This window comes from Papaver somniferum, chromosome 1, assembly GCF_003573695.1.
Source record: "Papaver somniferum cultivar HN1 chromosome 1, ASM357369v1, whole genome shotgun sequence".
Lineage (NCBI taxonomy): Eukaryota > Viridiplantae > Streptophyta > Magnoliopsida > Ranunculales > Papaveraceae > Papaver > Papaver somniferum.
The window spans coordinates 203,396,590-203,468,678 of NC_039358.1; the positions used below are offsets into that span (position 1 = coordinate 203,396,590).

Below are 72,089 nucleotides of genomic sequence, written 5' to 3' on the forward strand. Positions count from 1 at the left end.
GGGATTAAAGTCTTGTTTTTTTTTTATATAATTCAAACGACAACGGGTTTAAGAAATATGAAAAGATTAGTTTGAAGATTAGTTCAGACATAGAGACTGGTTGTTGGAGACTGACTACTCAAAACTTCTTTGTTGCTTAATGTCCTCTATATATTTCTCGTATTGTTATTACCAATCTATCTTCATTCTTCATCTCTTTTTCACAATAACTAACTATGTCGTGGTTTAAAGATCCTGAGTTGTTCTTGGAATTCTATAACGGCGAGATCTGTATATGGAGGCTTCGGAGAAAATCCGGTAGCCCAATTGAGCAAAGCGAATTCACTCGGGAAAGTAATGTCACTGATTATCTCGCGTTGGTTGGAAACTCTTTTCAATGGAAGAAGAGCGGTTTTGATGCTTTGGCAGATTTCTTGTATAAGAATGATATATTGGTAAACTGTCAAGGTTTAGTGCTTACTTTAACTTTCCCTCGAGACAGAGCTGCAAATAACAATCCTGACATGAGCCGAGGAATAAGGTTTTGGTCACACGATGTAGTGAATTTGGCTTGTTATGGTCTACCTGTGTCGTCGATTCCATTTCGAGAAGTTCAATATATTCATCAAGGAGGGTGTGCTCCTGTGCTACCCAGTCCCAAGGAAACTGAATTAGCTTCAAAACTGGGTGCTTTGGATAGGAGATGTTCTGACTTGGAAGCTACAAATTCCGCTCTTAAAGATGAACTGCGAACAGCAAAGTATGGTAAGAACACTCTCATCAGTGAACAGGAAGCTGACAAACAATCCGTGGAGAAGATAGTTTCCGACCTGCAAGCAAAGAATACGACTCTTAACAACGAACTGCGTAAAGAGAAGGATGATAAGAAGTCCATTATGAATGATTTGGATCGAGTGAAAGCTGAGAAGCAAGTTCTGGAGAGCAAAGTTTCTGACTTGGAAACCATGTATGCCACTCTTAACAATGAACTTGTAAGAAACAGGGTGTTTTAGGATAAAATGAATTTACATTTGATCTTTTTATATACTTACGTTGATGTATAATGTAAGACTATAAGTAAAGAGTTTTGTAGTCGGAGGAAATCCTACAACCACATCTATTCAATATTATATAATTTTCTAAGTAATCATAGTGGAAATCAATCGTTTATTAATCAAGGTCTTGGTATAGAATTCAAAATATTACAAAGATCTTGATTATTCTCCAAATAAACTTTCTCTCTCTTGATTTCTTGTCTAACACTCACCTTAGAGTTCTCTCTTAATACACAGATTCCTTCCCCTTATATAGGGTACTACATAGTGGATGACTGCTAATAGATCCCCTATTTTCGGAATCACTGTGTGTTTCAATCCCTCATGTACATTCACTCAATCTCGCACACTTTACACTTCGCACAGATCATCACACTTTATTCGTGACTATGCTGACATCATTAAACACGTCATCCTTATTTTAGTATATGCGATGGTCTTCGCTTAGATTAGATGACCTTTACTTCGCATACTTAATGAATGTGCGATATTTCACTCCTACATTTTGCCTCTTCTCATTTCGTGCCCTTTATAAAGAGAGCGAAATGAAGAATCTCCATCTAATAATATCGCACATGCTCAACCTTTCATATTCTGATCTGCCGACACATTTCCAGAATTTGAGCTTGCCTTACTTACGCGTGCCTTTTTATCCAGTCGTTATCTGACACGTCCTTATAACCGTCTATTCCTATTCATTCATTATTCGCATTAATGAGATAAAATCTCGAAAAACGAGAATAAATTTTTTCTTATATAAATTCTTTCTTCTTTTTACTTTCCTCTTTCTTTTCCCCTGCCTCTGTATTTTAGCTGTAATTTCCATCTGTGATCTGATTAAGATATATTTTTCTTTTACTGTGATTTCATTCACCTATATATCCCTCATTCCCATTCTTATAATGGCTCCAGCTGGTAAAAAGATGGAAACTGAATTCACCAGGTTGAAAAGAGAATTTTCCACAAGAGGCTTTTCACTTTCTCTTCCTTCTCATTTTGATTATTCATCCAAACTCAATCTTCAGTTAATAAATTCTGAACAGTGGTCTAATCAAAAGATCATTATTTCATTAGGACAACTTATGAATAATCTTCCCATCCCATTGTATAATCCAGAAATTCCTTTATTCTATGAAATTCTAGATGATGAACGGTTCGCAAGAGGCATATTTCAATTGAGTGGTGACGCTATTATAATAGCTTTAGAATACTCTCGTTGCGCAGCCGGGTTAGGAACCTCTTATTCTTATGAAGTACGAGATGTATCGTACCGTGATAAAGCCATCAACCCTTCAGAGTATAGTGTTGATAATTTTTTCAAAAATTACTATTTTGCGATAATGAAGAATGAATCAACAAAATGGGCCATTCGCTTAAGAAGGAAAGATGGTGTCATTGAAGATCAGAAAATTATGCGAGATGTTGATTGGAATGATAAGTCTAATAGTATTGCTCGCAGATCTAATGATTCATGCTGGCTTAATTTCCCTGTCATTTTAGTTGGTCCTTAGGTATCTGGAAGAGCTGCTGATGGTTCTGATCTTCCCCTTCCTGCGAATCTTTCAGCTTATCAACCTTAGAAATTTGTCTTATCTGATAATGAGAATAAGAAGATGGTATGAAATCTTTGCATATCCTTCCTAATTTCGCATAACCTTGTTTTTTTTATTTCTTACTTTCCTACTCTTATGATTTCAGGCTGCTAAGAAGGCCAAAACATCGCATAATGCATCATATTCGCAGAATAATGAAGTAAGACACATTCCCTTTCTTAATTTAAACAATATTGTTGCATCTGTTTCTTATCTTGATTACTCGAGTAGGTTGAAGCTTCGGTTACTAAGGATGTTGGGAAAACCAAGAAACGAACCAAGAAACTCGCATCTAAATCTGGGCCCAAAATTTCTTCTTCTGATCTTTCTAGGAAGCATACAGAATTCTACCCTTCTCCAAGTTCTGAATCCAGTGATGATGATATTCTTGCTTCTAAAGATCCATCAATCTCTTTTTCAATGAAAGAATTATCCAACCTTTTTTCTGATCCCATGTCGGCTATTAATGATGATGGTCTACAACGCACTTTTGGTATGGTATCGAAAGTCTGCGATGCTCCTATTTTGGATGATCCATCTATTAATGATGATGGTTTACACCTTCTTTTATATTCTTTCTAATCTTCTTCTCCAACACATAACATCTTTCTTATACTTTTACAGGTATCTCGCTTATCATATGCAGTTTCTTCGGATTATCAAAAGAAACTTCTCAGTTTGGGGAAAGAAAATACCAAACTTAAGGCTGAAAATTCTACCAACGTTGAATTACTTTGCATGTCTCAGAAAGAAATGATGAAATTATTGGTACGTAATCTTTGATATTCGCACTCTCCTTATTTTACATGATAATTAGCATTCCTCATTTCTCTATATTCGCAGATATTTATAACCTTTCTGATGAGGCACCTAACTTTACTGACGAGGAAATTCTTTTAGAACATCTTAACTCTTCTTTAGACAATTATTCAACCAAAGGATTTGAGAACCTTAGCCTGGAAGAATTAAGATTGAAGTATACTGCTCTTAAAATGGATCATAGACCTTTATTAACTACTCTTAATAACTTCAAACACCTTCTTCATGAAAATAAGAAGACAATTCAACTTTTGGAAGTAAAGAAGAATAAAATCATTACTGAAAAATATGAGGTCGCTCTCAAGGGTGCGAAAGCACTAGAAAAATTCCAAGAAACTATTCTTAAAGTTCAAGATGAACGTGATTTAGCTTTGAGAGAAAAGAACGCACTCATTGAAGAAAGAAATTTAATTCGTTCTCGACTTCTCATAGAAAGTGAAGCTGAATTTAGTTGGTGGTAGGCTTCTAAAAGGTCCTAAAAATTATCCCCGGCCAAAAACTTGGTGGGCCCGGAGATATGTATAAAATTAAGCGCAATGAAAAACGCGGGCCTACAGTAATACCGCAAGTGCACGGTTGTCAGTTGTAGCTCGTGCAAGTACGGGTCGATCCACAGAGACTGGGTGTGATTTGTGTGTTTAGCTATTTTGGGCTCCAAATTGGATTATGGTCTTAAGGTTGAGAACATGAAAATATGGTCTATTGGTCTCAAAACCTTATGTTGGGCTTATGAACTCTTAGCCTAACCCAAGAAGTAAATGGGGCCTAATGGGTTTTTTTTTAACAATGAAATGAACTGAGCTTGGGCTCAGTTGGTCTTGAAGTGCACTAGGCTTTGGGCCTTTGATTGAGTTCAGGCTTTTGATTAAGCCCACAGTTGAATGGTTTGGGCTTTGGTTTGAGCTGGGCCTGTGGTCTTTCAACAATTTACAATGGGCTTTTGTTTTGGTCTTCTGGTGAGCTCAAGTTGTGCTCTGGGCTTTTGGACTAACAGTGAACTGAACTTGGGCTCAACAGTTCGCTTGTGAATTGGGCTCAGTAGTGAACTGAGAACTATGCCTTGAACTGGACTGTACTTGAGCTTTGAAAGCTGGGCTTTGGAGAGGAAGCAGCAGCAGCAGGGTAGCAGACAGCTGCAAGGGAAGTGGAGTGGCAGCAACAGCTGCAGAAACTCAGATGCAGGAGAAGAAGTGGCAGCAGCACAAGGCAATGCAAGTAGTAGCAGCACAAGAACAGCAAGGCAGAGGCAAGTGCACAGCAAGGCCAAGAAAACAGCAGCAGCAACAGAGTTGCAGCAAGCCAAGGGAAGTAACAAGAAAAGAAGTAGCAGCAATAGCACAAGCAAGGAAGAAAACAGCAGTAGGGGAAGCAAACAGTGCAAAGGGAGGCAACAAGAAAAGAAATAGCAGCAGTACAAGGCAGTGAATGCAATAAAGAAAATAGCAAACAAAATAAACATGGAAGCAACACAGGGCAACACAGGGCAAAAAACAAAGAACAATGCAAGTGAACCAAGGCCTAAGGCCAAGGGCAAGGATGATAGTGAAACTGAAATGGTGACAATGCAAGAGATGGAAGAATACAGGCATACAAATAGAATGGGAAGAGAATTAGCTTGCTAAGAGCACTAATTTCTCCCAATGCTCAATCAACACAATGCATCCTAAGCACACAAATGGAATGGCAAGATAATCAGCTTGCTATGAGCACTGATTTCTTCCATTACTCAATCAATTCAGTGCTTCAAAGGATTCTAGCCTAGCATTCCATCAAACTAACATTACATGACAGTGAATTAATCCTAACAGTGAGCATTTAACTAACATTAACAGTGAACTAACATGGAATTAAACCTAAACAGTATACTAACAGACATTTAAACAACAAATATAAACATTAACAGTGATTCTAGCAGTGAGATAAACATGAACAGGGATTGATTTGTAACTGAAATTGAACATTAAAATTAAACATACACTAACCCAAATTTGGGGGAATCTTGGCTAGCCCAAGAACACCCCTAACAGTAGCAACAACATCCATATTTATAGTTTACAACAAACCCTAAATTTTCGAAACCCTAAATTGAAATTAGGGTTTTCTCAAATTCCCAAAATTACTCACTGATTTCTGTTGATTTGCGTCTAACCCACGCTTTATCTTCTTCTTCTGCTCCTGTCTCTTCAAGTTTTGTCCCCTCTTTCGATTGTGTAACCCTAGCTTCTCACTGTTCTAGCTTGTAGCACCTAGTTTGATGCTAAAAACGAGACAAGGGAGAAACTTGGGATGGGGTGGTGATGTACGGTGTGGTGTGGTGGCTGTTGCGACAAGGAAGAGAGGCAGGAGCTCGAGTTACAGAGCTCTGCAACTGTCGGGTGAAGGAGAAGGAAAAGAAAGAGAAGGAGAGAAATGGAATGGGTAGTTCTCGATGGGTTTTTTAGGGTATGGGATGTTCTGGTGTGAGTCGGGTTCATCAAGAGATGATGTTTCACGAGCTGGGCCATCGGATCATTAAGTTCAGATGGAATCGAACGGCTTTAAGGAAGGGGATGGAAGCGACCGTAGGATTTTTTTTGGTACAACTAAATAGACGGATCCAGATGGGGTTAGGTGCTGTAGTGTAAGGCGGAGATATCAAACTTTGATGAACAGCAAGGGAGCAACCGTTGGATTCAACTACCATCTAATCTGAAGGCTTGGAATTTCAGCGCTGTGGTGCTTGGCAGAGACTTCAGATTTTGATGCTCTATGAAGGAGCGACCATTGGATGCTTCTGAGAACTGATCTGATGGCTGAGAACGGAGGCGTTTTTGTGTGTAGAAAATGAGGTTGTGCGCACCATTCTTCGCGGCTTCCTTGCGTGATTTCTCCCGGCTTTTCACTACTTTTCTGCTCTTTTCCGCTCCGCAAGTCATCCAGACTTTATTTATTACCTAAAAATGCAAAATTAAGTAAAAAAAAATATTTATTCTTGAAAACAATGAAAATACAGAATATGGGATAAAATGTAGAATTAATGCATAAAAGATGAGTTAAATGCCAACAAAAGGGATAAATATATACATTATTTGGTACTCATCAAATACCCCCAAACCTGAATTTTACTTGTCCTCAAGTAAAACAAAACTAAGGAAATCCTAACTATACCACTGTCGCTGGTCTCTCGAATGCATTTAGCGTATGCACTAATCCTTTTAAACCACTAAGTGTCCCTAGTGGACGAGTTGAAGTCTCGTGAAGGTTTACCAGAGGTGTGCCTACAAAACCTAAGGACAAAATATAAGCTCATATTCCATCAAATGTGACATGTGCAAAACAGTTTAAGCTCACAGCAAAATGGAGATGTCAATCTAGCTATCGAAGGCACAATCCTAGCACTGATAACAAATAAGGACATGTGATAAGAGTGTAAAGTGTATCTACACATGTGTAAAGAAAGATCTGAAGTTATGACTACTAATCACCAAGAGATAGTTTCTCAGGCTAAGAACTGAGGTCGAAATCTAGCTAGCTGTCCGGACTTTACGAGAATTGTGAATGAGTTGGAGGTATTTCACAATTTCTCGCGTTGTACATCAATGGCATACACTCTTCCTTGCTTATTACAAAAAACAACAAAATAACTCTTTACATGACTCTTATTTACATTGACTATTCTCTTTTTATTTTTGGAACAAGAGATGATGGAATTGATAAATACTTGATTTTTTTTGTATTTTTTTTTTTTTTTTTTTTTTTTTTTTTTTTTTCCTGAATATATACATGATTTTTTTTTTTTTTTTTTAACTACGGAAACACTTTTGATACATATACAAAAGGAAACAAAAGATTACATGACACTTTGCAAGAGGTAGCCCTTTTTGATGCACCCAGTTAAATTCGATGGTTGTCTTTCTTAATGTAACCTCCACCTTCTATCCCAACCAACCAAAGAACAAGCTAGTCAAGTTTCGTTCAGTATTCTAAAGTGATTGGCAATCGTAACTTCCTATCAAACACCTTGAAGATCGAGGCCATACATGTATTGGTAGATCGTGCGCGTGCAAATTTCTTATCACAATGTGAATTGTGCTAGAATCAGGGTGCCTAAATATCTAGACTAAGACTCCTAATAAAAATACATATTTGCACAAGAGTCAACATTTCAAGGTAAATGAGCTCCATTTTTTTTTTTTTTTTAATTTTTTTGAATTTTGATTTTTCAATTTTTTTGGAATTTTTCAATTTTTTCAAAAAGAAGAAGGAGTTCGTTTTCAATTATGGCAAATTGTCATGGTATCTACTCTATACCCCCAAACCTAAACTAAACATTGTCCTCAATATTTCAAAATATGGAAAGAATTAAGATGCAACATATGGAAAGGGACATGCTGAGTAGAGTAAAAGGAGAGAGAATACCCGATTTCGGCGAAAGCAGAATTAAAACTCCGTTATTCAAGGCAAAAAAATCCAACATATTTCAGCCGAGATCATATTGGATTAGCAAAATATATACAAAAGGAACAAAAGGGTTTCTAAGAAATTTTATCTACTGGATTATATACAAAAAAGTTCACCATACACTAACAATCTAAAGAGTTGAGGATCAACCCAAAAGACAAAGTGTAGACATTTCAACAGCTTCACACAATATGATAGAAACGCAAGTGAAACTGTGAAACAAAATGAGCTACCCCCAAACCTGGATTTTACAGAAGATATAATTTTGAAAACAAAATCTCGCAGTTTTGGGGGTTCATCATGTACAAGGTCTAGCTCAAAGTGAACTGTGCTAGGGACGGGCAAACATGCAATTTCCAACTGTGGTTCCTCAAAGATATTATACTTAGATGCAAAATAGTCCAAGAGGACTTGGGAAGCACACAGTTCCAAACCTAAATTAGGGACTCTCAGAAAAGTCGGTTTGACAATATGGGTACAAACCAAATCTAGGTTGGGTGGAAGGCCAACAGATTGTGACTCATGTAGGAGAATAGGTGCGTCATTATTAATCAAATCAAAATCTCCTAAATCACCTACACATGTCACATCATGCTCACAATCATCAATCAAATTGGCAAGATTACAATCAGAATTATCAACATCATCAACAGATTGATTTTCATGCATCGGCAAATCAGCGGAAACATCACATGGAATACTAGAAGAAATATCATGCATTAAGGTCGGGGCAGAGAAGCCTAATGTATTTGAACCCAAAGGTTCCACAATATTTTCATGTTCTTCTAACATATCATCATAATCATCATAATTATCATCATGGTAGCATGCATATTGGTCCTCATTAAAAGTAGTGGTGTCATTAGTCGATTCATGTTCCTCTAAATTAGGTTCATATTCAACATTATTTACATGAATGGGACTAGACACTTCATTAGGGACAACATACATTTCCTCATGAATTTCCTCCTTTTGTAGGTGAAGCAAAATCTGATCTAAAGATGCATGAATTCGTGATGTAGATCTATCATAGTCTTGCTCACTGAGTCTGAAAGCTTCTGTGGTGGAGTCTAAATTCATGGGAGTACAAAATATTGTGGTAATTGGTACATGTGTGCATGGTCATTAGGGTTTACAAAATATTGATCGCAACCCTCAAAGGATTGATTATGGTCCCAATGACTACCATTCTCACAATTTATGGGCATTTCATACCTTGGATTTTCTCTAGATTGCCTAAAATTATGCAAAATATGACAATTCTCAACAGGGTGGTCTAAACTACCACATGCGGGACATGCATAGATTTCAGGTTGCCTAAGAAAATTAGATGTGACAGATTCCTCATGTGATTGCATTTCTAAAGCTGTGATTCGAGCTTCTATTTGATCCATAAGTTATGATTGTGTGAGTGAGGCACTAGCAAAATGTTCATTTTCACGTTGCGACGAATGATGCATGTATGAATAGTCATTAGGGTTCATGTATTGCGGCTCGGGACTTTGAAAATGTCCATAATAATTCCTATGACTATTGACATCATGGTCCGTGGAAGGTTCATAACGTGAAGTTTGTCCATATGCAAGTTCTCTAAGAGTTTTATTTCCATCCCCAGGAGCAGACCAAAATCCAGACATGATTGGCTCAAAAGCTAAGTAACTATGTTACAAAGCCCAAAATTTGGTTTTTTAAAGGGTTTGGATTTCTGGGAAAATTTTGGTTTTTAGGGAAACATTTGAAAATTTGGTTTTGAAATGGGAGTAAAATAAAACTTTTGGTTTAAGATGGGATAAAGAAGAAAAAATTTGGTTTAAAATGGGAGCAAGTAAAATTTGGTTTTTTGAATGGGAGAAAAGTAAAGTAATTTTTTTTTTTTTTTTTTTTTTTTTTTTTTTTTTTTAGAAAAAGAAAATAAAATTTGGTTTTTTTTTGAATGGGAGCAAGCCTACTGTTTGTTTTGTGTTTGCTTTGGCTCAGCTAGTTTGAAAACTATTGGTGGAACTGAGTCCAAAATCTCGGCCTAGAATTTGGGTACTCGGCCCACTAACAAGTTAACCTAGCGTGATTGGTTACAAGCTCAGCTGGGTTTAAAAACCCAGAATACAAATTACCAGTCCAAATTAAACAAGCTCACAAAAATTAAATACACAAGCCCAAAAATTAAACAAACAAGCCCACAAATAAATTATTACAAACCCAACAGAAAATAAGAGAAGCCCAAAAATTGGCTTTTAATATTACAAGCCCACAATTAAAAAAATTGGAAGCCCACAATTCGGGTTCTCTTAAATGGGTTACCTTTTAAGCACAGCCCAGCTGCTCTGATATTGTTGCAAAAACCCAGTTGGGCTTTGGTTCTTTTCCTTGGTGGCGTCCCAGCAGAGGAAAAACAGGTTCAGAACAGCAGGTCCAACAGCAAATGAAGTGAAGCAGATGCAGATGCAAATGCTATGCAGTGAAATGCAAAAATAGCTAATAAAACTACTAGAAAAACACAGCACCAATCCCCGGCAGCGGCGCCAAAAACTTGGTAGGCTTCTAAAAGGTCCTAAAAATTATCCCCGGCCAAAAACTTGGTGGGCCCGGAGATATGTATAAAATTAAGCGCAATGAAAAACGCGGGCCTACAGTAATACCGCAAGTGCACGGTTGTCAGTTGTAGCTCGTGCAAGTACGGGTCGATCCACAGAGACTGGGTGTGATTTGTGTGTTTAGCTATTTTGGGCTCCAAATTGGATTATGGTCTTAAGGTTGAGAACATGAAAATATGGTCTATTGGTCTCAAAACCTTATGTTGGGCTTATGAACTCTTAGCCTAACCCAAGAAGTAAATGGGGCCTAATGGGTTTGTTTTTAACAATGAAATGAACTGAGCTTGGGCTCAGTTGGTCTTGAAGTGCACTAGGCTTTGAGCCTTTGATTGAGTTCAGGCTTTTGATTAAGCCCACAGTTGAATGGTTTGGGCTTTGGTTTGAGCTGGGCCTGTGGTCTTTCAACAATTTACAATGGGCTTTTGTTTTGGTCTTTTGGTGAGCTCAAGTTGTGCTCTGGGCTTTTGGACTAACAGTGAACTGAACTTGGGCTCAACAGTTCGCTTGTGAATTGGGCTCAGTAGTGAACTGAGAACTAGGCCTTGAACTGGACTGAACTTGAGCTTTGAAAGCTGGGCTTTGGAGAGGAAGCAGCAGCAGCAGGGTAGCAGACAGCTGCAAGGGAAGTGGAGTGGCAGCAACAGCTGCAGAAACTCAGATGCAGGAGAAGAAGTGGCAGCAGCACAAGGCAATGCAAGTAGTAGCAGCACAAGAACAGCAAGGCAGAGGCAAGTGCACAGCAAGGCCAAGAAAACAGCAGCAGCAACAGAGTTGCAGCAAGCCAAGGGAAGTAACAAGAAAAGAAGTAGCAGCAATAGCACAAGCAAGGAAGAAAACAGCAGTAGGGGAAGCAAACAGTGCAAAGGGAGGCAATAAGAAAAGAAGTAGCAGCAACACAAGGCAGTGAATGCAATAAAGAAAATAGCAAACAAAATAAACATGGAAGCAACACAGGGCAACACAGGGCAAAAAACAAAGAACAATGCAAGTGAACCAAGGCCTAAGGCCAAGGGCAAGGATGATAGTGAAACTGAAATGGTGACAATGCAAGAGAGGGAAGAATACAGGCATACAAATAGAATGGGAAGAGAATTAGCTTGCTAAGAGCACTAATTTCTCCCAATGCTCAATCAACACAATGCATCCTAAGCACACAAATGGAATGGCAAGATAATCAGCTTGCTATGAGCACTGATTTCTTCCATTACTCAATCAATTCAGTGCTTCAAAGGCTTCTAGCCTAGCATTCCATCAAACTAACATTACATGACAGTGAATTAATCCTAACAGTGAGCATTTAACTAACATTAACAGTGAACTAACATGGAATTAAACCTAAACAGTATACTAACAGACATTTAAACAACAAATATAAACATTAACAGTGATTCTAGCAGTGAGATAAACATGAACAGGGATTGATTTGTAACTGAAATTGAACATTAAAATTAAACATACACTAACCCAAATTTGGGGGAATCTTGGCTAGCCCAAGAACACCCCTAACAGTAGCAATAACATCCATATTTATAGTTTACAACAAACCCTAAATTTTCGAAACCCTAAATTGAAATTAGGGTTTTCTCAAATTCCCAAAATTACTCACTGATTTCTGTTGATTTGCGTCTAATCCACGCTTTATCTTCTTCTTCTGCTCCTGTCTCTTCAAGTTTTGTCCCCTCTTTCGATTGTGTAACCCTAGCTTCTCACTGTTCTAGCTTGTAGCACCTAGTTTGATGCTAAAAACGAGACAAGGGAGAAACTTGGGATGGGGTGGTGATGTACGGTGTGGTGTGGTGGCTGTTGCGACAAGGAAGAGAGGCAGGAGCTCGAGTTGCAGAGCTCTGCAACTGTCGGGTGAAGGAGAAGGAAAAGAAAGAGAAGGAGAGAAATGGAATGGGTAGTTCTCGATGGGTTTTTTAGGGTATGGGATGTTCTGGTGTGAGTCGGGTTCATCAAGAGATGATGTTTCACGAGCTGGGCCATCGGATCATTAAGTTCAGATGGAATCGAACGGCTTTAAGGAAGGGGATGAAAGCGACCGTAGGATTTTTTTTGGTACAACTAAATAGACGGATCCAGATGGGGTTAGGTGCTGTAGTGTAAGGCGGAGATATCAAACTTTGATGAACAGCAAGGGAGCAACCGTTGGATTCAACTACCATCTAATCTGAAGGCTTGGAATTTCAGCGCTGTGGTGCTTGGCAGAGACTTCAGATTTTGATGCTCTATGAAGGAGCGACCATCGGATGCTTCTGAGAACTGATCTGATGGCTGAGAACGGAGGCGTTTTTGTGTGTAGAAAATGAGGTTGTGCGCACCATTCTTCGCGGCTTCCTTGCGTGATTTCTCCCGGCTTTTCACTACTTTTCTGCTCTTTTCCGCTCCGCAAGTCATCCAGACTTTATTTATTACCTAAAAATGCAAAATTAAGTAAAAAAAAATATTTATTCTTGAAAACAATGAAAATACAGAATATGGGATAAAATGTAGAATTAATGCATAAAAGATGAGTTAAATGCCAACAAAAGGGATAAATATATACATTATTTGGTACTCATCAGTTGGGCTGCTAGAATTCTGAATGATGCTAGGGAAAATTTCGCCGTAAATGTGAGCCTTTAATCTGAACATTTTGCGCTGGTTAAAGACATTATTTTTCATTTCTTGAAGATGACATCTCTTTTAAATCTAACCATTTTGTTTATACTTCGCAGATAAAGAAAAGAATTACCGGGAGAAGATTGAAGAGTTAAAGGCACAACTTTCTGCTAGAGAAAAGATACGTCTTGAAGAAACCGAGAAGTTATCAATGGAGTTATCTGCTCGCAACTCCAATTATCAGCAGTTGAAAAAGAATTATATCCTCACTGTTTCAAATAATGGTAAGGATGACATTCGTGCTCGTGATGCAGCGGTTCAGAAAGTCTGTGTTAACAATGGCATTCCCCCTCTAAATATAAATTCGCAGATGTTCCTCCCAACGATGTTGTTCCTGATATTATTGATAGTGAAGAGGAATACGAAGAGTATGAAGAGTATGAAGAAGAAGGAAATAATTCTGAGGCCGAACGTAATGATGAAGATAATTAATTATTTTTCACTTGATGTAAATCCTTCTTCTGCCTCTTGTATTTCTTCATGTCATCTAGATTTTTATACCTTTAAAATGTTAATTTTCAACCCTTAATTATAATTTCCCTTTAACTTAATTTTCAACCCCATCAGACTACCAGATGGGGAAAATAGCACTCTTTTTATATTTTCATTCCCATTCTTGCATCTGCTAGTTGTCCCAAATGGATAGGCTGATGAACATATCGTCGCTTTCTTCTTCAACCAAATTTTTTATCATGCGAAACACTTCGCAGTTAACTTATTTCTATCAATTCTTGCAAAACAAAGTTAACTTATATCGTATTTTTCTCATGAGGTTTTATTTTTCCTTCCTAATTAAAGGTCTTATGTTGCCTAAAATTTTCTTTGCTCTTATGCGCGAAATCGCAGGAAATCTTTATACTGTAGTATATCAACCCATTGATCTCGCCTTATCTTTTTCTTGTATTATTACCTCTTCAGGTTTATCTTGTGCGTAAGTATGACAAGTCTTAATACTCCCGTGAGTGAAAAGCCTCCTGATATTTACGTCTTTTGACACAATTCAGCTCCCTAATGGAGGGTGACGTCCTTATATTCCCCCTGGTTGCCCCTTCAAGGAAGCGTACCTCTACCGGTTTAAGGTTGGCTCCTCCCATCCGGCAATACAACAACCAGTTGATTTCGCAGCCTCTTATCCCTCCACCGATGAGGTTTATGGTTACGAGACCGCACCCAAAGTGGTGTATCTTCGGACCGAGTGCATCATAGTCAGGACTTGTCAAGAGTGGCAAGGTACGCTCCAAACGCCCCGGGCACTCTTGACTCAACTGTGTACCTCGGCGCCCTGATCGAGTTTCTGCACTCTTTAGGAGAGACTTTCTCACCTTAGTCTCTCAATCTAAGGCACTGAGCTTAGATTGAAAATTTAAGGCACCTCTCCTGGATGGGCTTTTTCGTTTTTTCTCACCCCAAATCTCCATGACTCAAGTTCCAGGGTCGATGTAGCTTTCCCTTGAGTCATGCTTATCAGGTTTTTCCCAAATGTGACGTGCGATAGGTCTTACTTGTTGCCTCTTGCATTTATGCGAACTAGGGTGCACGCCACATTTGAATACCTCTCTTATGTATTTATATACTTTGTTTCCTTATACTAAGATCTTACTTTAAGGTCTTATATTTGCCTTATGAAAATAGAAATTTTTCATTCCATTCTTATTTGTGAGTTATATAACTCTAGTACATAGAATTCTTACTGAGTTCTCATACATGAGGAAAGATATTCATATTACTCTTCTGCTCATGTCATCTTTTGTATTTCTTTGAGTTCATTGATGCTTCTCAGAACATTATTTCGCATGATATCTTCATTTTCCCTTGTGCGAGTATCATCGCACATGGTACTTTTCTTCTGAGAACACAACTTCTGCCTCTGCATTCGCTCTCCTTCTTTATAAGTAATCTCTCTGACTCGCTTGTTGTGATTATTCGCAGATAATTTTACTTCAATATCCTTCTTTTCTATTTTTCCAGATTTTGGCACTACATCCACCATTAATCTTTCACCCCTTTGGCTATCTTTAGCATTCTGTTTCGAATTTCTACTTTTGTACTCTCTCTCTTCTCAGTTATCAATATCAATTTCCTGACAATTTCTACCTTCATTTGTATCTCCTCTTATTATGCCTAGGCCTTGAGGTAAAGGAAATTTTATGCCTTGGTGAAATTTCGAAGCCACACCCAAGATACTATGCAACCATGGTCTTCCAATCAGAGCATTATATGGTGATTCAACATCAACAACACAAAATACGAATTTTGTTGGTAAACTTCGCAGTGAAATTCTCATTTTGACTTCTCCTTTTGGCTTGTTCGCAGTACCATTGAATCCATAAATTTTGTAAGTTGAAGGAATTAATTAGTCATCCCTTCCTCCCATAGTCTTGTATGTATGATAAAAGAGAATATCAACAGAACTCCCAGGATCTATGAGTATTCTATTTATATCCCAAGTATTCGCTTCATCTTCTTCTTCATCGTCATCATCTATTTTTGTTTTTGGATTAATTCCCAACTTCACCACTAATGGAAACTCATGTAATTCTCCTCCTCCTGGTGTTTCTTCCGCACTGAACGAAATGGACTGTTTTTGTCAATCCTTTAATGGTGATATCTTTGCAAGGTTGAGGATTTCTCTTCCATCATTATCTCTTGCATACACACGACTTAAGATGTTGTCATGAAAATATTTTATATTTTTGAAAGAGTGTATAATCGAATTGCAATATAGGTTCTTTGCCTTTGCACCTAATTCAATTACAAATGTATTCTTTCATCTTTCCTCACCATATGCATTTCCTCCTGATGGTGGTGGTGGTAGATTCTGCGGCTGTTGTATTAAGAAGTGGTTCAATTTTCCTTGATCAATCATTCTCAGTGTGATTTTCCTCACATTTCTGCAATTACTTGTTGTGTGACCACGAAAGAGATGATATACACAGAATTCTTTGCTCCTTCTGCTCGGTGGTGGTTCATATCCTACGTTGTGTGGTTCAGGAATTTTTTCCATTAGTATAACAGCTTCCCAGATTTTGTCTACTGTAGTATTCAACTTTGGCAAGCTTATTTGTTCCCAGACCACCTTTCCAGTACCTTGTCTTTTATTATGATATGGTTGTTGACCTCCATAACCTTCCATGGGATTATCCATTCTTTGAATCTTGTTATTTCTTCCTCTAGCTTGGGATTGTGCTTCTTTATATTCTCTTTCGAGTTCCTCTTGATCTTCACTACCCATTGCTACCAGTTTTTGTTCCATTTTTGTACTTTTCTTTCCTTTATTTCCCTGTGATGTACTCGCAACAACATTTGTCATCCTTGGGAGTAAAATTGCATTCCCAGTGTTCGCATTAGGCATTGCAACTGGATAAGATTCCACTTCTCTCTGCTTCTCCTCAAGTGCAATATGATCTTCTTGAAATTCAGGCAACTCCGACATTGTGATGGTGTCTTTTATCCTGAAAATCTGTAGGAAAAAGAGAATTGACAAAGGCTAGTATAAGAAATCGTTCATCTACTCGTATTTCCATTTCACTACACATGGTTCTCCAACGTGTTGTTAGATGACGCAAACTTTCATTGACCCTTCTGCGAAGTCCAAAGGCCGTGTCAATTCCTGGTATTGACATATTATTGCTGATATATTGTCCTAAGAAGACATTTTGTAGATGACGAAATGATCTAATAGTTCCTACTGGTAATCCTTCAAACCACTGCAAGGCTTCTCCTATCAAGCTCACAGAAAAATATTTACACAACACCGCATCATTTTCTTCCCACTGCAATAAAGATCGCCTATAGGCTTTTATGTGTTGTACGCACATGTACTACCATCAAATATACTAGTGAATACAGGTAAATTGCATTTTGGTAGTATTATTGCAATTTGAATTTTCCTCGCAAAAGGTGTTTTCCCAGCTTCCTCTACTGCTTCCTCTAACTTCCTTCTTCCACCATTTTTTCGCATAGTCATCATTTCTCTCAATTCAGCCATTTCTCTGAGAATTTCTTCGCTCATAGTTTGGTCTAAATCTTGTTGCATAGGTACTTTTAATTTGGCTTGTCTTAATATATTCTCATGATTATTCTGACGTGTATCCTTCTCAATCTCTCTTTCTTCAGTTTCTTCTCTTCTTCTTCTACGTCTTTGTCGTTCAAATCTCGCACGTTCGCGAAAAGCGTTGTTTCTCTCTTCCTCTTGTTCACGTGCATATTTATCCCTCAATATTTGTCTACCATGTAATAGATTTCTCCCTTGTTCCGGATCATGTTATCCATCATTATCTGATGCGTAACGAGTACGATGACGTTCAGTTGCATCTTGAAGTCTATTGTTCCTTTGATCTTCTTGTCTGCGACGACGCTCATGTGGTTGTTCGTATCGGTCATTTACTTTGTGTCTCTCGTAGCGTTGATCTTTTAGATTATCATCTTCTTGAAAATTCTCATCGATATTATCTAATGTTTGTTCTCGTCTGGCATTTCTTCGATTTGATCGAATTTTTCTTGATGAACTTCCGTTGGTTCTTGATCTTGATCGCGTAACACTTCTTGATCTTAGTTCGTGCAATCTGAGATCCTCTTCTCTTAAATCATCATTCGGTCGTATCAAATTCGCACGCTCTTCATCTTCTCTTTGTCGTTCAGCAATCAATCTTTCTCTAAGTACTTCAATTGTCATATTTTCTTCATTTCCTTCAATCCTTCCTTCATCTCCAGTTCTCTGTGTTTCATCTTTAGTAGAGTTCGTATATGCAGTATGAATACTCACTCTATCATAATCAATATCATTATTCTGCTCTTGTGTACGTTGTAGTCCATTCGGAACATCATTTCTTTGCTTTGTTCTTTCTCCTTCCTCTAATTGCTCATGAATTTCTCCCCTTCTTCGTTCGACAATTCTTTTACTTCTTCTGGCTGCTGCCACTTGCTTAACAGTAGATCTAATTTTTACCATTTCCACTTTCTTGCATTATCGAATGAAAATCTCAAATGTTGAAGGAAAAATTCTAGGTTTTTTAATTCTGGAAACTTGATTTTTAAACAGATTCACCAAGAGGATATACCACTCCTCCCTGTTTCTAGCGCCAAAATGTAGTTGCAGGGAATCATACAACCACATCTATTCAATATTATATAATTTTCTAAGTAATCATAATGGAAATCAATCGTTTATTAATCAAGATCTTGGGATCGAATTCAAAATATTACAAAGATTTTACTTATTCTCCAAATAAACTTTCTCTCTCTTGATTTCTTGTCTAACACTCACCTTAGAGTTCTCTCTCAATACACAGATTCCTTCCCCTTATATAGGGTACTACATAGTGGATGACAGCTAATAGATCCCCTATTTTCGGAATCACTGTGTGTTACAATCGCTCAATCTCGCATACTTTACACTTCGCACAGATCATCACACTTTACTCGTGACTATGATGACATCATTAAACACGTCATCCTTATTTTAGTATATGCGATGGTTTTCGCTTAGATTAGATGACCTTTACTTCGCATACATAATGAATGTGCGATATTTCACTCCTACAAGTTTGTAAATAATTTTTCATTGAATTGTATACCAAAACGAATTTACATTTGGTTAATCCACCTGGTAGACAAAAATTTAGTCGCCTTAGCCAAATTGACTGTAGTATCATATGTCATGTGATGAATTGGCGAAAACAAAATTAAAATTTTCTTGATCTTAACTGATGAAAGGCGTATGAGTTTCCTCCTCTGGGAATGAAATATTCGACTTTGTTAGACGTGTGGCAAAGTAAAACTGTAAAATTTGTTTAGAGTGGTAGACAAAATAAGAGACAAAACATAATGGAAACAAAGTATGAAATAGAGGAAGAGAAATCAGGTGTTTTTTCTCATTAACGTTTACTCTTTAAATACAAAAGAAGAAGTGTTTGTGTTAGTGCACTTGTTGGGAAGGGGAAGAGAAAGAGTTACATGTGTCTAATAATTGAGAGTATGAGCACATGCATCTTGATATGTGTGGTGTGTGGTCAGCCACTTCTCTACAAATGTCACTTCAACACCCCCCCTTGGATGACCAGCATTATAGACTCATTGCGTTTGTCAAAACCTTTCCAGAAAATTTCGTTGAGGTAAAAACTGGTCGAAGGAAAAAAGACAATATTTGAGCTTCTGAAATGGCGTCGCTTGTCAGGACTCTTCTCCTTTGTAGAACTGTGTCCGGAAAAATATCGCACAAAAACCTGAACACTTGTAAGGAGAAGAATAACCTCAACCGAAGTTGTATCTTTAGTGTTTTTGTTGTCTCATTAAAAACCTTGTCGAGTAACTAAACCATGTGGCAAAAAGTAACCTCGGTGAAGGAAAAGAGTCCAACACAATTTGATGTCATTAGTGCATCGCTAGATGCTCCCCCTAATGTCGACATATCTCCATGATTTTCATTTATGGTACTATTGTTGTCTCATTAAAAATAAAATTCGAGTAACAAAACCCAATGGTAAAAAGTAACCTCGATGAAGGAAAAGAGTTCAACATACCATCTGGTGCTCCCCCTGATGCATGCCAATTTCTTTAGTCTAATACAATAATGGGAGTGGACAATTCCTTTAGTCATATGGAGTCACGAAAGTTCAGACAATCTCTTTAGTCCTATACTTCTCACATGTTTTTCAAATGTGGACTAAGGTAACGACTTAGTAAATAAGTCTGCCACATTTTCATCAGATTTTACTTTACTGACTTGAATGTTTAGAAGACATTGTTGTTGCTGATTGTAAAAGAACTTCGGTGATATATGTTTCGTATTATCACCCTTAATATACCCTTGCTTCATCTGTTCAATGCAAGCTGCATTATCTTCATAAATGCAAGTTGGTTGTTCGGTGGTAGAACTCAAACCACATGTCCCTCGAATATGTGTAATGATAGACCCTAACCATATACACTCACGAACCGCCTCATGTAGGGCAATGATCTCAGAGTGGTTCGTGGAGGTAGCCACAAGAGTTTTCTTGGTCGACCTCCAAGATATCGTTGTATTCTCGATAGTGAACAATATCCAGTTTGTGATCGACCTTTGTTTGGGTCTGAGAGGTACCCAACATCAGCAAAACCAACCAAAACATTATTTGGGGTTCCGGTGTAAGGAGTCGCAATTATATTAGCATCTCTCATTTCTTCTTCGTAGGGATAAAACAAACCCAAGTAAATAGTTCCCTTTAGGTATCTAAAGATATTTTTTATACCATTCCAATGACGCTGCGTTGGCTCTAAGCTATATCTAGATAACAAATTCACCGAGAATGAGATATCTGGTTGAATACATTGTGTTAAGTACAATAATGCGCCTATTGCACTTATATAGGGATATTCATCTCCTAATACATCTTCGTCATCTTCCTTTGGACGAAATGGATCTTTATGTACATCTAAATTTCGACCAACCATGAGAGTGCTAGCAGGGTGCACTTTGTCCATATTAAATTGCATGAGTATTTTTTGGACATATGCATACTGGTGGATCAATATTCCACAAGCTCTATGTTCTAGTTCAAGTCCTATACACATCCAAATTTTCCCAAGATCTTTCATCTCGAATTCGGATTTCAAATAACTTGCGGTTTCTCTTATTTCATCAAGAGTAGCTACTACGTTCATGTCGTCGACATAGACAACTATAATAGCAAATCCGGAACTTATTTTCTTTATAAACACGCAGGGGCAAAATTCATTATTTGTATATCCCTTCCCAATCAAATAATCACTTAGACGGGTATACCACATCCGCCTGGATTGCTTTAATCCGTAAAGTAAGCGTTTCAACTGAATTACAAACGCACTCCGTGGTTTAGAGTTACTTGATGTGGGCAATGGAAGTCCATATGGAACTTTCATGAATATCTCTGTATCGAGATCCCAGAAATATATACGGTAACCACATCCATAAGTTTCATTTCAAGTCATTCTAAAACTACTAAGCTGACTAAGTAACGGAACGTGATGATGTCCATTACAGGAGAGTACGTTTCTTCGCAATCAATCCCAAGGCATTTTGAGAAACCTTGCGCCACAAGGAGAGCCTTATATCTCAGACTTCGTTCATCTCACTACGCTTTCTGAAAAATACCTATTTATGTCCAACAGGATTTACACCTGGTGGGGTTAGCACTACCGCACCAAATACCTGTCTTTTTGCCAGTGAATCTAGTTCAGCCGGATTGCATCTCTCCATTGAGGCCAGTCTGCTCTCTTTTGGCATTCTGCAATATAGCGTGGTTCGATATCATCATGCTCTAAAATATCTCGAGCAACAGTATATGCGAATATATCATCAATATGTGTGGAGGATCGTTCCATCAACATGTATGCACTTTCATAATCCATAAAGATTTGTTTATTCTCTGGAATCAATTCAAACTTCGGGGCGTCCCCAGTAATGATTCATGGACATAACTGCAATCAGAGACAATCTCATGAGGTGGATTATCTGTATTGATGATATATGGATCGGTTTGTGCCTTACTCGCCCTTTTATTCCTTGGCTGAGTATCGATCGAACCAAGTGGTCTCCCCTTCTTCCTTTTGGGGGCCACGACCTTAGATACACTTCCACCAAGTGCAGCCTTGGTACCTATATCTATGGTACCTTTTCCATCGTCGGGAATTTCCAATCTTGCAAGCACGTTTGCAGCTGGTATATGTGATCCCGTCACTTTAGTGATATCATTAAATGCTTCAGGCATTGAATTTGCCAAATTCTGAAGATCGATAATTTTTTTCACTTCACTTTCGCATTGTGGAGTGCAAGGATCAAGATGAGACAACGTGGGAACACACCACGACAATTCCTGTCGTTCCCTTTGTAAGTCCTTTTCCATACATCCCCCTAACGACGGGAAGGTTGTCTCATTAAAGTGAGAATCCGCAAATCTAGCAATAAAGATATCGCCTGTCAAAGGTTCTAGGTAGCGGATAATTGTTGGGGATTCGTATCCAACATAAATACCTACTCGTCTTTGTGGACCCATCTTAGTACGATGTGGAGGAATAATAGGCACGTATACGGCACAACCAAATATGCGTAAATGTAAAATATCAGGCTCATATCCAGTTACAAACTGGTACGCAGAAAATGGTTGGATAGCAGTGGGTCTAAAACGAATAAGTAATGCTGCATGCAATATGGCGTACCCCAGGCAGTAATAAGCAGGTTGGAACACATAACCAATTCCCTAACTATCATCTGTAACCTTTTGATGGTAGATTCTGTGAGACCATTTTGAGTGTGTACATGGGGTACGGAGTGCTCTACGTCAATTCCATTAGACATACAGAAATCATCAAATCTTTTAGATGTAAATTCTCTAGCATTATCAAGTCTGATAGACTTGATTGGATAATCAGGGTGGTGAGCCCTTAATCGTATAACTTTGTGCTAGGAGCTTTGCAAATGCAGCATTTCTTGTGGACAATAATGCAACATATGACCAACGGGTCGAAGCATCAACCAGAACCATAAAAATACTTGAATGGTACGCATTCTGGATGTATAGGTCCACAAATTGCACCTTGTATTCTTTGTAAAAATGGAATATTTTTTTTGGTATCTTTAACATAGGATGGTCCCGATCATGTTTTTGCTAAAGCACAAACTTTGCAGAATGAGCGATGTGCCTTCGATAAGGACAAAGAAGAAGAATGGGACAGGAGGTGCGCTTCAATTACTTTGAAAGACTAAGGTTGCGCTTCTCTTAATTTAGAAGGCATAAAATGTGCATCATTTACTTTATAATGCACATTGTTACTCTGCATTGTAACAATATTTTGTCCCATTTCCTTTTTCATTCTAAAGAAAGGATGTCCGTGTAAGGTTGCGCTTCTCTTAATTTAGAAGGCATAAAATGTGCATCATTTACTTTATAATGCACATTGTTACTCTGCATTGTAACAATATTTTGTCCCATTTCCTTTTTCATTCTAAAGAAAGGATGTCCGTGTGAGTTTTTCAAAAAACGGATCATCATATCACGACCTGGGTGCCCTAGTCGATCGTGTCAATGCTTACATAAGTCACTCTCCAACAGTTCATCGTTGGAAACCACATGGGATTCAATAATCATAATAGTGGTGATATACAATCCACTATAGTGACTCATTAGTTTCTCTAAGATGCGTTTCCTTCCGCATTCACTAGAGGTCACATATATGTACTCAATTCCATTTTCGCGGTGAGTTTGCATGTGATAACCATTTGTACGGATATCCTTGAAACTTAAAAAAGTGCGGTGAGCTCTTGGTGCATATAAAGATTTTATGACTTTAATCATTGTGCCATTTGGAAAAAAGAACTGAGCAGTATCTCGCCCACTTATTACTTGCGACGATCCAATCATCGTAGTCACAGATGTATTATAAGGATGGAAATCGACAAATAATTGTTTATTTCTTAGGATAGTGTGGGTGGTTGCATTATCAACTAAACATTCAATTTCTCCTGGAGACATTCCTACAAGTACATTAGGAAGGAATGTTACAAACAAAGAAAAACGAACAATTTATCTCACTTCCTTTAGAGAATTTTGTTCTACTAGAAAGGTCTCCTTTTCATTCTAATTTACATGCTAAACAACAATTATCATAAACAAAGTAAAATTTTATAGAACATAATAGAAAATAAGTACTTATAGATAATCCATACACATAACATAAAGATGGTAAGAACATGTTCAGCAACAATAAAACTACTCAAACTATTAAACAAACGATAATCTAAGATAACATAAAAACTTCAAAGCATTTAAAGGCAGATAGAGTCTAGCAAGCAAATAAGAAACTAAATTCTTAGGCCCAAGCAAAATCAGGGACATCCATGGTTGGGGCAAAGTCCTCATTGTCCAGGAAGTCTGAAATTGTGAGGTTGACGTCATGGGTTACATCATTTTATTCCATATAGTGAGCCTCTTGTTCGAGAGTTTCCCGGTACTTTTTGTAGCTCGCATCTACATTGGCACTAGCCTTGCAATGCTTGTACCAATGTCCGGTAATTCCACACCTAAAACAAGGCGCATTTTCATCTGCGACCTTTTTATTAGTGGGATTTTTAGGTGTTTTATCGAACTTAGGATCACCACCACTATGGCAAGAAGTTCCTTCTCTGTGCCAAACATTAGAGTGACCTTTACGTCCTCGACCTTGATTATGTCCCTTACGTCCTCTTCCACGAGAGGTGTTATCTCCACGTCGGTATGGATCATGGGTATGTGAGTCAGAATGTCGAGCCCTCTTTCCTTTGGGGTGCTTTCCCTTATTGACCTTGCCATGGTTAGCTTCGGGAACTTTCTTTTTCCCGATAGATCTGGCATTGTTATTGACATGAATCTCATTGTGCCTTTCAGCCACTTGTAGTAAGTTTATCAACCTACTGAATGTGGTGATTCTTTTGTTGTCAACCTATAAACGATACTGGTTCGCTAGTATCATGGACGAGGTGGGAAAGGTCGATAGGGTTTTCTGAATCATTTCCTCATCTGTGAGTTTCTTCCCACTGAAGTCCATACGTGCCTGAATTTGCAACATGTCTTTTTGGAAATCATTCACTTTTACATAATCGAGGAAGCGGATTTCTTTCCACAAGACGTTCAATTGTGGTATTAAGGAATCCTGAATGTTCCCAAAACGGCTACCTAGAGCATCCCATAACTCTTTTGGTGTCTTCAAGTGATGATAAACCCAACGTAGGTTGTGATCGATATGCCTCTTAAGGAACATAAGAGCATGAGATTTGTCTTTCTCAGTTGCCTGAGCAGCGTCGGAAGATGGCTTGACAGTGGAGGTGTAGTCCTTTGCCACGAAGGTGGTTTCCACATCAGATACCCAACGATGGTACTCAAGTTCTGCTGAGTCCAAAAGTTCGAATTCTGGTCTAATTAGGTCCATCTACACAGACAAGATAAAGGGCATTAATATGATTCTCAAGTCCTTCTGAGTCCACGACAAATACCGATATTATTTTCCCGTGAACAAATTTCTTTATGGCCAAGATGGATACTAAAACCAAATTTATTTATGGTTTTGTGGGTAATACGGATATGTTATATAGTCCAATCTATGATCATAACCTAGTCCACAAAATTAATTAACCAAGCTTCTTTATGGTTTTAACGAGGGAGCTTTGTTTGTAAACCAAATTTCTTTATGGTTTAAAAATTGCAAACAATTTGGTAACAAGGTTGACAAAATAGTCAACTGAAAATAGGTTTGTTAAGAAAAATAAACTAGAGGCCCGTTTATCATTTATATACGCATACAAAATTATTGGAATTTAAGTCGCAATCCGTTTGCAGGTTTAGTAGCAAGCAGTTTGGGGGGTAAAAATAACTTTTAATTAATATTTGTGACATGCATGAGTAATATCAAACTAAGATATAATACCAAGGATAAAGCACATGCCAATTTTTTTTTTACAATTTTGAGGAAGACCTAAAATAATAATGTAACATACTAAAGAAAATATGTATGGCGGGGATAACATCATGAATGTATACATATATGATGAATATTTGATAAAAATAAAATACTACTAGAATATTTATATTTTAAAAGAAAAATAATTAACATACATACATATGCATCATGGGTATAATATATTTGCTAACAAGTAGAATGATAAGATATCCTTCAAAGGTAATAATAAACAAAGTGGTTGAGTTATGCCTTCTTTTGGAAAAATTCTACTACTTGATTCGAGAATGAAGCCAACAACTTTCCTTTGTTTTGTGTTTGAAGGATTGAAACTCAAATGGTTAGGCAAAGTGCTGATAATGTGTTTAGTAGGTCTGCACAAGACCCGCCCATCATACCCATACCCGCCCGTACCCGCTAAACCCGTGGGTTTTTAATCTGAATCCGCCCGTTGTGGTTGCGGGGTTGGTTATGAAAATAAAAACCCGGTGTCTATGGGTGCGAGATTGGTTTTAGCTAAAATCCGCCTATACCAGCCCGAAAAACCCTCTAAATATACACCGTTGATTACAACTAATCCTAACCGTCCGTTACTAAAACCCCAGTGATACTATTAGATTTTAGAGAACCCTCTGTCTCCACTAGTTTCTTCGCGGCGCCTCCTCAGACATCAGTTCTTCTTCTTCTCCTCAATTCTTTTTCTTCCTGAGTTCTTTTCACCTACGACGTCAACAACAATGTACAATTTGATCACTGACGGCAATGCTAAGCAAATTCAAGTTATAATGCCGCCCGGAAAGATAGAGATAGAAAAGAATATTAGATATTTTGCAAATGTTGAATTATGCTCTTGAAATTTCCAATGTAAGCAATATACATTCTGGCTAAAAAAACTTCATCAAAATTAATCGAGATAAATTAAGTTTTCAATATGCATTAAGGGCACTAATAACTGACAGTAAATGGAGTATATGACAACGTATAGATAGTGTAATCATCTATTAAACCTTCAACGTGTAGATTTAAGCCAACATCATTATCACCCAAAAAGAAAATCAGTTATATTTATTTCCAAATAATCGACATATATGTGTAAAGGGCAGAATAACACAACCAACAGAAGTCCATGGTTTAAACCTACACCCGCCCAACCCGTAGCGGGCGGGTAACAAAACCCGCCCGCTGTTTGTGGGTGCGGGATTGGTTATAAAAATAAAAACTCGCAATCCGTGGATGCGAGGTTGGTTTTAGCTAATATCCGTCCATATCCGCCCATGTGCAGTCCTAGTGTTTAGAGTGGTAGAAAAATAAGAGACAAAAAGGAGACAAAGTATGAAAGAGATGAAGAAAAATCAAGTGTGTTTTCTCATTAACAATTACTCTTTAAATACAAAAGAAGAAATGCTTGTGTTACTACACTTGATGGAAAGAGGAAGAAAAAAAGTTACATGTGTCTAGTTTTTTTTTATGGAAAGAGGTATCACATCGTAATTTCATTAATATGAAATTTTGCTTACATTGATCAATTACATTTGAAAATCGAGAAAAACAATCCGTACAAAATTTACATATTTCAGGAACGAAAATAGAAAATTGTACAAAATTTTTACAACTCGTCTGAAAAATTGACATCCTTCTAATGGTTTCAAACCATTTTGTTTGTTTGTTTGTTTCTTGATCATCTTCATCGTTGATGTAATATGCTTCCATAATTAGGAAGTAATATGGGCTTATTGATATCATCGCAATCAATATCCGTCATACTCTGATTTCCGAAATAGATCAGTAATAAAAATAAACGTGATTTGACAAATTTAACCCTAAGGAAAATCCTTATCTTCTGCCTCTGAGAGAGAGAGAGAAGAAGCAGAAAATGAAACGAACACTGTCTTTGTTTTGGAGTTCACCATCAGCAAAACCGATCTTTACGGTGAAACCAAATAAATCAAAACCCAAATTTTCCTATCTAGTATCTTCTCAAAAAAGAAAAAAAAGAATCTTTGATGGAAAATAAGTTGAGAAATAACAATGGGGAGCCATATCATAATACAAAATTGGGGGTATTCTCAAATCAAGGTATTTTTCTGAATTGACTGTGAAAACTAAGATTTGAGTAACTAATTATCTAACCCATTTTCAGAATTTGGTTTATTTCGTTTGAATTGAGAAAGGGAGTTGTGGATTTCTTAGAAGGCGTTATTACTCATTAAGTTTCAATTTTGTATCAGGGGATATTGAGAAAGATTGGGTTTTTGTGTTGTTGCCCAATAGGAAGCAGATGTATGATGCTTCTGTAACCTAATCCAATGGTTGATTCACAAGCCTGATGCTTGCTGCTTATGATGCTATTGATGATGTTCTGGATGATCGGTTCTCTTATGAAGCCATGAGTCTAGCTGAAGAGGACAGTAAAAGAAACAAGGTAAGAGATCCTCAAATTCACTTACCTTTTCTCATTATGAATTTTGTTTTTACTCTTTTAAGTATTTGATGTAGATTTGTGATTATCTGTTTTCATTAAATTGTTTTGATTCTTAACTTGATCAAGTTGAATTAGTATAATCTAACCTAATCCCAGGAGCTTGCACTGTACTAAACAGTAAAAGATAAACTGATTATGAAAGCCTATTAATCTATAAGAATATTACACTACGGGTGATATCTCTTTAGATAGGAATATTCTCTTCTCACAATGTAGAATTAGCAGCCTTTTGTTTAATCTATAAAATCTCAAATATGTATGTAGTTGTAAATTTCTGTGGATGTTTCTCTAGGGTCAAATGAAAATTGAACGAGGAAGGATTGATTACTGCCAAGTTTTCTGTTTGCTTGCCTGTAAATATGCTAAATTCTTGGGGATAATGGTGATAATTAGAGCAGCCCTGCAACTTGTTTAGTTAATATCTAGTTTCTAGGCGTCTATTGAAACAGCCAGAAGTCCAAGATGGCTCAAGAATAAATTGATGTATTGATTTTATCTTTTTCTGAACATATTAATCATAAAAAATTTAAACAACTTGAGTCAGGCATAACTCATTCCTACCTAATTCTGGCGGCCTGCAAGTTATGACAAATAATCAATAATTTGACATTGAATTATTGTGGGAGCCAAAATCTAAGCTCTTTATAAGATTGTATAGAATTCTTAAGAAGAAAAAAAAACATCAGGCAAAAACTTCTGTTTTTTGCTTTACTATTTTCTTTCAATTCCTTCACAAGTTTGTTATAAAGAGTCTTATCTCAGATTAAGTGAGTTACTATGTCGTGGTTTAAAGATCCCGAGTTGTATATTGATCACTATGCAGGTCAAATCCGTTTATGGAGGCTTGAAAAAAACTACAGTAGTCCTATTGGGCTTAAGGATTTCACTTTCCTGCAAAACGTTACTGATCATCTTTCTTTAGTCGATAACTCCTTTCCATGGAAGAAGAGCGATTACGATGCTTTGGCAGAGTTCTTATATGAACATGACATTTCTGTAAACTGTCAAGGTTTGGCAGTCTCCATAAGTGTTCCTCGAGATAGAGATGGATCTGGCAATTCTGACTACAACCGTACTACTTATTTCTGGTCACATGATGTACTAAACTTGTCCCACTATGGTTTACCTGCTCTGCTGGTTCCATACCGAGAGGTTCGATACCTAGGAGGTGATGAGTATGCTCCTGTGGAATTCAGTCCTAAGGAAAGGGAAAATGAAGAAGAGGTGCAAAGAGAGAAGGCTTATAAGAAGGGTGTAGAGGAAATAGTTGCTGCCTTAGAAGATGACATTGCTAGACTTAAAGAGGTCATCATTACTTCAGAGACTTCAGAAATATGATCAAATTATCTGGCGAAATAAAGACTTTAATTTCGATTCAGTTTGTATAAAGTCGGTTGTTCGGTTTGGATTTATGTTTTGCTTTAGTTCTAAAACCAATAATGGTCAGGCTGTGTTTCTTTTTCTTTTGTGGAGGTTTTGGTTCTTGTCCCCCTCATTGTTTCCTCGTTTGCGTTTTTAATGATGAATTCTTCTTGGAGGTTGCTTAAAGTATTTTCTTTGTTAGATTTCTTGATTTCCAACTTGTAAAGTTCAATTCTTAAGCCACATGAAACTATTGATAAACTACTCATTTTCCTTGATCATTATGATTTTTATAGTCAGATTTCTTATTCCTTACTTGTCCTCTGTGTAGAACTTCAGGAGGATGAGAGAAAGTTGTGTTTTTTGGAACCATCTGCCAGTGCTTTAGCCAAAGGGGAAAATTGAGGGGATTGTCTGCCTACACTGGCATCCATGGAAAATCACTTCGCCACAAGTAAAGTTTCTTATTTGTTGTCTTAGTTAAATTATAGTACGTACGACTATCTTATTCAGGATGGAAGTTATCATTCGCTATAGTTGCATTGGAATAGCTATTCTAACACATTTTTCTATCTGTCACTGAATTTGCACAAAACCTTGATTATGATGGACAAACAGTTTCTTTCTAAATCTTCTAACCTGTCATGTCTATGGCGATCTTTGCTATCAGGATCGCCTGATGATAGTTTATCACTTTATTGGCTTGGCTTAGCTTGTGTAGAATCACAGTAAGCATCGTGTAATACTTTAACATACCATAGATTATTTTTGAATGATAGCTGAAACTAGAGAATGATAATCAATTTGGCATAGCATTGTTGGGCATGTACTAAATAAACAAAGGGCTAACGGGTCAAATCAAGCAAAAATCATTAAAATACAACTCTACTTGATTTTTTATTCTCAGTTAATACTAAAATCAACTATTATTTCATTGATTTCTTCAAAATAAAAATAAAATAACTGTTGATTTGTTCAAAATAAAATAAAATAGCTACTAGTCAACATATGTAAGCAGTGACTAGTCTGAATAAACTCATTCAACTTTTACAAAAATATAAATTTAGTTACATCTCTGCTCTCGATCTATCAATGTCAAAAAAGAAGGATGCAAAGATCTGGATGAACATCAAAAGAACTATTTTTCATTAGAAAAGAAGACAGCAGTATTAGTTCTTTTGTGAATCGTGCGACAGGTTTTAAAACTTGTTTATGTTTATAAGTTAGTTCTGTCTCTTTTGAATCTGTCATCTTGTTGATGAATAACATCTTGTGACTGTACTAGATAAAAAATCTTCCTTGGCTATTTTCAGACGAAGAAGCAGATCTTCTACTAGGTGAATACACGGAGGCGAGAATCATCAACAAACCGGAGGCACCAGTTATGGGCACCAATTACGATTACAGGTATACCCCATTTCAGTTTTTCCAGATTACAATTTATAATGATGAATCTCATAAAAGGAACACATAATGGATGTATGTTTACGGTATGGCTGCACAGGGTTGTTGGGGATGATACATTTATGTCTGATCAGCAAAGCATTAGTGTGGCCCGCAGAGTTACATCGACGGAGCCAGAGAATGAGGCTGTGTTAGTTGAGGAGAAGCGTATCAGAACTGCAAGTTCCCTAAAAGAAGCCAGGATATTGGTTGACATCAAAGAGCCAGAGAAGGCTAGGGAAAAGTTGGTTGATGGCAGTACATCAATTTCAGGGAAAGCTGCTAGTACATCACTTTCAGAAATTGAGGCCATACTAGCTAAGACTCAGCCGTGCAAGCTTCCTCTATCCACGGAGCCCCAGCAATTCTACACCAACCAAGGTAGAGCGTCTGCTCCGTTCATTTAGATAGCTCTTACATGTCTTGCCAGCAATTTGGCAGCACTGCTGCAATTATTTCCCCTTGTAATGATGTATATTTTACCATATACATGTATATAAGATGATGAAAATTAAAATGGCTCTTATTCTAATGCTACATTTTACATGTATATACACAGGGGTGTTAGTTCGGCTCCGGCGCCGGCTCCGGATTCTGCTTGCTAGGTGGTGCCAAGTCTTTCAGATATAGCCTCCTGCAATGTATGCGAATCTTTTTGCAAGGAGAATCTAGTGGATTTGGTTTTGCGAATTGCGGTGGTGATAATTTTTCTTATAGGCTTTTTTGGTTTGCAAAGACCTGCAATTTTTGCGAATGAAGCAACACCACCGGTCCACCACTACTACCAGAGAGGAGGCACTGCAGAATTGATGTTTGACATTGTATCGCAGCTACCGTTTAATGATCAATGATTTGGGTTTTCAGTTTGTTCTACCCGCTAAGGGTGTCATTTTGTCTGTGTTTTAAGTTCGCTTTTCAACTCTCCGTTAAAGTTGTGTTGTCTCCCAAGTGAATTTCCCTCTTAAGTTGGTTTATTGGGTTTATAAACTTTTAAGGACTTGTTATCTGACTGATTAGGAGGAGTGAGGATCATTTTTCAATTAATCAATTCATACATGCTATTTGGTTCAGTTGTCACATTGTTAGAAAAGGGGTACTAGCCTAATAGGGATGGCCTCCAATTAAGTTGATCGTGGCATTGTCACCTGCCTGACTATCGACTGACACGATAAAATTCTCTGGGAGAAGATATAATAGATAATCGGCTGTAAATTACTCAAACAAACTCAAAAATATAGCCTTCAGCGGTAGCGTAACAAAATCAGACAAGTTTGGCGGTTCATCAAATTGAACCCACTCTCTTGCTATCGTAGCTTGTCTACAAAATTGGTCTCTTTTGGATTCCCTATTTGTTTGAATCGTCTTGATGCGCTTTTATCAAAAATAAAAAGATGACCAACATCGCCATTGATTAAAATTCTACCACTCAGCCTTACGTAGGCAGGCCGTACCAACTTAAGAGGGAAAGTCATCCAGGATTTGGGACGTATAGCGTATTAGAAACCACTCAACAATTATCCTTTACGACTACTTCATTTTTTCATTTTCTTTCAATTTATTCACTGTATCGCATTCATTTTTGTTTTGCATGCCTTGAATGCCTTAGGAATCTGTCTGGGCTTTGCTTGAAATATCTTATCCGAGATTCCATTGTTCCGTTGTATCTAAGACCATCAGGAGAAAAGGAAATGGGAATTCCTTTTATTGTAAGAGAAATACATTTCCAGTGAGAGTGTGAGGCAGAAAAGTTGACACGAAAAGAATGTGGTGTATACAACACGGCAGCACCCTCATCTTAGAGATTACTCAGCTATGGAGGCTGAGTCTGAAGAAAACCTGAAGTAAAAATTATTTGGAGAGAGAAAGAGCGGTTTCAGCTTTGAACCTACGTGCATTGAAAGGCTATCAATTTCGCAGAATAGATAAAAAAAGAAAAAAGAAATGCAATTCTGAATTAATCCATACCCAGGGGCCAGGACACCGAAATACAACATGCAGTCTTACTATTACAACCAAGGCAGACAAAAACTCGAAAGTAAACAGCAAAATGTGATAAGAATCAGATAGAAAATATTTAGGAAAGTACTTTGATCGATCATATTTGTGAACCTCTGATGTCATAACTTCAACCCTTGCGGATTGGACGAGAGATTGGCCAAATTATCTTCCCAACTCATATGGCCTTCTGATTGAATAAATAGTTCTTGGATTGAAGAGTGGAATTCATTGCTTTTAACCGGCGAACTTCAATTTCCAGAGCTTGTTTCTCAGCCTTCTCTTGATCTCGTTCTTTGTTACTCGCTTCCAATTTGGTAGCTAATTCTTTTTCCCTTGAATTATACTCCACAGCAGCAGGCCCGCGACCTTGCAAGTATTGAACATCTCGGAAAGGAACTGAAGGAGGCGGTAGACCATAGTTTGACAAGTTTAGCACCTCATGTGACATGAACCTTATACCTCGCATGCTAGGTTTGTTGTTGTTTGTTCGATCTCGAGGAAAAGTTACGGGAAGCACCAAACCCTGACAATTTACTAAACAATCATGTTTGTATAAGAAATCAGCAAAAGCATAAAAATCACTCTTCTTCCATTCAAAAGAGTGATCTACCAAAGAGAGATAATCGTGGACATCACAATCGTGAATACACTCCCACTGTCCATAGGAAAGGTGTATTTTGCGGGGAGCCTCCAAAGACGGATCACACAATCATAATATTCCACAAACAAGGAAGGATCTGTTAACCAGCACGTCGACGACATAGTTGATTACTGTTGAGAGATGAAGAGTGAGAGGGAGGTGCTCTTAGCAGGGTACTGAAAGAAAAAACAGACGAAGGCAGATATATAGGAATGTAGTTCAATGTATTCTACCTTCTTATTACGAGGAAAAGGATTCTCATTTCTTTTAAGTGGTCTGGTGGGAATAATTAATCATTTTCCGGTGGTATACGAGGTGGTGGTGGTGGGGAGGGGGGTACCCGCGATTGTGATGGAAATGGAGAAACCATATTCTTATTCTGATGTGCACAAAACTCCAATGACATGATGCAGCCTATGACTCTATGACTACTGTTTGATCTCGACTCCCGAGTAACCTACTACATAGATCAAACAAAGCACATGTCTCGACTCTCGATTACCTTGTTTAGAGATAAAAACAACGTTTAATTATTATTACCAGTATTATTTTTCTTTTCTTTTTTGCTAAACATTGTTTTGGAAGTGTGGGCATGTAGTGATTAAAAAACAAAAGAACTAGTGGGCATGCACCTGCTTGACACGAGGGCTATATCCCACCATCTTGATTGGGAGGGGCCAGGATTCTTAACGGATATCATCGTTCCTAATGATTTAGCAACGGATCTTGTCACGAATCCCATATAAGTGTCTACAGGAGATACAGATGTTCCTTTTTGCCACAAATGAGCATGAACTACAAACGTTGCTCATAATCTTCTATACGCGGTTGCCACAAATGAACATCAAGTATAAACGTTGCTCATATTGTTCTATATGCGGTTACTTTGTTAAAGAAGCTTAAAAAGATATTTTCTTTATACTCCTTGCATCCTTCAATAGGTGGGTGTTTTACTTCTTATTTTTGTGGAAAAAATTAAAAAAGTGAAAGACCGGACAGAAATATTAATCTAACAATGATAGTAGCAGTAATGATATTCTGGTATATGAGGTGGTGGCGGTAAGCTCTAATGGGACTCTGGAAATTATCATTTTATCATCTTTCATGTGCTTTGGTGTAATCTAATATTACTCGCCTCCTAGCTAATTATTTTTCCTTTGGAATGTATTCAGCAGCTGTCCTACGACCTCCCAAGTATTAAACATCTCCGCAAGGAACTGAAGGAGGCAGTGGAGGGAAACTTGGACCTTGAGGATTGTTGTTGTTAGTTCGATCTAGAGGGAAACTTAACGGACACAACAAACCCTGGCACAACTTACTCCGCAAGTCATATCTATTATTGAAATAATTCAACATAACGAAGATAGAATGTCAGAAAATAATGGTTAGAATAAATGCTCTTTTATTGAAATATACAAAAAAATGTGTTGTATTATACCGTATTGTGCAGTATTTTATACATATTATGACGTGTTCTGTTAGCGTGATGTGCTGTGCCACATGCTTAACCGTACATGTTGTGCCACTGTGCCGATTATCCCGGTGCAGCACAACACGTTAGTCGTGCTGGGCTAACTCACGTGTTGTGTTGGGCGGTGCCCATGCTGGTACGGTCCAGTTTACGTACACCTCTAGACATGGATAACTAGTTCCTAGTTCTTTTGTTTTTATCGGTAAATATTTGGTGTTCGTGAGTTTCGAGTTCACGTCAATAATATAAACACCCAATAACTTTATCACTATAATACGATGACATCGGCTCTAATTATAATTTGGGAAAAGGAAGAGTGAGAGAGAGAGTCTAGCTCTTAAGTCTTACCATGGTACCGAAAGAAACAACTAATGATGAGAATTTAAAGGATGTAGTGTCTTTATCTTCTTATTTTAGCAGAAAGTTTCTAATTTCTTAATGTAAATTAATTATCCATTTTCCGGTACCCAAGGTGGTGGTGCTGGAGGAGGGACCTGCGATTACGATGAAAATGAGAAACCTTTTCTTTAACAAAATCTTATCTAATCGAGTAACCTACTGCTTAGATTAAATCCGTCAAATACAAATAAAGTTTGTCGGTTGTTGTGTGGTAATCTTTTTGTATATTGCATGCCAAAAAGGTTCTGAAAGTACTTTTGAAATCATTATTATATAAGCACAGCGACAGATTCAGGAATTTATGCCCGGGGGCTATTTTTTTCCAAAAAAACAGACGAACCATGAAGTTAAAAAGAGAATACGATAGCAGCAAGCGAATTTTTTTCTACCTTCCAAGTGCTACGTTCTTCTCATTTTCTTTTTTTTTTGATAAGATATGTTCTGCTTAATTCTATGTTAAGGTAACTTCTCTAGACATCTCTAATAATGAACACGTAACAATATATTAAGAAAAAATGAACCATAAGTACAGATTGATCCAACAAACACATCATTCTTGATGGATATACACAGATCGATTGGTGCTGAACTACAACCTAAATGAGATTGAATTAAACAAAATAGAGGAATCCTATTTTGGGTTCAGGGATACATGATGTATCAAGCACTTAACCTACAAAGATTAATGAAAATTGAGCGAAACTATTTTGAGTTCAGTGACACAATTTATCAAGCACTTTCGACCTACTGAAATTTTCAATCACAAATACTCCCTCCGTCGTAGTTTATTTGCCAAAATAAGATTTTGCAAAAATTTGAAACAAATTCAAATTACTTCCACATACATCATCAATCTTTCAAATTACTTGTTTAATATACTAGTTTTTGTATCCTAATTTTTATTTCTTTTTTGATAATTAGATAATTTTAGTGAAAAATATAATAATTTTTTGGTACACTTTTGTTAAAAATTGTCAAGTAAACTAGGACGAAGGAAGTAGTATACTTACTGAGATTGAGCAGAACAGGTGATTCTTCAAGCTTCCAACTTGGATAAAGGAATATATGTACCAGATGCGGTAGGGATTAGAGAATACAAATGCACTAATACTTAACACCTTGGGCTAATCCAAATTCCTACCTGGGCTATTTTTTTGTTTTTGTTTTAAGAAGAATGATTTTTTAGGGACCATGGTTTTTTTGGGGACCATGGTCTTATTAGGCCAACCTCCCTGTACTTATAAGGGGTGTCCCAAAGTTAGGTAAATACTCATTTACCCTTTACTTTAATTTAAATTAAAACTAAATTAATAACTATATAAATCTAATCATATACATCTAATATAAATGAATTTATTAACCAATATCAAAATTAAAAGAGAAATTGAAAATTTTTAGTTTTGAAAAAAAGTTTATTCTCTTCTTCTTTTTCTCTCTTTCCTTGACGTTCCTCGTTCGATTGAAAAACCCATCAATCTTTTTAATTCGTTTTTGGATAGGAAAATTGAGTAGAAATCATCAAAATATGGTTTAAATGGATGTTAAAGTGGCATGTTCGGTTAGGAACAGTTTTAAAAAAACTAGTTTGGTAACCGAACATTCTGAAACCAAGAACACGAAGAACACTTCGGTTATCACGAAATTAATTTTTCATAACCGAACTCGGAGTTCGGTTGGTTCGCAAAAAATTCTAAAACTAGTTAGTAACCGAACTCTACCCATAATACCAAAAATAAATAAATGTAACCGAACTGTGTTATTTTTCCTACTATGTTGAGTTATGATATAACCGAACTTTACCTACCTTGTTCGTTTGGTTCGCAAAAATTTCTAAAACTATCTAATAGCCGAACTCTACTTATATTCCAAAAAGAAATTTTTTTCCAATGTAATTGAACTGTGTTATTTTGCCTACTATGTTGAGTTTCAATTTAACCGAACTTGTTCCACTATGTTCGGTTTGTTCACAAAAAATCTTGACAAAGCGAACTCTTCACTAATTGCATACATGTGGAGTTCGGTTAGATATGTTGTTAGGTTAAAGTTTGCGAACCAACCGAACATTACTCTGTAAGTTCTATAAACAAAGTTTGGTAACCCGCGTGTATGGAAAAGGTAACCGAACAACTAAAAACCTCCATTAAAGAACGAGTTCGGTAACCTGCGTATATAGAAAAGGTAACCGAACTACACTTTCAGATGAGTTCGGTAACCTGTTCGTCACATAAGGTAACCAAACAAGCCCAAATTTACCCTAAAAATTTACAGTTTTTTAAAAATTTGGAGCAATTCAACCAACATTATCTAAGTTTGAAACATACCTGGGTACCCAAATACTCTTCCTTCGGTTGTGGTTGGTAAAATCCTTTGTTTTTCATGTTTTCGTTCTTTTTTTCTTTTCCAACTTTACTCTCTCAATAATACTGCTTCTTTTTTTTTTTAAAAAAGCCATATGATTTTTCAATCTCATTAATTATCTTTAACTTAATCATTTTACTAATCACTACACTAACTATTATTAACACTAACACTAACTAATCATTACCAAAAAATTAATCAAGAGGGTAATTTAGATATTAATATAAATATCAAGATAAGGAGTGACCAAGATTTACTTCTAACGTCTTTACCCCAAATAAAATAATGATCCCCAAAATAACCATGGTCCCCAAAAACCGTTCTTTGAGAAATACAATAGGCTAAACAAGTTTTTAGTCATTTTGGGGTGGGCTACAGCCCGGGTAAACCACCCCTGCTACCGTCCCTGTTAATAAGTATCTAAAATACTGTAGACATATCCCAAATACGAGTCCAAATCTAATATCGCTGCAATTAATTATTCATGACATTAGGGTTCACATACGATTCCTAAATTAGGGTGTAGATTTTATTTACCTGATGATCCAGTAGATTTAGTCAAGCAAATAGTTTTCAACAAGCAATTATTAGTAGAGAAATCACGGGTCAATATGTGGTGGTGGGAGTAATTAATCATTTTCTAGTATACGAGGTGGTGGTGGGAGTAATCATTTTCTCACTGTTCAGGTGCTTTACTATAATCAAATATTATTGGATGCTTTACCAGATTAACAAATAGTAGTTAACTTATTTAGTAGAGATTTCTCTAAAAGAAAATGAAACTCGAAATTCGACGAGGAATCATAGCAAAACCGGGAGGCGGGAATACAATAAGAATATTTCCAACCTTAACTACGAAAATTGAGATCGGAGAATGCGAAATGGGTTAATTAGATCAGTGTGAGAGAGCGATTTCAAGAAAATTGTCCGACGAAAAAAATATTATAATGTCTTACTTTAATCTTTTCTTTACCAATTAGCGTGAGGTATTTAATTTAGTTTAATTTGGAAAAACGGGACAACTTTTCTTTTAATTATGCATCCAAGAAAAGTTACTGATTAACTCTAAACTCATTCTTGATCACTTCCGCATCCAAGGGAAACAAACCCTTTGCAGGTACCAGCTAGTTAAAATGTATAGTGTTTGGGAGTTCGGAGAAAATCATGATGATGATCATCATCAATGTCACCAAGATATATTGATATCTAAGCTTGTTAAATCTCAAGAAGCCATGTTTAATAAGCTTATTAAATCACAAGAAGACATGTTTGATAAGCTTGTTAAATCTCAAAAAGAATTTTACAAACTACTCAAACATAACAATAAGAATAATGATGGTGACGACGATGATGAAACTAGTGATGAAGGTATGTATATATAGAGAGGATCCAACATTATATATATATGTATTGATTCCTTCTTTAAGTTTTGATCATCTCTGCATTCTGATCACCGTACATATACAGCATCTGCAGATGACGAGGAAGATGATGATATCCAAGACGAGGTGTCTGATCAAGATGATCAACAGCTTAGTGATCATATTGAATCTGCAGGTAAGATGTAAACTCTTCCAGTCACTCCTAATTATTTGCAAGTTGCAACAGCACCACCACCACGTCTATCTCCCATAATCTCCAATTACATTACTTTCTCTCTAACTCTATCAGTACTATTTCTCTTACTGTGATCAAATATTATCTCTATATATGTAATGAGATGCCTAATCAGAAGTTTATAGATTTGGGATTTTAATTTGATTTGCTAATGAATCAGACTATTAGTCACCACTAATTTTGTTAGTAATTGTTGTTCCTTCGCTCCATATGATGTTTAGAGTACGAGGGTGGTGAAATGATGTGCACCGAAACTACGTTGGAGGGATACGAACATCTATTCGAGGCAGCTAAATCCGGTGACTGGAAAGACGCTAGAGAATCTTTTCAAAAGAATCCCGAAGCGATGTCAATGATCACTAACGAAGAATGGAAAACCGCACAGCGTATAGCTGTACTTCATAATCAGTTGTTGTCTTTAAAGGAGATTGTGAAACTTATGCCACCAGAAGCAATCGAGTATCAAACAAGAGAAAGGGCCTCCACGGCACTTCATGCTGCTGCCATGTATGGATACACCGAAGCTGCTAAAGTGTTGGTCAACAAGAACCCAAGATTGACACAGATACGCGACACCAAAGGAAGGGTACCACTCCAAGTTGCTGTTCAAGCTGTTACAGTTGGACAAACAGAGACGGTTAACTATCTTTACTCTGTAACTAGACATGTGAAGCCAAGTCCATTCTTGGGTCATGATGGTGCTAGGTTGTTATGTGGCGCAATTGATGCGAATTTTTATGGTGGGTAATAAGCAGTTATCAAATAAGCTAAACTAGTTTAAATGCAGAAATTTGATTTACTAGCAAAATTGTTTATTTGCAGATATTGCACTGTCACTTGTCAAAAGATTTCCCAAATTGGTCACAGAGAAGTCGCACGAACATGGTATATGCGGATTAGAGTCGATAACTCAGAGGCCGTTTGCATTTCTTAGCGGTGCCAAGCTGACATGGTGGCAACGCAAAATATACTCATGTTAGTTTTTTCAATAATCACTCCTAACTTTCAGTTGCAAGAAATCAGTCATCACCACATATGAATATTCTTGTTTTCTCCATCAATCAATAATTTATCTAAATGCCAATCAATGTGGTATGTTTGTGTGGTACAGTAACTCATACGAGCATGGATTCCACGTCTAACAGTGGAACCCAAGCACCCAACCAAACCTCTTCCGAAAGAGATGAAGAGAATCCTTTCGAGATAGAAGGCACCCAAGTCTTAGATGGAGATAACCCTTCCAGAAGTTCAGCAGTCAACTCCATTATTTCTAAAGGGATACTGACCATGTTAGCTTCAGCCAATCGCATGCCCAACATTACACAAGGTTCATTTCCTAGATATATATTACTTGGACCGTAACTTTAGCTTAGTTAGATCTGTTATTTTAAGAAAATTGCCATACATTAGTCTAATTAATGCAAATTAAAGATCTTTAACAAGGACAGCACTTCTCACAAGTCAAATGTTTGATGATATGGTTTGCTTTTGATTGTTATTTCAGTGCGTCATATCAAACAGTACATATATAAACAGAAGTTGATGCACAAACAAGCACTTGCACTGGTCAGTGAAATGTTTGGGCAAATAGATAAAGCAGTGATGGACAAGTCTCAAATAGTAGAGTATTTTAGTGAAAACTCGAACATCATAAAGACATCTATAAAGCATGGAACTAAAGAGGTTGTGGTGGAATGTCTTAAGAAATTTCCTTTCCTTATTTGGCATGAATTAGGGGGGCAGACAATGATACAAATGGCTATTGCTGAGAGAAATGAAAAGATTTTTAATGTCATATGTGAAACTAGTGGGAAAGATAAGATTGATTTAATTTCCAGAAAAGACAAAAAGGGTTATACTCTCTTGCATTATGCTGCCAAGATTGCACCTGCTGTTCACCTCAATTCTATATGTGGTACAGCTCTTCAGGTTCAAAGAGAATTGCAGTGGTTTAAGGTAAGTGTTATAATCTCATGACATTCTACAATTAATAGATGACCCAATCTCTTATCTTCAATCATTGCATCACTGACCTCCCATTGTTCAGGGGGTGGAAAGTATTATACCAGAGGATGATAGGGTCAGAAGAAATAGAAAAGGATATACAGCTCAGTTTATTTTTACTCAGCAACACAAGGGATTGGTGGAGAAAGGAGGGGAATGGATGAAAGATACGTCGGGATCGTGCATGGTTGTTGCTGCCTTAATTGCTACTGTAGCTTTTGCAGCTGTTTTTACGGTTCCGGGAGGTAATATTAGTGATAGTAGTAGCCCTAAGAATGGCACCCCAATTTTCTTGCAGAATACCTCATTCATGGTCTTTGCTACAGCAGATGCATTAGCTCTATTCTCTTCAATTACATCAGTCCTTATGTTCTTAGCTATTTATACCTCCCGGCATGCAGAAGAGGACTTTTACAAATCCCTGCCGCAGAAATTGATTATAGGTCTGGCTACTCTGTTCATATCTATGGCCACCATATTGGTAGCTTTTGGTGCATCATTGTTCATCGTTCTTGGCGATAGATTTGTGTGGTCGCTAATTCCCATAGCATTGTTTAGTTGTATTCCTTTGAGCTTGTTTGCATCGTTGCAGTTACCATTATTTGCTGAAATGGTTCGCTCCACATATTGGAATTGCCTCTTCGGGGAACACAGATATATACAGCCTATTAAGCAAAGTAACGAGAAAATGGAAGGGATTTAAACCAAGAAATAAATCTGGGAAGTCTTATAATGAAGGAAATATGTAACTCATTCTAATACTTGGTGGATAAACGAAAGCACGTTTATGAGTGCATAAATGTATGATGTACCCTTTAGCATCGAAAGGGAAAATGTTTTGGTAGCTTTTGTACTCTTTTACCCACTCAGATTTCAAAGAGTTTCCCGAAGGTATCAATATTACGAAGCTTCATACTTTGGAAGTTTCTTCTTCTCTAAATGCTACTTTAATCTTTACCGTATTTCCTTTGCAATCTCAAACAACAAATAACGGAAGATGATTGTTTTATGGATTTTGTTAACTTGTATACCCGTATAATGTTAAGGTTTAATAAATAATTGTTTAATGATATTGGAAATTGTGTTTTTTTGTCTTATTCTACTAAAAATTGGTAATTCTTGCACTAAAAACAACAAATCATGTTCCCAATGCAAAGAATTGTTGTTTTCATTGCAATAAAACAAACAAATCTTGTTTCCAAAGCAAAAAAATGTTAATTTGATGCACCTTAACATGTATACGGGTATACAAGTTAAGAGGATCCTTGTTCAATTATAATGCAAACTCAAATTTCCATGTTAATTAATGCAAAGGTTAGATTTCCATGTTAATTAACGCAAAGTTAGATTTCCAAGTTAATCCTAAGATCAAGGGCTATTTGTAGTTTAGGTCTGCAGTTTTGACCAAATTTGCCTCGAATTCCGGGCGGATGTTGCTTTTAGGACCCCGCCGACACCTTATGAGAAACCAAAGTTTTTGGGTTCCGGGGGAGTATGGTCGCAAGGATGAAACTTAAAGGAATTGACGGAAGGCCACCACCAGGAGTGGAGCCTGCGACTTAATTTGACTCAACACGGGGAAACTTACCAGGTCCAGACATAGTAAGGATTGATAGACTAAGAGCTCTTTCTTGATTCTATGGGTGGTAGTGTATGGCCGTTCTTAGTTGGTGGAGCAATTTGTCTGGTTAATTCTATTAACGAACGAGACCTCAGCCTGCTAACTAGCTATGCAGAGGATTCCCTCCGCGACCATCTTCTTAGAGGGGCTATGGGAGTTTAGGCCACGAAAGTTTAAGGCAATAACAGGTCTATGATGCCCTTAGATGTTCTGGGCCGCACGCGTGCTACACTGATGTATTCAACGAGTATATAGCCTTGTCCGACTGGCCCAAGTAATCTTCGAAAATTTCATCGTGATGGGGATAGATCTACACGGACTCGATTACCCAACAATGTTGAGTGCTAAAACCGTTGTGATTTAACATTTGGGGATGGTGGCCTAGCCATATTCCATGGACTCATGTTCATGGGCCATTCATCAGACTCCACTTTGAAGACGGTCATGCACCCAGCATGCGAACTTGTTATACCACCAGTTAGTATACTTGCTCTGTCTTCTGGGCAGGGATAAAGTCAGAATGCTACTTTAACGATCGTGAATACGTAAACCCAACTAGAACGGTGTTCTCACTCCCTGTTCATCACAACACGACACGAGATGTGTTAAGGAAATATTCCTATCTTCGGGCAGGTTGCGTCTCGGCGTGCTGGCAGCCGGTGTAAAAACTTCGCGGCATATATGGAGAGACCTATCGTTACGCGATACTATCTCTGCTCGACCTGGTACTTGCTACTGGACAAGAGCTTTGGTTTTGGTTTTGGGGATAGATCTACCCGGGTAACCCTACCCTCGGGTGGTTGCGTCTCGGCGTGCTGGCAACCGGTGTAAAAACTTTGCGGCATATATGGAGAGACCTATCGTTACGCGATACTATCTCTGCTCGACCTGGTACTTGCTACTGGATAAGAGCTTTGGTTTTGGTTTTGGTTTTGGGGATAGATCATTGAAATGACCTTGGCCGGAATGACCAGACTACCGGGCCCTTCAAAAATGTTGAGCGTTAAAACCGTTGTGATTTAGCATCTAACGATTGCTCTTTGGGTGATCATTCGTATCCATGGATTCAGGCCCATGGGTACGGGCCATTTGCCAGGGTCCACTTTGAAGACTGTCATACCCTCAGCATGCGAACTTGTAAAACCACCAGTTGACAGACTTGCTCTGTCTTCTGGGCAGGAATAAAGTGAATATGCTACTCTAACGGTCGTGAATACGTAAACCCTACTAGAGCGGTGTGCTCACTCCCTGTTCATCACAACACGATACAGAATGTGTTAAGGATTACTCGTGCGTCAGTGTAAGTTACGCCCAAAAAGGCTGACGGTCGATGCAAAAAATTTTTTGTCGCATTTTGGAGATAAAATCGTTATGCGGTTTATCTTTGCTCTACCCGGTACTTGTTATTGGAAAAAGAGCTTTGGTCTTTGGTCAGTAGGTTGTCCGATGATGGTTTTAGGCCAGGTCAACCGTCAAAGTTGTAGCGGCAAAGTATCACATAGGTTATCAAGTGTGTGAGGTTCATATAAGGCTGTGCGATAATATCGCACGTGGATCCGAAATAAAAGGAAATATGAACTAAAAGAAAATATGAAATAAAAGGAAATATGAGATGTCATCCACTATCTAATTTCCTATAAAAAGAGAAAGGCATGAGAGAGAAAGTAGAATTGATATTATTATTAGTATCTCCTTCTTCTTCCTCCATAAAACTAGAGCTCCAAATACTCATTAATTTGACATCATCTTTACGTTCTTAAGCAATCCATAAGAGAAGACAACAAACTTGAACAATTAACGAAGTAAGGAATTCAAAGGATGAGCAGTAGATTAAAAGTCACAGTGCGAAGAATAACAATTCTATTACCAATCAACTAGATTTGGAGGTAGGACTACATGCTAAGAAAATCGAAAGGACGAACGCAAATGGCAAAAAGCAAAGGTTCAAACAAAGAAAGGAAGGACGGAGAAATATTATGCGAAAGAATAAATCAGTTTATATAAATTGTCCGGAGAGAACGAATTAGCAAGAAGGGATGACGGGAAAAAGCAATTAATTCGAAAGGATTTTTCAGACGATGGGAATGGATCACCAAGCTTAGTTGAAACGGCAGGCGATGGAATAAAATATCGCAGAAAGCAAAAAGCAAAGAGAAGTACCAGACAACAACAACAGTTTCTCAGCGCAAAGAAAATACGAAGAGAAGAGAGTATGTGAATAAAAGCCCAACACGTCAATCCATGCCGATGAAGCAGCACCCGGTTCATAGTAAAGGAAGAAAACAAGACAACAATGATGATTCCGAGAGAAAATCACCAAAAGCTCACAAACTCAAGACCAGCACAACCACGCGAAAGAGATGCAGTATAACCAAAGGCATCAAAACAGTCCAGCAAAGCATACTCACGATAATGCAGATTACACACGGAGGAGGAAGGAAAGCTTACTTTTCAAAGACTGATAGCAAGAGAAGAGAACAAAGTCGCATGCTATGGGCGAAAGAATAAGAAGAATGATGAGATAGCCAGGACTGGAGAATAATGAGCGAATAAGATAGCACATGCGAAATCAACTGGAGGTTTTAGTTTTGCAGATGCGAAGGAGAAAGGAGAAAAAGAGTCTTGAGAAGAAAGCCTATGCGAAAAAATAGAATACAGAAGGCAAAATAATCAGGAACATCCAAAGAAAAAAGGAGAGATCTCAGATGAAGGAAAAGACTTAAGATTAATGATTCATCATCAGTTACATGCGAGAATAAGGAAGGCGGTAGTATCAAATATGGAAGCCGGTGATGACATCGCACATAAAGGAAGGCCAAAGATTAATGATTCATTCGCGCTCAGCACATTCAATCTCATACCAAGGGCAACAAGTTAACCAGCAGAAATACATTAACGAAAAGGGATTGATCAGATTGTACAACAAGGAACGAAGAAGCAAACTTCTGGTGGTATGCACATGGCGATTACAAAAGAATAACTCATGCGAAGCTCATCGCACAAACACAAACGAGATGTAGCACATATGGCTCAGAGATAGGAGTATGAACTAGAGGTCACGAGATCGATTCTCATCCGGCTCCTAATTTTAGAATGTTTATTCCATAATAGCAAAATGCTAATAAAAATGAAGTTTAAGCGTCTGTCGCACAAGAGTAGTAGCACAGTTGGTAGTGAGGAAAAGAATGAACTTAATGTCGCATGATCGAATATCCCCAAACTATCATTTTTTTATACATGCTTTCTCAAACCTCCAGAGGCAATGATGATCCAAAGTCTCAGCACTGTGAGTTTATTTCGCACAGAGGATGATGCACAAATGGTTAAGGAGTTAAAAGTGCAAGTTATTGATCCAGAGTTCAAATCCTACCTCCTCAAGAATATATACAAGTAAGACCTATCGCACGTTATAGTCGGAGAACCTAGAAAGCATGACTCAAGGGAAGGCTACACCGACCCCGGAACTTGAGTTGTGGAGATTTGGGGCGAGAATAAACAAAAGTGCCCAGCCGGGAGAGGTAGCTTAAAATTTCAGTCTAAGATAATAATCTTAGATTGCGAGCCTAAGGTGAGAAAGTCTCTCTCAAGGAGTGCAGAAAATCGATCAGGCGCCGAGGTACACGGTTGAGTCAAGAGTGTCTGGGGCGTCTGGAGCCTACCTTGCCACTATTGACAAGTCCTGACTATGATGCACTCGACCCAAAGATACCCCATCTAGGGTGCGGTCTCGCGACCATAAACCTTATCGGTAGTGTATACGAGACTGCGAAATCAACTGGTTGTTGATACCGGATGGGAAGAGCCATAATCTTAATCTGATAGAGGTATGCTTCCTTGAAGGGGAAATCAGGGGGAAGATAAGGACGGCACCCTCCATTATGGAGCTGAATTGTGTGAAAAGACGACAATGTCATGGGGCTTCTACTCACGGGAGTACTTAGGCCTGTCACATTGTCGCATAGATATATCCTGAAGAGGCAATAATACAAGAGATGTTAAGGCAAGATCAATGGGTCATTGCATGAAAATGTAAAGACCGCCTGCGATTTTGACGCCCAGAGGCACAAATAAGACCTTTACTTAGGAAGGCCAATAAGACCTCCAGAGAAAATAAGAATATGTTTATTTAACTAAATATTCTTTTTGCAGGATATCCGAAAAAGAAGTAGCAGAAATAAGTTCGCACATGAGCAATGAAATCGTTAGGCAACATAAGACCTCGTGAGAAAAATAGAACACAAGTTAATATTGTTTTGCAGGAATTGATAAAGAGTGGATAGGCTGCGAAGAAGATCGCATAGTAAATGTGATTGAGGCAAATCCAAAGAAATAAGGAAAAAGAAACAACAATACAATGCGATCCGATGAACTAAGGATGGACAAAGAACAAAGGTATGTAACTCAATATTATCTATACGTTACATGAAAGCATCGCATACGCATTCATGGCATAAGCATCGCATAAGCATTACATGACATAAGCATAAGTGTTTTCGTTCAATTATTCCGCATAAGCAATTTGAAGACATTATACTCAAAGAAGAAAGACGTGAAGATCAATTCGCTAATCCAACACATTCTCAAGAATTCTTCCCTCATAGATAAAAAACAGAGACAACTATGGATTATCAAGAAAACATTTTTTGTTCTTTATCTTCTCGGTCAGAATCATTTCCAAAGAAGACGCTCATTCATGAATAACAAGAATTCTTACCAACAATGGAATATGGGAAATAGAAGACATGAAATAGGAATCACATCAAAAAAGTTTTGCATGATTGATTCGCAATACTTCTTATATTTCGAGGATTAGTACTTCTTATACTTCTTCAAAGATACTTCATACTTCATACTTCTTATACTTCTTCAAAGATACTTCATACCTCGCATACTTCAAGAAATGATACTTCATAAATACTTTTTAAAGCTTCGGAACTTCACAAAAGAATAGAGGAAAGTACGTACTTCTCAAGTCCAGTATTTTTTCGCGTAGTTCCTTCAACAACAAAGAATCTCGCACCAACAACTACAACAAGGTGGATTTTTCCTTAAAGATCGCTCTTCAAGCGATATTCAAGAAAAAAGAGGCAAAATGTAGGGGCAAAGTATCACATAGGTTATCAAGTGTGCGGGATTCATATAAGTCTGTGTGATAATGTCGCACGGTGGATCCGAAATAAAAGGAGATATGAACTAAAATGGAATATGAAATAAAAGGAAATATGAGCTGTCATCCACTATGTAATATCCTATAAAAAGAGAAAGGCAGAAGAGAGAAAGTAGAATTGGAATTATTATTAGTATCTCCTTCTTCTTCCTCCATAAAACTAGAGCTCCAAATACTCAATAATGGAGTCTCAATTGTAATCCTTATATAACTCAATAATCATAGTGAAGCCTAACCCCGTGGATGTAGATCACATTGATCGAATCACGTAAATTCTTGTGTCTCTCTTTACAACTTAGCACTTTAATCTTTATTGTGAAATAGATTTAGTTCTAGAAATAATTAACATGGTGTGACGTAGGATTCCCCACAAGTACAAAAGTAATAAGATTCCATAAGCTTCCAGAAGCTTACAATCCCTGTATCTATTTGATGAACCAAACTGAAAGGCAAAAGCACGTGTTAGCACACTTTTTGAGCGCACTAGTTATTAATTAATATTTGTTTATATGAAATCGCCACAATATATATCATAGTTTATAGTTATGCATCTCATAGTGTCCCTTCTTATCCTCGGTTCACTCAATCTCTTTCAATCTCTTACGCAAAAAAAACTTCATTTTCAATCTTGATATCCCTGATCATCAGCAATCAACTATGTCGTGCTGGTTTAAAGATCCGGACTTATTCATGGAACATTTTAACGGTCAGATTCAAATATGGAGGCTTAACAACAAAACCGATTCCCCTCTTTGTCCAGGTGATTTCAGTCACATTAATAGCTTTCGTTATCCCTTTGATCATCTATCTTTCGTAGGTCACTCTTTTCCATGGAAGAGGAGTGATTTTGAAGCTTTGATAGCTTTTATAAATAGTCACGACATATTTATCAACTGTCAAGGTTTGGTGATTACCACAACTTTCCCTCGAGAAACTTCTAGTTCTCATAGCCCCAACATGGATCGGATAGTAAGATTTTGGTCACATGATGTACTCAACTTGGGTCTCTATGGTCTACCTATTTTGCCAGTTCCTTTCCGAGAGGTTCGATATATTAAGGTAGGAGGGTCTGCTCTTGTTGAAAATCCAAAAGAAACTGAATTAGTTGCAAGTTTGGCTGCGTGTGCTGAAGAACGAGATCGAGAAAAGGCTGAGAAACAAGATCTGGCGATAAAAGTTTCCCGTTTAGAAGCAACGATTTCCAATCTCAAATCCAAAAATTACTTGTTCAACCAGAAAAACATATGAGTCAGTTTGTGGTACGCCGAGCATCTTGAATCAAATTATTTGGCTACGTACATGAAGCCGGCTGACATTCCGGTTCGTATCAAGCATCTTGGTGTTTGCTTTCTACTAGTAATAATATGCTTGAATTTGGAAGCCTCTTCGCATCAAGATTAAGGATCTAGATTTAGTTTTTAAATTTCACCTTCATTTAGCTTTGTTTTTTGGGTTTATCTAGATTGAATTTGAAGGGTTGTTTTCCATTTTTGTTATGGATTCTTTTTTGTGTGTTAAACGCCTGTCTTTGAATCTTCATGGTGTTTGTTCACGATTTTGGGGTTTAGTTTTCAAATATAGTGACGATTTACTCCGGCAAGGTTCCGGTCTCATAAATCAACCCCGTATGACCAATTAGTTAGAAAACTAGCTAGTAGACTAGAGGGCTAACCCTGGCTTGATCATAGTTTAGCGGGTACATTATTTATATTTATATGTCCTTATTTTTGAAATTCAATAAATATATTCTTGTGCAATAATAAATATGTTCCTGCTTTTTAATAATCTTATTTATTTAAAATTAGATTATTTTAATACCCGCACTCTTATAATATTTTTCTTTATTTTAAAATGGAACGAATTTCTTCCTCTACCACTTCACCACCACCACTAGCACCACCACCACCAACATTCAACTACCATTCCACCATCACCAGTCAACAACCACCACCTACCAACTGCCACCACCACTAATATTCCACCACCATTCCTTCACCACCATCACCACCACCAATCCTCCACCACCACCACTAGTCTGTCGCCACCACCACCACTAGTCAGCGGCCGCCGTCACCGCCACCGCCGCCGCCACCACCGATTCAGATATTTTTGTACCAACAACAATAGTTGATCTAAATAAAAATAGAACCAACAGTAGAAGTTGATCCAATTTAGGAGATCAATAACGTTAGTTGATGGAAAAAAAAGGATGAACTGTAAAAGTTGATCCATGTAAATGGAGTGAATTTGGCGTGAGTCGAACACGCATCATCTGACATCGAGTCGGTACCATTGCACCACAAGTTCAAGATTGGAAGAAATTTACATGATTTAAACTACAAGCATGATTATACTAATCCAAGAAAATGTTGTCTACAATAGGAGTTGATTGGATCAACAAAAGTAGTTGATCCTATAAAAAATCAGGTCAACAACGGGAGTTAATCCCATAAATGGGATCAACAACCATAATTCATCCATAAAAAAGTGGATCAACAACAACAATTGAGCCCATAGAAACATATGAACAATAACAAATGATCTGATCATCACTTGTAGCTTCATAAACAACAACAGCTTCAAGACCATTTTGAGATCTCGACTTCATCACCATTTTCAGATTGATTGCATACCTAATCAACTCCTTCACTTTATTCAGATCCCAATACCTCGACTTCACCACCATTTTCAAATCGATTCCATACTGAATCAACTCATTTTTCTCTTTGTTCACAGAAACAATGCAAAACCCATAAAATGAATCAAGCACAAAAAATCTGATGCGATATTACAAAGAACAAACAGATAATTGCATTTTTAAGAGATAACATCCTGCATTTACTCTGAGGCATTGGCTTCCGCCCACCAAGAGTTAAGAAATGATAGAGAAATAAATTGGATTCAATTACCAGGTAAAGAAAAGCTAAAATAAGGACTCATTTTCGAGGTTTAACAACTAATTGGTGAAGAAGATTCTCATTCTAGGTTAGTGTCGTTGGACACTATAGACAGTGAATATGAATTTGACAGAGAGTGACTGATGCACAACCATATAAGCGAGAAATGATAGTTGATTCAATGACAATCATTACAGTAGGCATCAAAAGGCTCTAAATCATTTGGCTTGTTCTGGTGTCGCCATGAAATAAACTGAACTACGCATGGTAATGCATCAACTCTAAGTTTACTGGAGGTCCCAAAGCAACAAGAACACTTGGTAATTATACTAGTGATTCGTTAGCTAAAACTTTACATTCCATATAATAAGACCTATTTATCACAATCATATATTTCTCGTATCCACGTTCACTATCGAAATCACCCACCACAATCTCCTTTTAACTTCCTATTGGTGAATCACTGATAACCAACTATCACAAAATAAGAAAGAGGCCAGTAATGCAGTTTCTCTCTGAACTTGTAATATGTATTAAAATACTTGATTTAGCCAGAAGTTCCTTACATACCTTGTACATTCTAAAAATGACATATAATGTGGATATGCATTCAGTTGATGAAAGTGCTCCCACCTATTGAAACTGTGCATTTAAGGATTTTCTCGCCAGGAAACTGTGTCAAAGAAATGCAGACATTACATACTAAATACTGCTATGTTAAAGAAGATGCACCAATAAATACAAAAGCTATAAAGCTATCACTAAATAAAAAGTTATGTTACAAAACTATCGGTAACCAAAAAATCCAACCACAATTATAATATATATATATAACTGAAAAATTCTCAATTCTCAATTCTCAAACATGTTTCAGTAACCTCACCACCACCACCAACATCAACAAATCAGTCTATCACATCCAATCTCCACCGGCGCCACCACATAAGCAGAACCACCACTGTCTCCATCATTGATTTCCTTAATTTAAGTATTTAACCTCATCTTAACCAACATTCCAACATTTTCATTATCAATCTCACCACTATATCCATAACTTTTGATGATTGGATTTTCAGATTCAATTATTGATGATGATTATTGTCGTCTCTTCCCAATCCAAGCCAAATCCTATTGAAATTGAAATGAGTCAAATAATTTTGACGCTCGGGATTAGGTTTTTGAATTTAATTTCTTAGTGATTCATCACAGGATTTAAGTTTTTAAGTTGGAAATCGATCTAAATCGATTGTTTAGGAGGTGGCGATGGTGTTGTAGTTACAGGAAATCCTAAAACCACATCCCTATGAATTTAGACAAGATTCTAAGTAATCGTAATGGAAATCTTTTATTATTTATCAAGTTATATAATTGGTTACAAGATAATACAATGACTTTACTTGTTCTCCAAATAAACTTTCTCTCTCTTAGTTTATTGTCTCATACTCACCTCAGATCTCTCTCTCAATACACAGATTCCTTCCCCTTATATAGGGTACTACATAGTGGATGACAGCTAATAGATCCCCTATTTTCGGAATCATTATGCGTTACTATCGCTCATGTATATTCACTCAACATCGCACACTTTACACATTCGGACAGATCATCACACTTTACTTGTGACTATGCTGACATCATTAAACACGTCATCCTAATTTTAACATGTGTGATGGTCTTCGCTTAAGGTAGATCACATTTACTTCGCATACATAATGAATGTGCGATATTTCACTCCTACATTTTACCTCTTCTCATTTCGTTCTCTTTATAAAGTGAGCGATATGAAGAATCTCCATCTAATAATATCGCACATGCTCAACTTTTCATATTCTGATCTGCCGACACATTTCCAGAATTTGAGCTTTCCTTACCTACGCGTGTTTTTTTATCCACTCGTTATCTGACAAGTCCGTATAACTATTCCTATCCATTTATTCTTCGCATTAATGAGATAAAATCTCGAAAAACGAGAGTAAAATTTCCTTATATAAATTCTTTCATCTTCTTTTTTCTTATTTTTAACTTCCTCTTTCTTTTCCCTGCTTCTGCATTTTAGCTATAATTTCCGTGATCTGATTAAGATACATTTTTTACTGTGATTTCATTCACCTATATATCCCTCATTCCCATTCTTATAATGGCTCCAGCTGGTAAAAAGATGGAAGCTGAATTCACCAGGTTGAAAATAGAATTTGCCACAAGAGGCTTTTCTCTTTCTCTTCCTTCCCATTCTGATTATACATCCAAACTCAATCTTGAGTTAATAAATTCTGAACAATGGTCTAATCAAAAGATCATCATTTGATTAGGACAATTTCTGAATAATCTTCCCATCCCATTGTATAATCCGAAAATTCCCTTATTCTATGAAATTTTATCTGATGAACGATTCGCAAGAGGCATATATCAATTGAGTGGTGATGCTATTAGAATAACTTTAGAATACTCTCGTCGCGCAGCCGGATTAGGAACCTATTATACTTATGAAGTGCGAAATGCATCATACAATGATAAAGCCATCGACCCCACAGAGTACACTGTTGATAATTTCTTCAAAAACTACTATGTTCCGATCATGAAAAACGAATCGACAAAATGGAACATTCGCTCAAGAAGAAAAGATGGTATTTCTAAAGATCACAAAATTATGCGAGATGTTGATTGGAAGGATAAGTCTAATAGTACTGCTCGCAGGTTTAATTATTCATGCTGGCTTAACTATCTTGTCACTCTAGTAGGTCCTTATGTATCTAGAAAAGTTGTTGATGGTTCTGATCTTCCCCTTCCTACGAATCTTTCGGTTTATCAACCTTGGAAATTTGTCTTATCTGATAATGAGAATAAGAAGATGGTATGAAATCTTCGCATATCTTTCCTAATTTCGCATAACCTTGTTTTTTCTATTTCTTACTTTCCTACTCTTCTGATTTCAGGCTGCTAAGAAGAAAAAACGTCGCACAATGCATCATCTTCGCAGAATAATGAAGTAAGAAAAATTCCCTTTCTTAACTTAAAAAATATTTTTTCCTCTGTTTCTTATCTTGATTATTCGCGTAGGTTGAAGCTTCAGGTACTAAGGATGCTGGGAAAACCAAGAAACGAACCAAGAAACTCGCATCTAAATCTGGGTCCAAAACTTCTTCTTCTGATCTTTCCAGGAAGCGTAAAGAACTTTACCCTTATTCAAGTTATGAATCCAGTGATGATGATATTCTTGCTTCTGAAGATCCATAAATCTCTTCTTCAATGAAAGAATTATCCAACCTTTTTTCTGATCCTATGTCGGCTCTTAATGATGGTGATCTACAACGCACTTTTGGTATGGTATCGAAAGTCTGCGATGCTCCTATTTTGGATGATCCATATCTTCGCGGAGCTGCTTCTGCTGTAAACCCAAGTTTCCAATATGCGATTGGCTCTTTGGTAATATTTGTACGTTCATATTTTCTCTTATATTCTTTCTAATCTTCCTTTTCGACACATAACATCTTTCTTATACTTTTACAGGTATCTCATTTATCATATGCGGTTTCTTCAGATTATCAAAGGAAACTTCTCAGCTTGGGAAAAGAAAATACCAAACTTAAGGCTGAAAACTCTACCAACGTTGAATTACTTCGCAAGGCTCGAGAAATAAACGATGAAATTATTGGTATGTAATCTTTGATTTTTTCATTCTCATTGTTTTACGTGATAATTAGCATTCCTCATTTCTTTATATTCGCAGATATTTATAACTTTTCCGATGAGGCATCTAACTTTTCTGACGAGGAAACCCTTTTAGAACATCTTAATTCTTCTTTAAACAATTATCCGACCAAAGGATTTGAGAACCTCAGCTTGGAAGAATTAATGTTGAAGTATACCGCTCCTAGGATTCTCCTTATTTTCCGACTAACTACACTTAATAACTTCAAACGCCGTCTTCATGAAAATAAGGAGACAATTCAACTTTTGGAAGAAAAGAAGAATAAACTCATTACTGAAAAATATGAGGTAGCTCTCAAGGGTGCTAAAGCATTAGAAAAATTCCAAGAAACTATCTTTAAAGTTCAAAATGAACGTGATTTAGCTTTGAGCGAAAAGTACGCACTCAATGAGGAAAGAAACTTAATCCGTTCTCGACCTCTCATAGAAAGTGAAGCTGAATTTAGTTGGACTGCTAGAGTTCTGAATGATGCTAGGGAAAATTCAGCCGTAAATGTGAGCCTTCAATCTGAACATTTTGCGCTGGTTAAAGACATTATTTCCAATTACGAAGGTCACTTTCTTTTTCTTTCATATTTGTCCTTTATTGAAGATGACATCTCTTTTAAGTTTAACCATTTTGTTTATATTTCGCAGATAAAAAGAAAAGAATTATCTGGAGAAGATTGAAGAGTTAAAGACACAACTTGCTGCTAAAGAAAAGATATGTCTTGAAGAAACCAAGAAGTTATCAATGGAGTTATCTGCTCACAACTCCAAGTATCGACAGTTAAAGAAGAATTATATCCTCACTGTTTCAAATAATGGTAAGGATGCCATTCACGCTCGTGATGCAACAGTTAAGAAAGTCTGTGTTGATAATGACATTCCTCTCTCGAAATATAAATTCGCATATGTTCCTCCCAACGAAGTTGTTCCTGATATTATTGATAGTAAAGAGGAATATGAAGAGTATGAAGAAGAAAGTAACTCTGAGGCCGAACATAATGATGAAGATAATTAGTTATTTTTCACTTGATGTAAATTCTTTTTCTGCCTCTTGTATATCTTGATTTCTTCTAGAATTTCTTCTTTAATATATACCTCGAAAATGTTAACTTTCATCCCTTATTTATTAGTTTCCTTTAACTTATATTTGCATTCACAAATACCAAAGTTCTATCTTTTTCGCACATGCATAAGACTGTCAAATGGGGAAAATAGCACTCTTTCTACATTTGCATTCCCATTCTTTGCTCTGCTAGTTGTCACAGATTGATAGGCTGATGAATATAGCATCGCTTTCTCCTTCAATCACATATTGCATCATGAGAAACACTTCGCAGGTAACTTATTTTATCGACTACTACAAAACAAAGTTAACTTATATCGTGTTTTTCTCGTGAGGTCTTATTTTTCCTTCCTAATTAATGGTCTTATCTTGCCCAAAATTTTCTTTGTTCTTGTGCGACGAAATCGCAGGAAGTCTTTATATTGTAGTATATTGACCCATTGATCTTGCCTTATATTTTTCTTGTATTATTGCCTCTTCGGGTTTATCTTGTGCATAAATATGACAAGCCTTAATACTCCCGTGAGTAATAAGCCTCATGACATTTACGTCTTTTGACACAATTCAGCTCCCTAATGGAGGGTGCCGTCCTTATATTCCCCCTGGTTGCCCCTTCAAGGAAGCTTACCTCTACCGGGTTAAGGTTGTATCCTCCCATCCGGTAATACAATAACCATTTGATTTCGCAACCTCTCATCCCTTCACCGAAAAGGTTTATAGTTACGAGACCGCATCCTAAGTGGGGTATCTTCGGACCGAGTGCATCATAGGCAGGACTTGTCAAGAGTGGCAAGGTACGCTCCAGACGCCCCGGGCACTCTTGACTCAACCGTGTACCTCGATGCCCTGATCGAGTTTCTTCACTCCTTAGGAGATACTTTCTTACCTTGGTCTCTCAATCTAATGTAATGAGCTTAGACTGAAAATTTAATGCACCTCTCCTGGATGGGATTTTTCGTTTTTTTTTTCTTACCCAAAATCTCCATGACTCAAGTTCCAGGGTCGGTGTATCTTTCCATTGAGTCATGTTTATTAGGTTTTCCCAAAATGTGACGTGTGATGGGTCTTACTTGTTGCCTCTTGCGTTTGTGCGACCTAGGGTGCACGCCACAGTTGGGTACCTCTCTTCTGTGATTATATACTCTGTTGTCGTGTACTAAGGTCTTACGTTTACCTATTTTCTTGATATGATATCATCTTATGAGAATAGAAAAATTTCATTCCATTCTTATTTGTAAGTTATATAACTCTAGTACATAGAATTCTTACTGATTTCTCATACATGAAGAAAGATATTCATATTACTCTTCTGCTCCTGCATCTTTTATATTTCTTTAAGTTCATTGATGCTTCTCAGAACATTATTTCGCATAATATCTTCAATTTCCCCAGTGAGAGTATCATCGCACATGGTACTTTTCTTCTAAGAACACAACTTATGCCTCTGCACTCGCTCTCCTTCTTTAGGAGTAATCTTCCTGACTCGCTTGGTGTTATTATTACATCCACCATTAATCTTTCACCCCTTTGGCTATCCTTAGCATGCTGCTTCCAATTTCTTCATTTGTTTTCTCGCTCTTCGCATTTATCATTAACAATTTCCTGACAATTTCTACCTTCATTTGTATCTCCTCTTATTATGCCTAGACCTTGAGGTAAAGGAAATTTTATACATTGGTGAAATGTCGAAGCCACACCCAAGATACTATGCAATGATGGTCTCCCAATCAGAGTATTATATGGTGATTCAACATCAACAACACAAAATATGATTTATGTTGGCAGACTTCGCAGTGGAATTCTCATTTTGACTTCTCCTTTTGGCTTGTTCGCAGCGCCATTGAATCCATAAATTTTGTAAGTTGAAGGAATTAACTCGTCATCCCTTCCTCCCATAGTCTTGTACGTATGATAAAAGAGAATATCAACAGAACTCCCAGGATCTATGAGTATTCTATTTATAGCCCAAGTATTCGCTTCATCTTCTTCTTCATCATCATCATTTATTTTTTCTTTTGGATTAATTCCCAACTTTACCACTAATGGACATTCATGTAATTCTCCTCCTCCTGGTGTTTCCGCCGCACTGAACGAAATGGCATGCTTTTTCCAATCCTTTAATGGTGATATTTTCGCAAGGTTGAGGATTTCTCTTCCATCGTTATCTCTCGCGTACACACGACTTAAGATGTTGTCATGAAAATCTTCTATATTTTTGAAAGAGTGTATAATCGAATTGCAATATATAATCGAATTGCACCTACTTCAGTTACAAATGTATTCTTTCATTTTTCTTCACCATATGTATTTCCTCCTGGTGGTGGTGGCGGTAAATTCGGTGGCTGTTGTACTAAGAAATGGTCCAATTTTCCTGGCTCAATCATTCTCAGTATGATTTTCCTCACATTTTTGAAATTACTTGTTGTGTGGCCATGAAAGCGATGATATCCACAGAATTCTTTGCTCCTTCTGCCCGGTAGTGGTTCATCTCCACCATTGTGTGGTTCAGGAATTTCTTTCATTAGTATAAAAACTTCCCAGACTTTGTCTGCTGTAGTGTTCAACTTTGGCAAACTTATTTGTTCCCAGACCACCTTTCCAGTTCCTTGTCTTCTATTATGATATGGTTGTTTACCTCCATAACTGATGAGTGCTAAAAAGTGCATATTTCTATATATTTTTCTTGGCATTTAACTCATCTTTTGTGCATTAATTCTCCATTTTAACCCATATTCTGTATTTTCATTGTTTTCAAGAATAAATATTTTTATTAATTAATTTTGCATTTTTAGGTAATAAATAAAGTTTGGATGAATAGCGGAGCGGAAAAGAGCAGAAAAGTGGTGAAAAGCCGGGAGGAATTACGCAAGGAAGCCGCGAGGAATGTTGTGCACAAGACCAAAAGGCTATAAATGGGCTTAACAAGGAAGAATTGTTCTTAAAGAAGATATGGGCTTGGCATACCCAAGGTACAAAATCCTTACCCAAACCCATTTCCAATATCCATACCCGTCTCTTTCGTCAGCCGTCAGATTGGATCACATCTGAATCCAATGGTCGCAGCATCGCCAGTACATCAAAGTCTGAAGCTCCTGTCTAACACTACAGCACCTAACTCCATCTTGAGCCGTCAGTTTCGTTGTATTTATGCATCCAACGGTCGATCATAATCTATCTCCATCTCGCCGTTAGATCCGTTTCAGAAGTTATCATCCCACGGCTCAGCTTCACGAAACATCAAAAGCTTTATCCCTGCCTCAGACCCAAACACCAAACTCATCTACACCCAAAATAGAGGTCGTCCCAAACACACCCTTCTTCCCAAACATCGAGTTCTTCTCCTCCACTCCGTCTGCAGAGAAAACTCTGCCATCTCCATCACCACCACGCCCTGTCACTGCCACATCCTCCTTCACCATCCACCCTGCGACTTCCATAACCACTCTAACGAAACACCACATTACCCTATATCTCTAGCCACTTATTTCACTGATTTCCCCTATATCCATCTCTGAAACCCTAGGTGGGAAATTGGTAAAATAGGTGAGTCTATAGAAGTGACTGAAGACAGGAGAGGGAGCAGGAAGAACAGAGAAAGAATGGGTCGACGCTATAGGTAAGGATTATCCCATCCAATCAAGTAAAAATTGTAACCCTAGTTTACTGTTTCAATTTGGGGATTTGTAATAACCCTAATTTTGTATCTTGGGTATAAATAGATGGGTGTGTTGTGTTGTAGAGGATATGCCTGGGCTAGCCAGTGCACCAATTGAGACTTGGGTTAGCCAAGCTCAAGGGTTCAGTTAATTTTGAGTTTTGTTTTCAATATCAATTCATGTTAATTTTAATCTTCAGTTGTTTCATCATCTTCATCATTTTATAATTTTAATTGCTAAGGTTTCAATGAAGCCCTAATATGCTTCTATGCATTGTATTCTGATAATGTTGCTCTTGAATATCAAACATGCTTATGAAATATCAAACTTAGTGTTGCATCATATTGCTCTCACATGGTATGTCATGCATACCTTGTAGTTAGGTTCACACTATGATGGTGGAACTACAACTTATATCAAACCAGATTATCATTGATCTTTAGACTAGTTGTGCTTTAGTCAGACAGTTAGTACTTTGGATAATATTCCTTAGTTGTGATTGATATTTCTAGTGGGGAAACACCTTAGATATAGGGCAGACTAGAATCTTAACCCTTATCTGATATAAGGACAAGAGTAGTGTACTCAGTTGAATGAATAGTGTAGGTTGGTGGTGGAATTGATAACCTTAGTTTCAGTTTCTCATTGTTCTTATTCTTAGCTTAAGCTTTAGTTTACTGTTTTGTAGTTTCTATCACTGCCTTTGGCTCAATTCCTTTGCTTCTTTGGCCTAGTGCCACTGTCACTATATTTGTCACTGTCACTGTCTTGCATATATAATTAGTTTAGGAGAATCTCAACACACACCCAGTCCCTGTGGATACGACCCGTATTTGCACACTCACTACAACTACACCGTGCACTTGCGGTATAAAAAGTAGGTTGTTTTATTCTCTTATTTTATACACAGTCCACAACCTACCAAGTTTTTGGCGCCGCTGCCGGGGACTTGGCGTTGTGTGGTTGTTGTTCTTTATATACTTTGTTGTTTATTTTTGTGTGTGTAACTTAGCTGATGTGTAGTGTAACTTAGTGTAACTTGGATGCATTGCATACTGTCATGTCATACTTGCATATCTTAGTTTTCCTCTTATCCAGCCTCTGGTGCTGCATATTAGTGTAACTTAGCCAGCCTCTGGTGCTGCTGCTGCATCTGTAACTTAGTGTAGTGTAACTTCGTTCATCTTTAGCTGTAAGCATAAGCATCTGCATCATTTGCATAATCTATTCTCCCTTGCTTCAACTGCATCATTCTGGGAACTGAACCTCTTCTCTGAGTTGCCAGGTGCTTGTAGTGCTGTTGTTGCTGTGAAGCTGCTGCTGCTATTGTTGTTGTTGCTGCTGCTGTGCTCCTGTTGCTGCTCCCCGCTGCTGTGCTGAGCCTGTGCTGCTGCTGCTGCTTCCTGTTGCTGCTGCTGCCAGCCTCTGGTACTGCTGCTGTGCTGCTGCCTGCTAAGCTGAGCTGTGCTGCTGCTGCTGCTGTGCTCCTGTTGCTGCTCCCTCCTGCTTGCTGTTGTCTGGTGCTGCTGGTGCAAAGCTGCTGGGTTCTTGATTAAGGTTGCTAAGGAAGATCCAAAGCCCAACTGGGCTAGTGCAACAAACATAAGGGATAAAAGCCCAACTGGGCTTCCCTCCAAAAAGGTAAGCCTAGCCCATGAGCTAACCCAACTGGGTCTCGTTAAATTTTATTTGGGCTTGTAATTAAGTGTTTCTATTTGGACTTGTAATAATTTTTTTTTTCTTTTTCTTTTTCTCTTTCTTTTATGGGCTTGTAATAATTTTTATTTTTATTTTTCTTTTTATTTCTTTCTTTTGTGGGCTTGTAATAATTTGTATTGTTATTTTCCTTTCTTTTGTGGGCTTGTAATAACTCCTGTCTGGCTTCAAATCTGTGAGCCCAAACCAATTAAAACCAAAAAAAATTCTCCCATTTTAAAAAACCAAAAGTTTTTCCAAAACCCACAAAAACCAAATGTTTCCCATTAAAAACCAAATGCTTTTTATTCCCATAAAAACCAAATTTTTCCCAGAAATCCAAACTCATTAAAACCAAATAGTGGGCTTTGTGTCTTTTCAATATGGGTCAATCTCGTGCTCTCCACGAGTACATGTATCCCACGATAAAAATTCCATTATCATGTATTGTCTTACCTCAAACCAATAACCCTTTCAAAATAAATGCAAGCATGATACAAATACTTCCTATATTTCGAGGGTTCGATTCTGAGAACCCTTATACTCATGTAAGAGAGTTTGAACAAATTTTCCGGACTATGCAACCTAATCATATGTCCGAAGACTCTCCGAAATTGCGTTTTTTTACATTTTCTCTAAAGGAAAGGGCCAAAACATGGTTTTACGGTTTGAGACCACAATCAATCAACACTTGGGACCAACTCACAGATCTATTTTTCAAAAAATTCTTTCCACATCATAGGACCATCGCTATTCGTCAAAGTATCAATTGTTTTGTCCAATTGGATGAGGAAACTGTTTTTGACTATTTTGAACGTTTTAATGATTTGTTGAGAGAATGCCCACACCATGGATTTGAGAAGTGGAGACTTGTCGCTATCCTCTATGACGGACTAGACTTTAAATCTCGAGCCATGGTTGAGTGTATGTGTAATGGTGAATTTCTTGATAAATCTGTGGATGATGCATGGACATTTTTAGCTGAGATTGCAGAGAAAACCCGTCAATGGGAATCCATTAGGGAAACTGAGACACTATCACATGATATAGGTGATAATGAATTGAACTTTTAAAATAGCATGTCTAGTCCTTCCCATGTATATGATATTGAATATGAACCTAATCTAGAGGAACATGAGTTGACTAATGACACCACAACTGCTAATAGAGACAAGTATGAATGTTACTATGATGATGATGATGATGATGATAATGTTATGTTAGAAGAACATGTCTATGCTGAAAATGTTGTGGAACCTTTGGTTTCAAATACATTAGGCTTTTCTGCCCCGACCTTCATGAATGATATTTCTTCTAGTATTCCATATGCATGTGATGTTGATACTGATTTAGATATTGTGCAATTATCCTGTGAAGAGCATGACTTGGGTAAATATTCTGTTGACACTAATGATCCTATGCATGATAACATAGTTGATGTGTCTTATTCCATACTTAAGCCACAATATATTGCTTCTGTTGATGATAATTTGAATATATCGGATAACCATGATTCTGAATTAGGACTTGCAAATTTTTTTTGTGATGATGAGCATGCTACACATCTTGAGTGTGACTTAGAGAATGCTGATGTGACTGATAATATTGATACTCTTGATCTCATGCATGTGAGACACTTAGATGTCACTTTCTTTCCTAAGTCACAATCTGATAGCCTTGCATCCTACCTAGATTTGGTTTGTAACAATATTGTCAAACCAATTTTCATGAGAATACCTAATCTAGGCCTGGAACTGTGTGCCTCTCAAGTCCTCTTGGACTATTTTGCATCTAAATACAATATCTTTGAGGAGCCACAGTTGGAATTAGCATGTTTGCCCGTCCTTAGCAAAGTTCATTTCGAGCTAGACCTTGTGCATGATGAACCCCCAAAACTGCGAGATTTTGTATCCAAAATTTTATCTGTTGAAAAATCCAGGATTGGGGGTAGCTCATTTTGTTTCACAGCTTCACTTGCATGCCTATCATATTATTATTTTGTGAAGCTGTTGAAATGTCTACACTTCGTATTTTGGGTTGATCCTCAACTCTTTAGATTGTTAGTGTATGGTGAATTTTTTGTATATAATCCAGTAGATAAAAATTTTAAAAATCCTTTTGTTCCTTTTGTATATATTTTGCTAATCCAATATGATCTCGGCTGAAATATGTTGGATTTCTTCCTTGAATAACAGAGTTCTAATCTTGCTTTCGCCGACATCCGGGTATTCTCTTTCCTTTTTCTCTGCTCAGCATGGTCCTATTCATATGTTTTATTATAATTTTATTCATATTTTGAAACATTGAGGACAATGTTTAGTTTAGGATTGGGGGTATAGAGTAGATATCCTGATAACATGCTATAATCGAAAAATAGAACTCCTTCCTTTTTGAAAAAAAAAATTGAAAAATTGAAAAAACATAAAAATGGAGCTCATTTACCTTGAAATGTTGACTCTCGTGCATGTATGTAAACATAAGGATTCTTAATCTAGACGATAAGGCACCCCTGATTCTAGCACAATTCACATGTGATAAGAAACTTGCACACGCACAATCTACCAATACATGTATAGCCTCGATCTTCAAGGTGTTTGATAGGAAGTTAGATTTCCAATCACTTTAGAATACTGAATGAGACTTGACTAGATTGTTCTTTGGTTGGCTGGGATAGAAGTTGGAGGATACGTTAAGAAAAGCAACCATAGAATTTGACCGGATGCATTCGATAAGGTCCACCTCTTGCTAAGAGTCATGTAATTATGTTTTTCTTTTTGTTCATATATCAAAAGTGTCACTATGTTGTAAAGATCAAAGTTATTAATTTAAAAAAAAATCAGAAAAAATCAGAAAAAAAAAAAAAAAAAAAAAAAAAAAAAAAAAAAAAAAAAAAAAAAAAAAAAAAAAAAAAAAAAAAAAAAAAAAAAAAAAAAAATCAAGTATTTATTTATTCCATGTTTTGTCATGTTAAAGACAATAGTTCTCTCTTGTTCCAAAAATAAAAGAGAGTAATCAATGTAAATAAGAGTCATGTAAAGAGTCATCTTTTTGTTGTAAATAGTCTTGTAATAAGCAAGGAGGGTGCAGCCATCGATGTATAACGCGGGTAAACTGAAATATCACCAACTCATTGGGTGAACATTCACAATTCTCGTAAATCCGGACAGATAGCTTGGCTTAGAATTCGGTTCTTAGCCTAAAAACTATCTCTTGGTGATTAGTAGTCATAACTTCAAGTCATTCTAGAAACATGTGTAGATACACTTTACACTCTTATCACGTGTCTTTAGTTGTTATCAGTGCTAGGATTGTGCCTTTGATAGCTAGATTGACATCTCCATTTTGCTGTGAGCTTCTACTGTCTTGCACATGTCACATTTCATGGAATCTGAGCTTATATTTTGTCGTAGAACTTTGTAGGTACGTTCTAAGCAAACCTTCACGAGACTTCAACTCGTCCACTAGAACACTTAGTGGTTTAAAAGGCTTAGTGCATATGCTAAATGCATTCGAGAGACCAGCGACAGCAGTATAGGTAGGATTTCCTTAGTTTTGTTTTACTTGAGGATAAGTAAAATTCAGGTTTGGGGGTATTTGATGAGTGCTAAAAAGTACATATTTCTATATATTTTTCATGACATTTAACTCATCTTTTGTGCATTAATTCTCCATTTTAACCCATATTCTGTATTTTCATTGTTTTCAAGAATAAATATTTTTATTAATTAATTTTGCATTTTTAAATAAAGTTTGGATGAATAGCGGAGCGGAAAAGAGCAGAAAAGTGGTGAAAAGCCGGGAGGAATTACGCAAGGAAGCCGCGAGGAATGTTGTGCACAAGACCAAAAGGCTAGAAATGGGCTTAACAAGGAAGAATTGTTCTTAAAGAAGATATGGGCTTGGCATACCCAAGGTCCAAAACCCTTACCCAAACCCATTTCCAATATCCATACCCGTCTCCTTCGTCAGCCGTCAGATTGGATCACATCTGAATCCAATGGTCGCAGCATCGCCAGTACATCAAAGTCTGAAGCTACTGTCTAACACTACAGCACCTAACTCCATCTTGAGACGTCAGTTTCGTTGTGTTTATGCATCCAACGGTCGATCATAATCTGTCTCCATCTCGCCGTTAGATCCATTTCATAAGTTATCATCCCACGGCTCAGCTTCGCGAAACATCAAAATATTTATCCCTACATCACACCCAAACACCAAACTCATCTACACCCAAAATAGAGGTCGACCTAAACACACCCTTCTTCCCAAACATCGAGTTCTTCTCCTCCACTCCATCTGCAGAGAAAACTCTGCCATCTCCATCACCACCACGCCCTGCCACTGCCACATCCGCCTTCACCAGCCACCCTACGACTTCCATAACCACTTTAACGAAACACCACCTTACCCTATATCTCTAGCCACTTATTTCACTGATTTCCCCTCTATCCATCTCTGAAACCCTAGGTGGGAAATTGGTAAAATAGGTGAGTCTATAGAAGTGATTGAAGACATGAGAGGGATCAGGAAGAACAGAGAAAGAATGGGTCGACGCTATAGGTAAGGATTATCCCATCCAATCAAGTAAAAATTGTAACCCTAGTTTACTGTTTCAATTTGGGGATTTGTAAGAACCCTAATTTTGTATCTTGGGTATAAATAGATGGGTGTGTTGTGTTGTAGAGGATATGCTGGACTAGCCAGTGTCAAAATTGGGAGAATTGGACTAGCCAGTTCCCCAACTGTGTAGTTTTTTTTTTTATGTTCAGTTCTTTGTTTCACTTTCAATTCCAAGTTCAATTACTGCCTAATTCAATGTATTGTTATCTTCAAATGTTATATATGTTCTAAATCCACCACTAGGGTGAGAAGACCCTTAAGCCATGTTGGTTAGCCTTTAGGTTTATTCTTGTACAACTCAAAATAGTCTAGGCTAGCTAAATTCCTAAAAGCCTCACTGACTTGTGATTAGTGGTACTGTAAGAAGACCACTAATGCTAGGGGTCAGTGGTAGCTCTAAGGGATTAACCAGCCATATTAGTTAGAGACCTAGAAACCTAAATGACCTGTGATTGTTTATGCTTTAATCAGATAGGCAATGCTAGGGGTTAATCTAAGGATTTTAGGTTAGATAACTTGCCACATGAATTTCCCTGGCCAAGAGACTAGCTTGAACCAGACCCTCTTGTCCATTAGGGACAAGGATTTAACCTAGGTGAACTAGCTAGGTGAAAGGGAAATCTTAACCCTAGAATCACACCTTCATTCCCACTGTCACTTAGTCTAGGAAATTAGTTAGGAAATTTAGGAAAACAACAATAGCTCCCTCCAAGTCCCTGTGGACAAACCCCTGCTTATTCACTATCTACTTTAGATCCTGTGCACTTGCAGGTTTAAGATAAACATAGTTTTAGGTATCTTTCCTTAGCTATCAATAAACTTCCATGGGATTATCCGTTCTTTTAATCTTGTTAATTCTTCCTCTAGCTTGGGATTGTGTTTCTTTATATTCTCTTTCGAGTTCCTCCTGATCTGCGCTACCCATTGCTACCAGTTTTTGTTTCATTTCTGTAATTTTCTTTCCTTGATTTACCTGCAATGTACTCGCAACAACATTTGTCATCCTTGGGAGTAAACTTGCATTCCCATTGTTCGCATTAAGCATTGCAACTGGATGAGATTTCATTTGTCTCTGCTTCTCCTCAAATGCAATATACTCTTGTTGAAATTCACGCAACTCCGATATTGTGATGCTGTCTTTTATCTTGAAAATCTGTGTATATAATAAATCTGTAGGAAAAAGAGCATTGACAAAGGCTAGTATAAGAAATCGTTCATCTACTCGTCTTGCCATTTCACTACACATGGTTCTCCAACATGTTGTTAGATGACGCAAACTTTCATTGACCCTTCTGTGAAGTCCAAAGGCCGTCTCAATTCCTGGTCTTGACATATTTTTACTGATATATTGTCCTAAGAAGACGTTCTGTAGATGACGAAATGATCACATTATTACTGATATTCTCTTCTATCTCCTACTTCTTATGAGAAAAAAGTCGTATGCTATATAGACTGGATCATACACATTTGATATTTCGAGCCGAGTATATCTCGCCTATCTATATCTCGAAATCATGTATTGGTAAAGCGTTTCGCTTTGATCAAGTTTATCTTCACCTAGTGACGAAAGTCGTGAAAAGTTTCAATTACTTTGAGAATTGCTCTGACGTGAAACGGTCTGTGAATAACGGCTATATAACGTCCTCTGAGAATGTCTCAATGATTGGAATGAGAGTTTATATTACATAACCATGTATTCCTTAATCGAAGTTTTCGAACTTTGTTGATTCAGATAAACCGGAGGAATTGGCTTTGCCAAGTCCGCGAACCCGGTCCGCAAACTCAGTCCGCGAACTGGCGAAAGTTTTCTTACCGAGAATTTCTGCTGGGATTTTCCAAAAACTCGTTTGCGTGTTAGTCCGCGAACCTAGTCCGCGAACTGGCGGAAGTCTCTTTGCCGAGATTTTCTGCTAAGTTTGGAAAACTCTTATGGTTGTCGTAAGTCCGCGAACTTGTTTGTGAGCTTAAGTGGTTATGATCTAAAGATGTGCTCTCAACATGAAACTTAAATTACTAAGGAATGCTTTATGCAAACTGTGTCTATAAAGTTCATGAGCCGATTCAATCGAATCGAATCATCTTTGTTTCAATTGTGTCTTCTGTAGTTACATAAGATCTCATAGCAATTGAAAAACTCTCTAACTAGTCCATTTGAGTCAATTGAACTAGTTATGGTGAATAAGAACAAGGTTAATATGAAATGCTCATATGGTTAACCTTTTGGGTTACTATGTTGAACCAACATACACGTACACGTTTGGGCATGGTTTTCACAAACCCAGTAAACGTCTACCCAAGTGTGTGTGACAAGCTAAGTTTTCGATCTAACGGTTGAGAAATATTAGCTTGAATCTAAATCAGGTTTTCATCTAACTGTGAATATGGATTGCTTTGTAACTAAGGAAAAATCCTGATTTGAAGGATATATAAAGGAGACATCTAGCATTGTGTAAAACTAATCCCAACACGTCTGTGTGATACTAGTGCGCTCGCTAGAGTCAATTCTCCTTAACCTTTGGTGTCCTTCTCTAAAACCAGGTTAACGACTTAAAGACTTCATTGGGATTGTGAAGCCAGACCGATACTACTTTTATCATAGTTGTGTGATCTGATCTTGCATCTTCTATCATACAAGTATAATATATTGATTGTCTTGAGATCGTGAGAGTTCTATGATAGGCAAGATAAAGAAGTCACAAATATCTTCGTCTCACTGTTTATGATTCCTCGACAAACCGCCTATGTAGTCAGGAAGGATTGTAGAGAGGTGATTGATTAATCTAGGTTGTTCTTCGGGAATATAAGACCGTATTATCAATTGGTTCATGTTCACCTTGATTTTCATATATTAAGACGGAAAAAAACCTAGGGTTTTTCTGTTGGAGACAAATTTATCCTTTGACAGTCTTTTCTGTGTGAGACAGATTTGTTTATTATTAAGTCTGCGATTTTGGGTTGCAGCAACTCTTGGTTGTGGGTGAGATCAGCTAAGGGAATCAAGTGCGCAGTACCTGCTGGGATCAGAGGCGTATGAGTAAAATTGTACCTTGGATCGGTGGGAGACTGATTGGGGTTCAACTATAGTCCAGTCCGAAGTTAGCTTGGAGTAGGTTAGTGTCTGTAGCGGCTTAATACAGTACGTATTCAATCTGGACTAGGTCCCGGGGATTTTCTGCATTTGCGGATTCCTAGTTAACAAAACTTATGGTGTCTATGTTATTTCTTTTCCGTATTATATTTTTTATATAATTTAAATAATACATGTTGTGCGTTCGTGATCATCAATTGGAAATCCGACCTTTGGTTGTTGATTGATATTGATTAATCCTTGGACATTGGTATTTGGTACCGTCCAAGTTATTCTTTATATTTTATAAAGACTCGCTATTGTTTTTAGCTTGAGTAAAAATCAAATCAAGAGAGAGATATTAACTCCTTGAGATACTTTTATCTAGATTGAGTATGATTGTCTAGTTGATTCTCTAGCAAAGTATTTCGGAGTTAGTCCATACAGATTGCTAAGCGAAATATTGGGTGTTGTTGTTAGACCCCCGCTTTTTCAACAACAACAACAACAACATCAGTTCCTTCATCATCTACAAAACCTCATCACTTAATTTCCTCAATCAATTCTCACCTTAATCTCATAAATCTCGCACCGGCGAGAATAGGAAGAAAAGAAGAAGAAAGCGAAAGGAAAAGATGAAAGAAGAAGAAAAGTAAAGAAAAGAAAGAAGAAGAATGAAGATAAAGAGAAGCAAGAGTTATCTTCTAGATCTAGGGATAAGGCCTACCAAAAACCTCTGGGTCACCAAACAGTTTGGGACCTGGTCCATCAACGAAATGACCATTTTATCCTATATAAACAAATTCATAAATCTTCTTCGTCCGGTATCCGATTGACACGTTCGAGTATTCCATTACGCATAACTTTTCAAGATATATCTAACGATACTAGTTTCATATCTAAATCGTTTCTAGATTAATTTCTATTAATTAACGTTCATGTTAAACTAATCCAGTCCTTATCGGCTAATACATCTCTTGATTATCGCTAGATCGACTCTTGACCGGTCTAATAGCATTGACGAGGTTGAGGGTCCTTACATTCTCCCCACCTTGTATATTTTCGTCCTCAAAAATAAAACCATCCTTCTGGTCTTCAAAACTCCCAACCTTATAGAATAATCCCGTCTCTTCTCTAAGCGCAAATAACATAAAACAAAGCACAAACCTATATGGCCTTCTACTACTAAAATTTGTGGCTCTAGGTTCAACTATACTGGTTTAACTTCTATCTAAGAGGAAAGTCAAAGTTTCTTACATGAAGATCTATAACAGAAACTATGACTTTTAGATTTAAATTCTCTATATTAATTTTTATTTCAATAACTTACTGGTTCTAAGTACATTAGAAGAGACTATATTATAAAGTTTCTGTACGACATTCAGGATCTATCAAATATGTTAATCTTACTATTTTTCTAGTATTGGGATTGTCTACCTGATCATTATTTTTAGACTAATTATTATTTAATCTCTGTCAACTATCAGATTATAATACAACTGGCTTATCCTACAAATTTATATTCCAATAAATAAGTATGTCTAAATTCTTGCCTAATATTTGTGGTCTAATATTTAGTAAAATGTAGTTTCATATTTGTTATATATTTATCCATCTAATTCATCCAAATTGATTTCACTTCAATTTATAATATTTGACATTTTAATTTTACTGTTATACAATATATAAGTTTTCTACATATTATCTATTTTAGATTTGCTATTAGCTTAATTACTGAAAAGTTATTATCAGCTGTTACCATTCTCACTATCATTATTATTATCGTTATTGATTTATTGATACTAAGTCTTAATCTTTAAATATGATTCTACATTTACGCAAAGATTGTTATAATTGATTTTTTTATTCCTATTGAATCTTGTAAAATGTTGGTGTTGGTAACTTAATATGATTTAAATTTGAGTCTGCGTAAAATTTTAATTTGTCTTAATTTATTAATTTTAGATACAATCAAAAATTAATAATCAAAAATTCTAATATGTCTTAATAGTCTTTAGATTTTTCTATTAAGGTAAAGGATCTTATTAATATACAAATTGATTTATTTCGAGTCTATTTTTGTACTAAGCATCAAAATACTATTATTTCTTCATGTGTATCTATTTGAGTTTAATGATTTATCAAATCAGTTATTGAACTAAAGATCATTTAGGTATAAAATTATTGAGAAATATGGTCTTTCTATTTTAACACAGTACCTCCTCACGTTCTTAAGTCTAACCTAGTAAGTGTTACATTAATTATCTGATAGTTACTTTAAATGCAAAAGTGTATTTCTAAGTTTATTTAATTTACAACATCTAACCGCAGATAATTACTAATCATTTTGCGCAGCTACTTGATCCTAATTATTACTTCCCTTAAGATTATTAGTGATCTTATTATCATTTATTATTATTAACATAGATGATCGAACTATTATCTCAACTATTCTTACAATTTAACTTCATTTCTAATTTAATAGATCAATGGTTCTAATTTACGAGAAAAGGTACTCTATTAATTTCTAAATAAAATTTGGGATATATCACATTACTAATAGAAGCATGTCTTCCTAATATGAATGGTAATCCATGCTTGTAGTTGGCATGTCCAGGTTAGCAAGACCCGACGATGGTTTCCTACGAACAAAGACTAAGTATCATTCAATTAGCACTAATTAATCTTTAAGCTTCTATTGAAATTTCTAATCTATAATATAATTGGTTTCAACCTACAATTTTTACTTCATTACATATACAAACAACCAAACAAACAAAGCAATCAATCAATCAAATAAATCTTTTAATTATTGATAGATTTTAGTGATTAAGATTTATCTCACAGCCCAACCCAGTTCTCACTAATCTATTTCACTAACTGGCACTGGCTATCCCTATTATTTCCCATATAAGATCTAATAGTTAGCTTTGATACCAACACTGTAGCGCCCCCTAAGCTAGAAGCTGACTAATCCAAGAGATTAACTAAAAAAGAAAAGCACTAAGAATCTAAATCATTTACTTAAACATTCAATTAAGAAATCTTCTACAAAACTTAACTCAAAAAATATCCCCTCTCTAAAATACACATATATACAAGAACTCCTCTCAAATGATACATATAAAATAGTCATTTGGTTTAGAAAAGAATATACAACATAATAAACATAGCAGAAGTAAACTAACTAACGAACTGGACGTTTGAAGCTTTCGTTGGGCAACTCTGATATGTCTCTGAAACTGAAAGTGG

General features: G+C 37.0%; 4 protein-coding genes across 10 annotated transcripts; 2 read left to right on the plus strand and 2 right to left on the minus strand.

The window, feature by feature from the left end:
• Positions 1 to 15,904: 15,904 nt before the first annotated feature.
• On the minus strand, positions 15,905 to 17,125 carry LOC113358502. Its single transcript, XM_026602095.1, has 3 exons — positions 16,963 to 17,125; positions 16,716 to 16,858; positions 15,905 to 16,597 (listed from the first exon to the last, which is right to left on the minus strand). The coding sequence occupies exons 1-3, from the start codon at positions 17,123 to 17,125 to the stop codon at positions 15,905 to 15,907; spliced, it is 999 nt and encodes a 332-aa protein (XP_026457880.1).
• Positions 17,126 to 24,060: 6,935 nt separating this feature from the next.
• LOC113358509 lies at positions 24,061 to 25,056 on the minus strand. Its single transcript, XM_026602106.1, has 2 exons — positions 24,682 to 25,056; positions 24,061 to 24,570 (listed from the first exon to the last, which is right to left on the minus strand). The coding sequence occupies exons 1-2, from the start codon at positions 25,054 to 25,056 to the stop codon at positions 24,061 to 24,063; spliced, it is 885 nt and encodes a 294-aa protein (XP_026457891.1).
• A 2,399-nt stretch (positions 25,057 to 27,455) lies between these two features.
• Positions 27,456 to 31,908, plus strand: LOC113312665. Of its 5 annotated transcripts, XM_026561409.1 has the most exons (6): positions 27,456 to 27,657; positions 27,810 to 28,003; positions 29,757 to 29,879; positions 30,739 to 30,832; positions 30,930 to 31,249; positions 31,428 to 31,908. In XM_026561409.1, the coding sequence occupies exons 3-6, from the start codon at positions 29,858 to 29,860 to the stop codon at positions 31,496 to 31,498; spliced, it is 507 nt and encodes a 168-aa protein (XP_026417194.1). In that variant the 5' UTR covers positions 27,456 to 27,657; positions 27,810 to 28,003; positions 29,757 to 29,857; the 3' UTR covers positions 31,499 to 31,908. The 5 variants fall into 5 exon arrangements, with proteins under 5 accessions (XP_026417194.1, XP_026417184.1, XP_026417189.1 ...); XM_026561399.1 differs by lacking the exons at positions 27,456 to 27,657; positions 27,810 to 28,003 and adding an exon at positions 29,227 to 29,368; XM_026561404.1 differs by lacking the exons at positions 27,456 to 27,657; positions 27,810 to 28,003 and adding an exon at positions 29,321 to 29,368 and having other exon boundaries at positions 29,765 to 29,879.
• Positions 31,909 to 38,815: 6,907 nt separating this feature from the next.
• LOC113335504 (protein ACCELERATED CELL DEATH 6-like) lies at positions 38,816 to 42,339 on the plus strand. Of its 3 annotated transcripts, none has more exons than XM_026581541.1 (7): positions 38,816 to 39,102; positions 39,202 to 39,291; positions 39,573 to 40,091; positions 40,174 to 40,326; positions 40,463 to 40,678; positions 40,856 to 41,307; positions 41,399 to 42,339. In XM_026581541.1, exons 1-7 carry the CDS (start codon positions 38,868 to 38,870, stop codon positions 42,056 to 42,058), a joined length of 2,325 nt encoding a protein of 774 aa, XP_026437326.1. In that variant the 5' UTR covers positions 38,816 to 38,867; the 3' UTR covers positions 42,059 to 42,339. The 3 variants fall into 3 exon arrangements, with proteins under 3 accessions (XP_026437326.1, XP_026437333.1, XP_026437341.1); XM_026581548.1 differs by having other exon boundaries at positions 39,211 to 39,291; XM_026581556.1 differs by lacking the exon at positions 40,463 to 40,678.
• Positions 42,340 to 72,089: the final 29,750 nt, after the last annotated feature.

What these genes read in the sequence shown, in the direction of transcription:
- LOC113358502 (XM_026602095.1), bottom strand. Translation starts at nt 17,125, where the DNA reads ATGGCTGAATTGAGAGAAATGATGACTATGCGAAAAAATGGTGGAAGA. An exon ending in ATTCACTAGTATATTTGATG is followed by an intron (nt 16,859 to 16,962) that starts GTAGTACATGTG and finishes TGAGCTTGATAG; the next exon opens with GAGAAGCCTTGCAGTGGTTT. An exon ending in CCTTTGGACTTCGCAGAAGG is followed by an intron (nt 16,598 to 16,715) that starts GTCAATGAAAGT and finishes TTTTTCCTACAG; the next exon opens with ATTTTCAGGATAAAAGACAC.
- LOC113358509 (XM_026602106.1), bottom strand. Translation starts at nt 25,056, where the DNA reads ATGGACCTAATTAGACCAGAATTCGAACTTTTGGACTCAGCAGAACTT. An exon ending in AAGACATGTTGCAAATTCAG is followed by an intron (nt 24,571 to 24,681) that starts GCACGTATGGAC and finishes TATCGTTTATAG; the next exon opens with GTTGACAACAAAAGAATCAC.
- LOC113312665 (XM_026561409.1), top strand. Translation starts at nt 29,858, where the DNA reads ATGGAAAATCACTTCGCCACAA. An exon ending in GGAAAATCACTTCGCCACAA is followed by an intron (nt 29,880 to 30,738) that starts GTAAAGTTTCTT and finishes GGCTATTTTCAG; the next exon opens with ACGAAGAAGCAGATCTTCTA. An exon ending in GGCACCAATTACGATTACAG is followed by an intron (nt 30,833 to 30,929) that starts GTATACCCCATT and finishes ATGGCTGCACAG; the next exon opens with GGTTGTTGGGGATGATACAT.
- LOC113335504 (XM_026581541.1), top strand. Translation starts at nt 38,868, where the DNA reads ATGTATAGTGTTTGGGAGTTCGGAGAAAATCATGATGATGATCATCAT. An exon ending in TGATGAAACTAGTGATGAAG is followed by an intron (nt 39,103 to 39,201) that starts GTATGTATATAT and finishes GTACATATACAG; the next exon opens with CATCTGCAGATGACGAGGAA. An exon ending in GCAACGCAAAATATACTCAT is followed by an intron (nt 40,327 to 40,462) that starts GTTAGTTTTTTC and finishes TGTGTGGTACAG; the next exon opens with TAACTCATACGAGCATGGAT.